Source organism: Corythoichthys intestinalis, chromosome 12 (assembly GCF_030265065.1).
Source record: "Corythoichthys intestinalis isolate RoL2023-P3 chromosome 12, ASM3026506v1, whole genome shotgun sequence".
Classification (NCBI taxonomy): Eukaryota; Metazoa; Chordata; class Actinopteri; order Syngnathiformes; family Syngnathidae; genus Corythoichthys; species Corythoichthys intestinalis.
In genome coordinates this window covers 18441889-18513977 of record NC_080406.1, presented here as the reverse complement: position 1 = coordinate 18513977, position 72089 = coordinate 18441889, and the positions used below count along the sequence as shown (strand labels likewise).

The window sequence follows — 72089 nt, the reverse complement described above, 5'->3', positions numbered from 1 at the left end:
AAATTTTATACTGAAAACAGTTTTGATACAAATCTGGCCCAGATTTGGTAACATGTGTGCCATACCCGGGTCATACATTAATGTCGTGTCTGCTACTTTGGACCAGTTCTGGCCCAAAACTGGTTGCTGATTCGGCAAATGACTCCTGAGTTTGGGCCATTGTTTAAAAAGACACTGGGGCGGATCCGTTTTACGAAGTTGGGCTGATATTTGCAGTATATCTTGCCTATGTCCGATCCAGTTATATTTTGCTATCTGGGTAGCCACGTAGCATATTTAAACTACCCTTATTTGATATTACTACGTTTAAGTATTTTCTTAAGGCATCTTTAGTATGTTCTGCTGGTGTGCATCTGAACAAAACAAGCTGAAAGCAGACGACGGTACTTTGGGTGTCTTATTCACCTGTTGTAGACGTTTTGCCGGTGTAGCACATTTTGGCAGAACACCATTTTTTCTCCCTACTCATGTCTCGTCTCATCCCGTCTTTCCTGTTCATTTTGCTTTTGCTGCTCGTTTTGTGAAATATCTACAGTGATGTCATGCTCATTAATGTTCCTCTCGGGTTCAAATTGAAAGGGTTGAACAGGTGATATGTTTATGTCGCTAGAGTCATACTCTGGAGGCCCGGCAGCGTAACCATGTGATGTCACCGCCCTGCGATGTCAACAACAATGGCGACCTACTAGGTAAACTAATTTTACAAATTGTATAAAAACGAAAACATAAGAGGGGTTTCAATATCAAATTATTTTATCTTTTAAGAACTACAAGTTTTTCTATCCGTGGATCCCTTTAAAACCAAATTTGGTCATCACTTTTTTTTTCTTCTTACTCCAGTGATGAGAAATATCTGAAAGGCTCATAAAACATGAAGACAGATTAACATTGGAGTAATGGGCTGTGATGGCCAGAAAAATAACAATGTGCCTCAAATAGTAACATATTTTTGGTTTGACTGATTGTTAGGGAGGTCCTCTGTTCCATTCACATATTCTAAAGCAAACAACGCCAAGTGGCTTAACAATCAAAGATTTTGTTAGAGTGGGATTGTGGAATCTGGGAAACTACTATTGGATAGTCTTTCAGTTATCCCCGTTTAGGTGGCGTGAAGATAATCATATGTTGCCTGCGTTACTGTCAGCATATGTCTGTGTCATTTCAAGCCTTTTCTTTAAGCAGTTTCTTTTTAGTAAAGTGTGTTCTGTTTCTTTTTAGTAAAGTGTGTTCTGCTGATGGTTTTAGATTGAGTTGTAAATTCGGCTTGGAAGGCATGGAAAAAATATTTCTGTTGAACTGGTTTCCAAATTCTGGGTCGGCGGTTAGGGGTCTTTTTCTCGTGTTTTGGTTGGAAGTGCTATGGAAGTATCTGAGTTTGTAGAGTTTAGAGATGATTTTTACCCCAGTATTTAATTCAGTTAAAAAATTTAGTAGCCGCTAGTGGAGGAATAAGTATCCCAATATACTATTAGTCCATGCATTGAAGCATGTCAGGTTTATTACATTCAAATTGGTGTAGGAGGTGAATTTAAACTGGAATGACAATTGCACTTTTCTTGATGCCAGGATTAGTTTATATATTTTTTTTAATAATTCTTAATGACTGTGATTGATAATAGAATGCTAATGTTAAGGATTTTTAGGGTTTTAAAAGTAGCATTAAAACAGCTGTGTTGGTCTTTTATCATATTCTTTTAAAGCAACACTATGTAACTTTTCAACGTTTATAAAATATTATAACATTTGTGATGATATGTTGACTGAAAGCTAGTTGAATGACACATCTTGAGGGGGTCTGTATCGCTTTCAGCAGCACTAATTAACTTTGAGGAGCGTGGCAGGTACCCTGCCACACACACAAAAAAAAACCTACAAATGTGCTGACTGCTTTACGGCATACGTCACTTCCCCTTCCCCATTCATTATAAAGACTAAGACTAAGCATACCTGTCAACCCGAGTCCGTTGGAAATCTTAAAAATAGTGAACGTATGCCCTAACAAAATGATGACTAAGTCTGCAGTGGCCCGATGCTCACACATCGAACGGAATTTCGTTGCATCTGTTGTCATCTTGTGAGAGCTGGTGTCAATGACAAATAAAATCTCTGAATCTAATCTTACAACATTTTATATACATATATTTATGCATTTTTCATACGCTTTCATAAGAGGTGGTGGCGGAGTCATTTTGAATGAGTTGGGATCTGTACAATGAACATAGACAAATCTGTCCTGCAGTATGCAGTAATATAATTATATTTGGCCCACATAAATAAAATGGTTTTATATTTTGGTCACTATGACATCAAGCAATGTGAAATTGTGGTTAATGTTGAACTTTGCCTAAACTAACCAGTTCTTTCCATACAGAAGCACTTGCACCAAAATTTCCAAATGGTAAAATATTCTGCTGTAGAGGTTCACTCACAAAATGTTCAGGTTTTCATATATTTGGTACTTCTAATAGGGAAACAGTGATTCTTCACACACACAACAAATTCAGTCATCACTTCCTTTTTCTGCTCGATCCCATGTTGAGGAATGTGGTCCATAAAACATGAAGAGAGATTAACTTTGGAGTAATGGGCTGTGATGTCTGGAAAAGCAATCATGTGTAACACATATTTCTGGCCAGATTAATAGCTGAGGAAGTCTTCTTTTCCATAAAGAAATTGTTCTGGCCCTAGTGTTGTGCCATCATTTCCCAGTGGAATGCAACAGCATATTTCTCTGGGGAGTGAATTTCAGTAATGGAGAATAAATTTGAATAGTAAATATTTAGGCAGCCTAGTGCGCCTTGCAGTTCTGAGATCAAGGGTTCAATCCCGGGCTCCAGTCTTCTGCGTGGAGTTTATTCAAATTCAAAGTCAATGAATACCACAACATGTGTGCCACAAACGAGTCATACGGCTAGACATGTGCCGGTTATTGGTTTCAAGGTATCCTGTGGTATGAAAACGTTAAGGTTTCAAAACCACTAAAATTTTCCGTCGTAGGGTTCCTACAGTATTAGCTATTTTTTATGTCCCAAAGGTAGAAATCTGTCACTTGCAGCTGCAGGGCTTACCTCTCCCTCTCCAGTTGTTGCTCAGTAAGTCAGAGGAGAGTCAGCCGTGCTACACGATAGACGGAGGAGGTGAAATACCTGAACTATTCCCCCATCGAAGAAAACAAAGTTGTTGGTATCGGAATGCTCCAGCTACAGAAAAGTTAAAGACGGCCGCGGCTGAGAGGAAGAGGGCCAACCGACATGTAAAACATGTTTGCGGAGGGTGCCTGCCCGAGGAGGCAATAACTCCAATATGATTTTGCATTTACATGACTACCCGTTGCTTTGTACAAAATCAAAGGTTAGTAAACACTGTCAGGAACGTTTCCCATCAGCTACGAGAGTTAACTCCAGCGTGTTTAGTGTGTCTAGCGGTGGTAAAACCAATTCGGAAATTAGGCAATAATTTAATTATTTTTGTTCTGATGATAATAATGTTGTGCTGTGGCTAAGGGTTTATGCTCACCTGAAGGACTGCATTTATTTTAATTTTATTTAGAATATTTCCTTATACTTATGATCCAATTTGCTAATATGTTGTTTTGAAATATAAGAATCCTGTTCAATGGGAAAAGTTTTTTTTATTAACCCAGACACCTCAAAATAACACATTTTAGAGCTGTAATTCCAATACTGTGATACTGTGAAAGTGATATATTTTTGCTCAAGGTTAACATACCGTCAGAATCTCATACCGACACATCCCTACATACGGCAACAGTTAATCAGGCAATTTATTTTTATATTATGACTAGAGTTGTCGATAATGACCTTTTAACCGATATCCAGATGTTGTCCAACTCCCAAAATCCAAGACTGATATCAATTCAATACCGATATATGCGGTCGTGGACTTAACATATTATGGCTAATGGTATTGGATGTGTACTGGATGCTTTAATAATGATAAATGTAACAACTTCAAGATTTTCCAAATAAAAATTCTGTGAAAAAAAGAGAACAACTTCAACTGATGTTATAGAAACAGTGCCAGTATTGCACCACTATATAGTTAGTCCCGGGTTACAATGTACCCGATTTATGTAATTTCGAATTTACGACGCTGGAGTCTCCAGTCTTTTTTTTTCATTTTTAATTATAATGTTGAGTTTTGTTTTGTGATGCATGCTTTTATTTTGGCGTAGAGCACGTAGCACTTCCGCGCGTGGGAGTTGCGAGTTAGAGCGCATTTACACACAAAGAAGAACGTATTTGCGCACGTGAAGAAGCGCGCGCACACACACACACAAGGAAGAGCCATTTGCTTCCATGAAAAAGCCAAGTGTGACAGGGGAAAGAGCCTGCGCGCACATTTGCTGCTTGTGAAGCAGCCAGAGAAAACACTTTTTGCACTGTTTATTATGCGTTTTCATTCGATGTGATTGTTTTTGTTGATGTGTGGACGCTAACTTATACATGCTAATTGTTTGTGTTCATTGTTATAACTGTATCAGCAGCTAGTTATAAACACAAATTTGAATCGCTGTTACTGAAGATGAAACTGTTTAAATTTGATTTTTATTTTCGTTTCATTCTGCAGGTGTTGATGTCATGATCAGCTGAAAAAAGTCAGCAAACCATACAAACGTCTGATATTGTCCTGGCGAGGACAGTACAATGGCTTATAAAATGTGTTTTAGGATAGTTATTTCGAGATTTGGACAGTCTTTAAAGGGTTAATTCCAACTTACGCGGAAATTCGAGTTAGGTCGCCAGCGTAGGAACGGAACTTGTTCGTAATCTGGGGAATACCTGTTGATATTATTCAATTCAAAGTAGTGCAATTATCAGTTTTTTTTTTTTATTATCTTCTCTGTGACATAATCCTAGCCAGTCCAGAGTGTCAATAAGGCACTGCGGAAAAATGATCCCGATGTTTTCAGATATTATTTTAAAGCCTTTTACCAGCCGACATTATACAGACAACTCTAATTATGACAATGGAGGGTGTGTGAATGGCCTGAAATGAGAAACATGAACCCTGATAATAAGCAATCAATAGCTGAGAGACAGCGAGAACCAAAAGTGGCATTTGCCACGTGGCATTTTTTTTTTTTGCCATGAGGCAAAATGGATTTTGCCATGTGGCATTTTTTTTTTGCCATGTGGCAAAATGGATTTTGCCATGTGGCATTTTTTTTTTTTTTTTTTTTTATGCCATGTGGCAAAATGGATTTTTCTATGTGGAATTTTTTTGCAATGTGGCAAAATGGATTTTGCCGTCAGGCATTTTTTTGCCATGTGGCAAGATGGATTTTGCCATGTGGAAAAATTGATTTTGACATGCCCATACCCAAGATTCATCAGTGCAGAAAGAAAGCTGACATGGAAATTTGGACGTGCATAGCCATCAATGGCATAGCCTCACTTGGGCGCCAGTTGAATGTCAATGCGCTCTAATGTTAAGTGTATGGTCAAAAGTCACAGCCACATGTTTTTCTGCCATTTAAAATGAATGGAACATTTGGACGTGCATAGCCGTCAATGGCATTGACGTGCATGACCCGCAAAACTGCCATATACCCAGAAAATGCCATATACACCCACCCCCCAAAAATGCAACAAACAAAAATGCATTTTGCCACGTATCAAAAAAAAAAAAAAAAAAAAAAAAAAATGCCACATGTCAAAATCTATTTTGCCACATAGCAAAAAAATTCCACACGGCAAAGAAAAAATGCCACATGGCAAAATCCATTTTGCCACATGGTAAAAAAAATGCCACATGGCAAAGAAAAATGAACATGGCAAAATCCATTTTGCCACATGGCAAAAAAATGCCACAGAGCAAAATCAATTTTGCCACATGGCAAAAAAATTCCACACGGCAAAGAAAAAATGCCACATGGCAAAATCCATTTTGCCATATGGCAAAAAACTGCCACATGTCAAAATCCATTTTGCCACATGGCAAAAAAATGCCACATGGCAAAGAAAAATGAACATGGCAAAATCCATTTTGCCACATGGCAAAAAAATGCCACAGAGCAAAATCAATTTTGCCACATGGCAAAATCCATTTTGCCACATGGCAAAAAAATGTCACATGGCAAAAAAATGCCACATGGCAAAATCCATTTTGCCACATGGCAAAAAAATGCCACAGAGCAAAATCAATTTTGCCACATGGCAAAATCCATTTTGCTACATTGCAAAAAAAATGCCACATGGCAAAATCTATTTTGCCACATGGCAAAAAAATGCCACATAGCAAAATCCATTTTGCCACATGGCATAAAAATGCCACATGACAAAAAAATGCCACATGGCAAAATACATTTTGCCACATGACAAATACCACTTTTGGTTCTTGGCCCTGCTGGAGAAGCTTGCTAGCTTTATCACCCAATGCACTATACACATAGGGTACCTGGCAGACGATGACACGGCCTAGGAACGGTAATAACCCCGTTTCTCTCTCACGCCCACTAAAAAGCCTTTAAATTTCACCCTTTTATTGTTTTAATAACATCGGTGTTCGCATTAGTCAAGTAGCTCAAATGCCAGACATCAAACACGACTGTACTGTACATGTGCGCCAGTAATGGGGTGAAGGCCGACGGCTTGTGAAAATAGCCAACCCCGCTGACTCAGCAGAGAACTAGAATGGAATCCGAGTGGATATATGTGTTTTAGCCACAAATGTATGCATTGATAGCGCGCTAGCCAAAGCCAATCATTTTGTGCACTCTGTTTCCTCAAAACCGCAAGCCTCATGAAGTGTCAGTTGCCAAGGTTCCTTAATTGTATCATATTTGATGCTTTATGTGCCGCTCCTTTAGGAGGAAGAAACACCTGGATTAGCTTTCCAGCACCATCTTTTTCTTGATAAACAGTTCCACCTCATCACTAAGCGTCATTTAGAATGTTGAAGTCATGTCTGGAATCAAACGACATGCAACGTTCTTTTGCTGAAGGTAATCAGGGCATATTTCAGGACTGTTAAAAAAACACCCTTTTAATGTCCCAAAGTCTATTCCCATAGCGTTTCACTGCCACGAGCAATAGTGTTTTTACATATGTGGGCAATAAAAGAAAAAAAAAAAAAAAAAAAAAGGCCAGCGAGACTTTGATTTCTACCAAATGGGCCGGTTTCATGTAACAAGTGAAATTCCTTTGTCTATGTGTTCGGCTTGTTGGGGGGGGTGAACATGTTTAAATGCTTTGGCTCCCCAACTACTTGGAAATACATTTACATGCTTGCTTTATACTGTATATAGAGATATTAGGGTTTTATGATTAACATTACTAGGATTGGCTGGCGACTACTCCAGGGTGTTCCTCGCTTTGCTCAAAGATTCAGTTGGGAGAGGCTCCCATACATGCTTGGCCCTAACAGGGGCAAATAGTAAGTCAAAGTGGTTGGATGAATAATAAGCTTTTTTCCACACACAGATGCTTCAAAATTCTTCTAGCAAAAGACCTGCCCTTTTATAGAGAACCCAGTCAATGTGGGCAATTACTGCAACATCTGAAATTCCTGGGCGGATCACATTTGTGCCACACATTCTATGTCAGTGCTGTACAGATACAAAAGTGGAAATACTGCTTCTCTACAGTTCTACAGCTAGAACACGGCTCATTGTTCATGTCTCCAACATATCACAGACCTCCACCGCCCTTTACATAGTGGAGTGAATAGGCAAGATAAAGTGATACAGCTGCAATTTAATACTTCAACACCTGTCTATCAGCTAGAATTCTGACCCTGAAAGACCTGTCAGTCCACCTAATGAAAGTCCACATCCACTCCATATATTTATTATCCTGAATCAGATGCACTTGTTTGAGGTCGATGGCAGCATAACGATATCTGTCCACCCCATACGATCAGTAAAACTCAAACTCGTAACATGGTCAAGACCAAAGAGCTGTCCAAAGACACCAGAGACAAAATTGTTCACCTCCACAAGGCTGGAAAGTGCTGCAGAGCAATTTTGCAAAGCAGTTTGGTGAAAAAAGATCCACTGTCGGAGCAATCATTAGAAATCGGAAGAAGCTAAACATGACTCATACCTGTCAAGTTTCGGCAGTTTTTGTACAAGTGAGCAATGATTTTTAAATGTGCACGCCGTACATTCAAAATCTGTTCGTTTTTCGTGCATTACTTTTTTTTTTCTCCGTTAGGATTTTGTCTCCGTTTCGGCAACGAGACAATGTGCGTTACGATGCGTTACTACGTTGGCTGAATGACACGAAAAAAAGTGAGAGACACAGAGAGAAGAGTGTTGTGACGCTGTAGCAAATGCGATGCTCGGCTAGGTGGCTCCAATATTTCCTGACTGTAGCCGACAACCTACAACCTACGCCTAGATATCAAATGCTTACAGAACTAAATGCGAAATGATGACGGCGGTGTTAATAAACAGCCGCCATTTTGAAGCAGTAGACTTCTCAGAAAGGCTCTGTTGTAGTGAACCTTCCTAGCGAACTTAAGTAACCTTTTATCTAAAATACTCCTAAATCGGCAAAATCTTGACTTGAATCTATCTTTAAATGATGAAACAGTTTTACAACTTTAACATGTCGAAAGTAGACAGTAGGGAAATAATGCAAAAACGGTAGCAATTTTAACAATTTTAACAGTTGATTCACAACATTAAACGATTTCCAACCATAGCAAAGGTTACTATGTTTTATTTTTTTGATTGTTTTTTTTTTAATGAAAAAAAAAATACATGAAAGGCAACACCAGTTACTTTGCCAAGTAACTAATTACTCTTACCTTCAGGTAACCGAGTTACTAACTCAATTAGTTTTTGGGAGAAGTAATTTGTAACTAAGTAATTACTTTTTAAAAGTAAGATTAACAACACTGGTCATAAAGATGAAGTCTGCTGAATGAAAAGTGACGAAAGTGGAGATTTCATTCTGCCATTTTGTTGCCGAACAGAATTTGCCTGCAACTATTGCTGATCACTTCTCAGAATTAGCAAAAGAAATGTTCCCTGACTCAAAGATTGCAAGTTAATTTTATCAATTGACCTTTTTAATTTATAATTGGACACACTAACAAACTACCTTCAAGTCAAACTGAATTGCGAGCTGAAGTGCCATGAAGTGCAGCCATCAAGACATGATAGAAACTGTCAAAAGTGCTACATACCGCACAATTATAACAAAAGTCATTGTTAAATTTTAGTAATCATGATGTAGCTGAAGATATTGATTGTTCTTTGATTGCACCAGGTTATATTTTACAATATTACCAATAAATTCATATTATTTTAAAAATTGATTTTTATTTTTCCATATTGCATGCTACGTATATACAACGTAAGATTAGTCACCAATTCGTAAGGGCATACGTCACTATTTGTAAGATTGCCAACGGCCTCGGGTTGACAGGTATGATGACTATCATTCTCCATCGGAGTGGAGCCCCATGTAAGATATGACCTCATGTAGTGTAGGTGAGGAATCAGCCCAGAACTACACGACAGGAGTTGGTCATGGTTTGAAATCATGCATGGCAAGGTTCCCCTGCTTAAACCAGCACATGTCAAGGCCCTTCTTACGTAAGTTTGCCTATAACCATTTGGCTTAATGCAGAGGAGTCATGGGAGCAGGTTTTGTGGTCAGATTAGAGTAATATAGAACCTTTTGGTCATAATTCCACTAACTGTGTTTGGAGGAGGAAGAATGATGAGTACTATCTCAAAAGAACACCATCCCTACTGTGAAGCATGGGGGTGGTAGCATCATGCTTTGGGGGTGTTTTTCTGCGCATGGGACAGGTCGAGTGCACTGTATTAAAGAGAGGATGACTGGGGTCCTGTATTGTGAGATTTGGGGGAACAGCCTCCTTCCTTCAGTCAGAGCATTGAAGATGGGTCGTGCCTGAGTCTTCCAACATGACAACGACCCGAAGCACACAGTGAGGAAAACCAAGAAGTGGCTCCATAAGAAGCATAACAAGATTCTAGCAATGCCTAGCCAGTCTCCTGACCTAAACCCAATAGAACACCTTTGGAGGTAGCTCAAACTCCATGTTTCTCAGCGACAGCCCAGAAACCTGACTAATGGGTGGGCCAAGATCCCTTTTGACCTCTGTAGTTGCAAACAAAGGCCACTGTACCAAATAATAACATTAGTTTTCTCAGGTGTTCAAATACTTACAGTATTTGCATCTGTAATGAAGGGAATAGGTACCGTTCTCGCACACACCATATAATTGTTTGCATTAGTCTAACATATTCATTATAGGAAAGCATCTAACTATAGTTTAGGCAGACTTCACTCCATGCCCTTTGACACGATAAAGTGAATCACCTTATCAGCGGGGCTCATGAGGGGGAATGAAAAAGATGGTACCGTTGCTCGTAGGCACCGTCAAACTGTTTGCATTACTGTAACACACATAACACAATCAATCAGGGAATAGTATCATTTCTCACATGTACTGTAGGACTGTTTGTACTGCTCTAACACACCTAATATAAAATAAATAGCACTTACACCATAGTTTAATGAAAAGAAGATACACAACGCCATCTTATCACAGAAGCCCAACGTGTGCGTCACGAGCAAGACTGACGCACCAACTCTTGCAATCAGTTCTCCCGGCCAATCCAGGACAAAGAGCAGGGCGCTCTGCCCTAAAACAAGTAGCATCTCGCCCAACCAGGACAACAAGTTGATAGCGGGCGCCTGGGACGTCAAGACCAGTGTCGGTCACTGTGGCAACCACATCCAAACCACGAAGGATGATGCACGAACCTAACCGCCTAAAACGTGCAACAGAGGGATGATCCCAAGACAACACCCAGCCACACCTTCGGCCCGGCCCACTACACCGCAGCTTTCAAAAAGAACTGAACATTTAGATAACACGGTAGCTGCCCAGGAACATGTCTATGTAGCCTTGTTTTGGATCCAGCATTGTTCCTCCGTCGTCTGTTTTTTCGCCTTGTTTTTTGACCATTGCCGACGAATAAATTGTCAACCTGTTTTCGATAAGCCTTCTTCAAACTTTTGGAACATGGAGTCAGTACAAAGGGTTAACACGGGAGTGAACACGCGGAATGTTGGCCCCCTCTGGTTGGCTTGCGGGAGCGGTATCAGCGCAACAGCATTTCGTTCGGCTGGCGATGCTTCCGCGGCTTGGCCTTTTTGGATTATCTCTCTCACAGTGGACATGCACCTACAATGAAAATTTTAGACCTCTCCATGATTTCTAAGTAGGAGAACTTGCAAAATAGCAGGGTGTTCAAATACTTATTTTCTTCACTGTATAATGTTTAAGCATGACATGTTTTTCAACTTCATTTCATTTTGTGTAAATATTTTCATGACTGACAGCTTGAAACAAGCAAGCTTTGCCTCTTATTTGGAGATCTGTAAGATAGAGATGAAGAACAGAGGTGAAGGAATATATGTTTTAATAAGTTTATTATATATTATGCTTATTGCAGGTGGGTCTGGAATGCATCTCTGCGATAAACGGGCATTCACTGTGCAAATAATTTAGCGGTAATACTCCAGACACTTGAGTGCTGAAAAAATTCCATTCCTCACCCAAGTTTTTTTGTTCAAAAAACAGACTTTACACCCACATTATGGAATTGTTTAACCACTGTGTGCGGTCCAGTCCTTCAGTACAAGCGTGGGAACCATGTCCATTGTGTGCGGTGACCGCCCTGCCGGGTTTTTCAAAATTTCACGCAGGTACAAACATGACGCAAGGGAATTCTCATCACGAATTAAGTCAGCTTCAAGTTTATTCTGCATTCATACTGTATGATGTGGTTTCGCAGCAGCGGCAGCAGCATGGCAGCGCTGGCGAATTTCCCATGGAGCCTCAGGAACCGCAATTGCAGGCAGAGGGAAGAATGGGTAACTCCTCTAATCAGTGTGACAGTAGAGTATCTTTATTTTGATTTGTAATTCTCTAGTTTAGTAGTGGCTGTCGTTGATGGTGTAGTGGTGCATTCGCCTGACTTCAGTGCAGGCAGCGTACGAGTAATTTCCACTCAGTGGTGATTGTGGGTGAGAATGGTCGTCTGTCCCTGTGTGTGCCCCACAACTGACTCTCGACCAGTTTCCGATGTAGACCACCTTTTGCCTGAGGTCAGCAGGGGTATGCTCCAGCACCCCGTGATTCTTGAAAATAATAAGCCATGTTGTCAATGGATACCATTGTAGTAATTCATATCAATCAATTTGTCATGGCCCCATGTTTGCCTTCAGAGTTGTCTTGAATATTAGTGGCAGATTTACCAAAATGACAAAAATACAGTGGTACCTCGACATATGATCAATTCGACGCACGATCTTTTCGAGATCCGACGTAAAATTTGACTCGCCATTTGTTTCTACATCCGACCATATGCTCGAAATACGATGATTTATGTCAGCGCCGCAGTTTCTTTGTTTTTCCGCAAGACGGACACACGGCGGATTTTCTTCTGAGAGAAAGGTGGCAAAAAAAGGAAAAAGGTGAGGCTTACCATTAAAATGAAGATGGAAATGATATAAAAAAATGAATGTGGTGTGCGCGTCCGTGAACTGGCTTGACAAATACGACCATAGAATGTCTACAATCTCGACGGCCCTCCTCCGACCTCTGTTCGCCAGTCTTTATAAGTTAAGGTGACAATTATTATGATTGTAACATCGCCCAAAAAATCGCCAGCTTCGTCAAGTTTTTAACTCATTCACTCCCAGCCATTTTCACCGGTGCAACCCCCTTCGCTCCCGGCCGTTTTACTGGATTTTAAATTATTTTGCAAGGCCCACAGAAAATTCTGTTCTACTGCTATATAAACATGAAACCCACCAAAAGAAAGATTAGACTCTCTTCTTTCAGTGGGAAAAAAAGTTAGTTCATATCTTTTTCCATTCTTTAGAAATCACCATTAGAAACTAGCTTAGTTTGAGCAATTTTCCAATTTCAGATGAAAAAACAGAGAAATTGAGCTTTTTGTAAACGCATACATTTCAAACATAATTTTGACTTTAACATAGCTATTTTTTGCTTTAGTTAAATCCCAAAGTAACAATTTATTTACACATAACTAACTGAGAGATGATGCTGTTGTGGCCGCAACAGCGGGGGTAAACTTTTCCCTCATCGCCGCCTGTCTCATAAAGATGGATTTTTTTGAGGTGACCACTGCCTTGTGGCAGAGTTCACCTAGGGAACTTGTGTCCCTGGGGGGGAACTGGTTTGGTTGTGCGCGTTTCCGGCTGAGTCACGTGACACTCGAGGGTGCGGGGGACACGAGCGGCCGAGTACGGTGGAGCGGGCTCTGTTCGGCGAGCAGCACGGACTCAACGGCATCGTCCGCTGCACTGGTGATCCCGGTCGTTCTGCTCGGTCGTCCAGCGCCTGGCATCCCGGGCATCCTCCCGATTGTTCTGCTCGGTCGTCCGCCGCCTGGCATCCTGGACGTCCATTCGGTCGTCTTCCGCTGGCGCCCCGGCCATGTGACCCGGCCATTCGTTCCGTTGAATCAGGTTGGGGGGGTCTTACCAAATGCGCTATTGCCCTCCAGTGGCCAGTTTTATTGCTTTAAACTGGATTTTCAGCATTTTGCTTTAGAGCTAGGTTGAATCAGAACCTAGAGATGTCTCACGTGAAAAAAACATACAAGACGTATAAATACGTGACTGGGACACTGAAACAATTAAAAATAGAACGTATTTATACATTTTTGGGAGCAAATGAGTTAATCATTTATTTCAGAACGGCTGCAACACAACATGCAGGTCCGCCACAGGTGAACATACAAAGTGAAAGTAAAAAGTCCTCTCTCACTATGTTACGTCAGCCACGCGGTGCGTTCAGGTACACCACGCAAAACACATCTGCCACACCGCCTGCCACCGCTGTGTGTGTATCCTTTGTGCTTCCCAGTCGTGTCCTGGTTTAATAATTTTTACTTTTATGCTCTTTTGGACTTTGTAGTTACATTTTTGTACTCTGTTATATTCATGTCTTATAGCGTGCTCTCTTAATTTTACTTTGTTATACTCGTGTTTTTGGGCGTGCTGCCTTAGTTGTACTTTCTTATACTCGCAATTTTGGCGTGCTCCCTTTGTTGTTCTTATTAAATACAAACATTCACTATTTCTGTTCTCTTGGTCTGTGATTTGGATCCACATCAACGGCTTGCCGTTCACAACACTAAGAGGAGGAGGGCGAACCAACATGTAAAACATGTTTGCAAAGGGTGGCTGCCGAGGAGGAAATGCCTCCAATATGATTTTGCATTTAAACCAAATGAAAGGTTAGTAAACACTGTTATGAACGTTTCCCACCAGCTAAGAGAGTTATCTCCAGCGTGTTTAGTGTGTCTAGCGGGGGTAAAACATGTTTTTTTTCCTCCTCTCTGGCAACTGTGTGTGTTGAGAAAGAGAGTGTGTATAATGTAAACATGATACGAGTCATACACAAATGCTTTGAAAATAATGCAATTATTTTTGTTCTGATGGTAATAATATTGAGCTGAGGCTGGGGGTTTAGGCTCACCTAAAGGACTGCATTTATGTTAGTTTTAGAATATTTCAGTTATTTAAAAAAATAATTTAACTTGAATTTATACTTATGTTCTTAATTTGCTAATGTTTTGATAAATAAAAATCTTGTTCAATTGATTTTTTTAACCCAGATATCTCAAAGTAACACATTTTAGAACTGTAATTGCAATACACTGACACCGTGAAACCGTGATATTTTGGCCCAAGTAGGCCTGTCGCGATAACACATTTTAGGAAGCGATATATCGTCTCATAAATTATTGTCGATATGCAATATTATTGCCATTTTTGCTCGCCAATTCAACGACTAATGTAATGACAATTCATTCTAATAAAACACCCATTCGCTGCAATAAATTGTTATTCTTAAATAAAACACACAAAAAATTAAAAATAATATTTGAATTAAAAAATGCATAATTTGTCATTTGAAAGCTAGCTAAGTGCAGAATCCAATGCCATTTTTGTTCTCAGACAATTGGAGCCCATCAAAAGTGTTGATTTGATCCAAAATGTCCTGCAAAGTGTGCATGTTAGCAAATTTGAAGCCAAATTATTCATTGCTAATCAGATTTTTCTTAATGGGTGTCATTTTAAGGTTAGTCTTCGTGTAGAATGTGAAGTAAGTGAGATTTCCAGAAATCTTTATTGACATGTTAAACAATACGTGCTTTTGAATTGTTCACCGGAGGTACAATCGCTAAGTCGCTAACAGTAAGCTTTGCACTCAGTAGTCTTCTATTTTTGTAATATTTGTGGTGTCTGTAATCGGATTTTTTTTTTTTTTTTTTCGCATCGTTTGCAAATGCTGTAAACCAGCGAGTATCCATGTTTGTAGTATCACCTTTAACCACAGGTTTGCGTTTTGGAAAAGCCTGCCAATGTTTTATAGCAGGCTAAAGTTGTTAGTGCATTGTCTTTTTTCCATTAGCCTCAATGTAGCAATGCTAGCGTTTACAATGTTTAATACAGATGTGTTTTCTGATTTTGTATGTTTAAACTTAATTCTACAGTGTGTTGATGACCAGTAAACAACTGTGAAAGGAACTGGAGTCTCATATGCAATATACACGCATGCACAAATGTATGCACGCATGCTCGCGACGATAAATCGCAGTCGGGTAAATTACCACCCTCAGTTATATTTATCGTGCGATTAATTGACTTATTGCGTATTGCGACAGGCTTAGGCTCAAGGTTATCATACAGTCAAAATCTCATACCGGCACATGTCTCTCCACAATACAATAACAACGTGCATCAACATAAGAGTCTGGGCTAGAGGTAGCCAGGGCTCTCAACTGGGAAGTTGGATGAGAAAAGAGCAACCTAAACACAATGGAATATAGTAGTATGATTGGATATTCTCCGGAAGGTGTGAATCATTTTATCACCCAAATGCCAAAATGTTGTTTCTCTGGAGCATGAAATGCAGTCATTAAGACTTGATAATATAAATTCCAGTGGGAATCATACCCACATCTCTATTCAATAGAGAGTGAAACGTAATTACAAAATTAGTATTTTTATTTAAATGTACACAAACATAAATAACAATAATAATAAAAAAAAAAACTCATACTGATTAAATATTTTCATTTGAAATCAGGTATGCTACTATCTTGTGAAATAAACAACAAATCCATCACTTTAGGCAAGTGCACACAGTTGTCACAATTGAAATACTTAAATATGAAATTAGAGCTGAAGCCCTTGTGTTTTTAATGAAAAGAAATGCGCGCCTACAGTTTCCTAAGTGCTGCATAATGAATGTTGCATAGACATAAAATATACATGAATCGTTTTTCTTTTTACAGCTGAAAGGCCACTTTAACAATGACCCACCTCTGTACTTCTATAGCTAATAAATAAATAGTGCATATTCCCATTTACCTCTTGAGCGAGCCAAATGAAAACCAAGACAAAAAATAAGTTAAAGACAAACCAAAGTCAATTTGGTTCCTCCTTTTTGAGAGTCTTTTCATGTCATTCAAGAACAAACAGTCCAGCTGCCTGTATCACTTGTTGATCGTCACACACAGAAAACCAACCAGGTTGTTTGTCGAAATTCAGTCAAACGTGTCGGAATGACTATCATGTAATCAAAGCACATTTGTGACACTCGATGTGGAACTGGCTAAGTAACTGAAACTAAACCAAGCCAGAGTCGAATCATTTAACAAGATAATTCAAATGATCATTAATAGTAAGTGACTACGGAACAGTTTACATGGTGACGCTCCGAGAATACGACACATTTCAAGTTTACATTCACATGGTTCCGTCTCCATGCGATTGATGTCGTAATTCCACGTGAAAACGATGTAGTATCCATGCCAGGCCCTAGGGGGCAGCGCAGTTTTAGAAGTCGACATCCAATGATGTCGCCTTAGCCTGGGAGACAACATACACGCCCACTCGAAGAAATGGTGTCCCCGCAGTTTTTTCTTTTGCTTCAAAAAGCACAAAAATGTGAACACGAAATTTAAATTAAAAATATTATAATAACAGTAAATCAAAGCCGAAGTTCCACCATGTTTTGAATGTTTAGTGGCAGTGAATGCCATAAGTGACGTGCGGAGCAATCCCCGCAATCGAATCGCTATGCTTTGGAGGCCTGATCATAGACTTCACTATCAGTTGACGAGAAACCTCCTACGGACATTGCGCCACAGCGGACCAGGCAGAGAGTCTTGGCTGCTTTCACTACACACGCTGCGTTCTAACGTCGGATTTAGGTGGAAATAGTATGAAGGTTTTTTAGTGCATATAAGCCGGCAGGAGTGTCTCAAGAGTTATTTGGTCAAGGATTCAAGGTATTTTTGATATAAAATAGCACCATGCGTGCACTTTGAAACGTAGTGAAAAAAATGAAATAAATGGAAAAAATTAGCGTAACTTTACCTTTAAATATTTATGTAAAATGAATGACAACTGCCCGGTTTTTTGCTTTTAACAGAAATTCTAGACTGTTTTACATTCGTATCTATAGAAATTGTGCGATTCAAACATTTATTTACAAGAATTTTCAACTTAAAAAGCTCTTTGTTTCGTGACGGCCGCCATGTTGGGTTACACAATACCGTAACTTTTGCTTGAAATATTTACGTAAAATGAACGATAACTGCCCGTATTTTAACCAAGATTCTAGACTGTTTTACGCTCACATCTATAGAAATTCTGCAATTCAAGCATTTATTTACAAGAATTTTCAACTTAAAAAGCTCTATTTCGTGACGGCCGCCATGTTGGATTACACAATACACTAACATTTGCTTGAAATATTTACGTAAAATGAATGATAACTGCCTGTTTTTTGCTTTTAACCAAGAATTTAGATTGTTTCACGTTCATATCTATAGAAATTCTGCGATTCAAGCATTTAGTTACAAGAATTTTCAACTTAAAAAGCTCTTTGTTTCGTGAGGCTCGCCATGTTGGATTACACAATACCGTAACTTTAGCTTGAAATATCTACGTAAAATAAACGATAACTGTCCGTTTTTTATTTTAACCAATATTCTAGACTGTTTTACGTTCATATCTATAGAAATTGTGCGATTCAACATTTATCTACAAAAATTTTCAATTTAAAAAGCTCTTTGTTTTGTGACGGCCGCCATGTTGGATTTTGTAACTCCACACACGCAAAAACTTATACGATATGTTAAATATTGCTATTGATCTTGAAAATATAGGTGATTATCTCTGCATTTGGTGATGTTTGTGCATCTAACGTAAAATTTAAGAATTTTATAGCTATTTTAAGTTTTGTTCTACCTTTGTAAAAAATAACTAATCAGGATTTTACTTTGGAACGACTTTGAATTTTTTTATGCCGCTGCTCATGGAGACTCATATATGCCTGAGGGAGGTGCCTGTTTTGGTTTTAGGTCGCTAGCAGCTTTGGTTTTGAAAATATTTGAAGTTTAGTTTTTTGAAAATCAGCCCCCCATGGATCACACCCGTGCCCCGTTTCTCATCAATTGATAGTGAAGTCTATGACCGGAATCAAAAGTTTGCGTATACGCCTTGTTTTCGCCATCACCGTGTAAAGACGAGGACATTCCGCAAAACAATTGTTGCGTCTTGGTATCGCAACGTCACCATGTAAATGGCCCCTAAGATTCCAGGGACTTCAATGTACCGTTTCCAATCAGATAATGACAACACAGACAGTGAAAATATTAGGATAGAATGAACAGTAAACCTGCTTCAACATATTTCTGCTCTAGTCCATATACAGTAATGAAAATTAATATTTTAACACCCGCATATTTTGCAAGTTCTCCCACTCTCCCAAATCATGGAGAGGTTTGAAATTTTCATCGTAGGTGCATGTCCACTGTGACAGAGATAATCTAAAAAGAAATATCCAGAAATTACAATGTATGATTTTTTAACAATTTAATTGTGCGATACAGCTGCAAATAAGTGTTTCAACACCTGAGAAAACTAATGTTAATATTTGTTACCGTAGCCTTTGTTCTTAATTACAGAGGCCAAACGTTTCCTGTAGTTTTTCACCAGGTGCACACTGCAGAAGGGATTTTGGCCTACCCATAAGTCAAGTTTCTGGGCTGTCGCTGAGAATCACATAGTTTTCTATTGGGTTTAGGTCTGGAGACCTCTAGGCTATGCTTGAACCTTGTTATGCTTCTTACGGAGCCACTCCTTGGTTTTCCTGGCGGTGTATGTCGGGTCATTGTCATGTTGGAAGAGCCAGGCACGACCCATCTTCAATGCTCTGACTGAAGAAAGGAGGCTTTTCCCCCAAATCTCACAATACAAGGCCCCAGTCATACTCTCTTTAATACAGCGCACTCGTTCTGTCTCATGCGCAGAAAAACAACCCCCAAAGCATGATGCTACCACCCCTATGCTTCACAGTAGGGATGGTGTTCTTGTGATAGTACTCATCATTGTTTTTCCTCCAAACACAGTTAGTGGAATTAAGACCAAAAAGTTCTATTTTACTCTCATCTGACTACAAAACTTGCTCCCATGACTCATCTGCATCATCCAAATGGTCATAGGCAAACTTAAGACCTGCCTTGACATGTGCTGGTTTACCAGGGGAACCTTCCATGCCATGCGTAATTTCAAACCATGACGTCTTAGTGTATTACCATTAGCTATCTTGAAAAAGGTGGTCCCAGCTCTTTTCAGGTCATTGACCAACTGCTGTCGTGAAGTTCTGGGCTGTTTCCTCACCTTTTTTGGATCATTGAGACTCCACAAGGTCATATCTTACATGTGGCTCCACTCCGATTGATATTGACCGTTATGTCTAGCTTCTTCCATTTTCTAATGATTGCTCCAACAGTGGACCTTTTTTAACTAATCTGCTTGGCAGTTGCTCCGTAGCCCTTTCCAGCCTTGTGGAGGTGAACAATTTTGTCTCTGGTGTCTTTGGACAGCTCTTTGGTCTTGACCATGTTACAAGTTTGAGTCTCACTGATTGTATGGGGTGGACAGGTGTCTTAATGCTGCTATCGACCTCAAACAAGTCCATCTCATTCATGACAATACATGGAGTGGAGATGGACTTTTAATAGGCGGACTAACATGTCTTTCAGGGTCAGAATTCTAGTTGATAGACAGGCGTTTAAATACTTATTTGCAGGTGTATCACACAAATACATTGTTAAAAAATCATACATTGTAATTTCTGGATTTTTCTTTTTAGATGATCTGTCTCACAGTGGACATGCACCTACGATGAAAATTTCAGACTCCTCCATGATATCCAAGTGGGAGAACTTGCAGAATAGCAGGGTGTTCAAATACTTATTTTCTTCACTGTATCTGTCTGTGTCACTTTTTATGTACTTAAAAGAGTAACAAGGTCGCAAGGGATAGGCTCCAGCTCATGTTAATGAGCACAGATGATAATGTAATCATCTAATATCTGAAGACAGGAACAAACGTGGAGGTAAACTAGAGTATCACTATGTTCCACAGACAGGAAACATACACCTCCACATTTTAATAACTAAATGAAATACTCTAGGCACAACTATTATGGGGTCCGTAATCTGCATGTAAACATAGCCCTTATGAAGGCATCTCGATTGGCCCGCCTTGATCACACCAACAAAAACCTTTTTTACCCATACAACACATTGACAACTGCAGCTGAAGAATACTTTGATCTGGCTGGTGTTAAAATGCAAACAGATGCTGCATCAGCTTCAGTGTTTCCATGATGATGCCGATCTTCTTTTTTATCAGTTCCTCACTTGCGCCTCGTGTTTTTATCATCAGTGCTTAAAACAAACAAACTTGGGGGGGGGGGAATAATGGAAGGGAGGGCTACATTTGACCAAGTCGAGTGTCATTTTGTCTTGTCAAGACAAGGCTGTGTAAAACTATTGAATACACATACAGTATATCAGTGGTTCTTTGGGGTCACTTCAGTAGAACGGCAGCATCCCACGTGTCCACTTTTTAAGCTACCCAACTTTAATAGCCCCAAAGTATGTACCCTCTCTTTCGGGGTCCAGTGCCCATGCATTGGATACGGTAACGTATAAAGCATCTCCTCGGTCTAGCCATAGGCCTCTGCCCTGTTGGGCGCAGTACATGTTGTAGCTGAAGTTGTCCCAGCGCTTGGTGCTGCCTGTCTTCATCAGCCGTTCCTCTTTGCTGTTCTGCTTGATGCTCTCGTGGTAAATGTACTGGATGAGCTGCAGATTGCTCACGTCTATGGCGGGCCCGCCAGAACCAGGTTTGTAGTAGCGGAAGCAGGTTTTGGCATAGACGTAGTAGAACCCCGACCTGTCCACCAGTAATTTGCCCCTTTGATAGTCCATCTTGTGACTGTATCCGTGCACTTCGTCCCAGTCGATCATGACTGCATCTGGTTCTGCAATGACAAAGAGAGAGGTTTGGACTTGATTTAAATAATTGTGTTTCCCCAGCTACATCTAGAGCCAATGTTTGTGACCCAGCTACGGTACGTCATATCACATTTTGGAAACTAGAAATTTCAAGTCAGAGTATTTACATTTTCCGATTTTCATGTTAAAAAAAAAAAAAAAAAAATCAAGTTAACACCGTAATCCTTTCATGCACAAGTTCTGCTTTTTTTTCTTAAATGTTTTTTTTTTTTTTTACATTCAAATAGGACAAGGGTCTCAAACTTGGCTCACGGGCCAACTGCAGCCCACGGCACTATATTTTGCAGTCCTCAAAGTCATTGCTATCATCAGACACTGCTTAAGCCATTGTTTGCCATTGGCGGTGCAAGATGTGCAATCATAGACTTCACTATCAGTTGATGAGACAGCTCCTACGGCTTCTTGTTGGGGGCCGGGTCAGGCAGAGCGTCGTGGTAGCTTTCACTGCGATAAACTCAAGCACATGCTGCGTTTTAACGCCAGATTTAGGTGGAAACCGGACGAAAGTTTTAGTGCATACAAACAGACAGGAGCGTCTCAAGAGTGATTTTGTCGAAGATTCAATGTAATTATTATATAAAATAGCACCATGCATGCACTTTGAAACGTGAAAAATGTTAAATGAATGGAAAAAATTAGCATAACTTGTAGCGTGAAATATTTACGTAAAATTAATGATAACTGCCCCTTTTTTTTTTGCTTATAATCAAGAATCTAGACTGTTTTAATTTACTTACACATTTGTTTACAAGAATTTTGAACTTAAAAAGCTCTTTGTTTTGTGATGGCCGCCATGTTGGATTTTGTATCCATATACAATAGCGTAACTTTACATTCAAATAATCAGGTAATTTTTGGCCAACTGCCCGTTTTTTGGTAAAAAAAAATAGTAATCTAGACATTTCTGTGTGTGTACAAAAAAATCGGCTTAACTTGTTTAGTTTTATGTAATATTTCAACCTAAAAACGACGAGGGCTAGATAGCCGGCAAGACATATTGAGACAATAGTTACACATGAATTGAACCCAAATAAGTTAACAAAAGCAAAATTTTCATTTTTATTTTTTAAGTAAAATTAAGATAATTCTGCATGCTTTCCTCAAATATTAAGTTTCTGATGTGAAAATTGAGAGATATATTATTTGGTAAAAAACTGCACTAAATACAAAAACATTAAGTTGCTATTTTGGGCAAAAACTTATATGATATATTAAATATTGCTATTCATCCTAATAATATAGGTGATTATCCCTGCATTTGGTGATTTTTGTGCATCTGAGAATTTTATAGCCATTTTAAGTTTTGTTATATTTTATTAGGGAATCACTGATTTTTTTTTATGTCGCAGCTCATAGGGACTCATACAGTATATGCCTAAGGGAGGTACCTGTTTCGGTTTTAGGTCGCAAGCAGCTTTGGTTTTAAAAACTTTTTAATTTTAAGTTTTTCAAAATAGGCCCCCTATGGAGCGACTCCTCGCCGTGTTTCCCGTCAACTGATAGTGAAGTCTATGGTGCAATCCATTTGAAGAGGGAGGGTTGGATATTTGTTCATTCGCTGGCACTCTCCGGCTTCAAATGGATTGAATGTCTACTTGTAAAAAACTTATTGAAATTCACAGCAGATGGATGATTGGATGCCAAACGATTAGACATCTATCATTATCTTGGAAAGGGCAACAAGTGCTCCTTTTTTATGGCAGTGTGCGTAGCTGGCGGCCATCTTGTCTAAGACGCCCGTGGTTTAAAACTAGATCTCAAAAAGTACGTTTTGCACAGCATCTGCACGTTATTTCGCCTCGCGTGCATATGGTGTCGGCGAAGACGAAAAATTCTGGATCCTGCCTCCAAAGTGGAAGAATCCGATTGCGGGGGGTTGAGGGGGGCTTCCTCGGCATGCATATCAAAGGCTGCTGTGGCGCGAGACCGCGCCGTAACGTCAGCACTCGTACACATCACATTGGGCGTGCGCAGCGGTGCTACTAAACATTAAATATAGCAAATATGGCGGCATGTCGGCTTTAATTTACTGTCTTAATAATATTTTTAAATTAAATATGTTGAACGTTTTAATTTTTGTGCCTTTTTGAACAAAAGAAAAATGACATTGCTTCGAGTGGGCGGGCATATTTTTTTCCGGGCTGAGGGAGTTTGGTGGGGTCAAAGTGCATCATTCTCTGTCGCCCTGTAAATCTGCACTGCCCCCTAGGGCCTGGCATGAATACTACATCGTTTTCATGCGGAATTGCGACATTGTTCAAATGGAGACGCAAATACAAATGTGAAATTTTTCGTATTCTCGTAGAGTCACCATGTAAACGGCCCCTAAGACTGCCATTAGACCACCATAATCATGACATGACACTCTCATGGGCATTAATGAATGCTTATGGCAGATGTCATTAAGTGTCATCCGGTAAATTATGTCCCTAACTCCATTTATGGCCAGCTCGTATCTTTTACATCCATTCAAAAGTGAGATCATTTGCTTGATGGCACAAAATGACATCTGTCAGAAGCATTCATTAATGCTCATGGCAGTGTCATGTCATAAGTATGATGGTCTTATTACACAACTGTTAAATAAAGTGTTACCAATTACCGTAACTATAACAATTAATGAAACAACTGGAACATTAACTGAAGAAATATTTAGCACAGAACATACATTTTGATTGTTATTTACCTCTTTAGCACTGCAATGCATGCTAGGAGGCATGTTGGATGACAACAGTGTCGACAGCAAGAGGCAGCAGAGGTTGACTGGCTCCGTTAAAGGTGAAATAATGGCTAAATGAAACTTTTTGAAGCAACGAAGCTTTGCAGCCCATTGGTTCAAAGCTTCATGGTGGTTCATTTGATCTTATCACAGTCTTATGAAACTGCTGTCAAATAAAGTGTTACCGGTTAATATCTTTTGGTTTAAATATCCCATAATACAGTGAAGACAGCTGCGGCTTATACTCCGGTGCAGCTTATTTATGAACAAATGTTGTTTTCGTGTCAAATTTGGTGGGTGGCGGCTTGTAGTCAGGTGTGCCTTATAGTCCGAAAATTACGGTATTCCCCAATGATGTCATTTTAGTGTTGTACCAGTAACACTAATAGCTAAGGACTAGTACTGCTTGGCACTTGTCAGGTATTGATATTCATGATGCCAGCAACATCTGCAATTAATTCAAACCCAACTGTTAGGCTGTCTAAAATGGCTGTAGCAGGGAGCGATGCAATCGGTAACGAGCTGCTTTGGGAGTGAGTGTTTTAATGATATGCTGCTGACTAATCTTTATTTTGTTACAGTTGGCTTCAGCATTTCAATATAAACACTTTCACTATTCTACTGTACTTTCACATTCTGCTTCCTTTCCCTCATTCAAGCAAGTCAGTAAATGTTTTGTTTGTTTAGTTAGTGCGTTTAGGGATTTGTTAGAGAACGGTGTTAGAAGAACAATTTCATGGTTAAAAAAATAAGAGTCACAACATTTTGAGTTCCATGCACTTATATTATGTGATTAGGACTCACTCCTTGCATACTGTTTATCCGCCTTGATGTGTAGGTGGGCGGAGGGTGGTTTCTTCTGGTTCTTGAGGTGTTGGTTCTTCCTGGTATCTTTCAATGCGTTTAGCACCGGCTCCGTCTGCACTTCCTACCGCAAAAACCAGTCGAGACGACAAATTGTGACAAAAGGCCAGTGAAAATGTAAAAGACAAACCAGCTCAAAAACACCAGCAATAAATGCATTATATGTTTCACCACAGCTGTCACTTGAAATAATTGTCGAGTCTTTTAGTGTGTGTACTTGAAGGCTGTCGAGACAGAATGCACACACACTGTCTCATTCAGTCCAAACACGGTTTCCAAGCAAGTAAACAGTTACCGCCAACTCACGGCTGGCTTTCAAGCAGCAATATTTACACCCTGAACATCAACATACTCCTATAAATTGTATTGCTGCTACAATTCTGGCAGGTGATAAGGAGAAAAACATCTCCGTTGTTGCCATGGTGAGGCCAAATCACCAATGGGGTTTCGACATTCAGGGGCCAGCCTGGAGGCATTTTTGTTGCATAAAATTAATAATATTAGATTTCGGTATAAATGAATTAATTCACTACTTAAAATCTTTACAGTCGCGCCAATGTAAGTTTCAGTTTTACTCATGATTGATACCATCCAATGCCTCTTTTATTGGTGCCTGTGACAGTTCTATCGATCAATTTTCTATACTGGTTATTACCGTATTGGTCCGAATATAAGACGATGTTTTTTGCATTGAAATAAGATTGAAAAAGTGGGAGTCGTCTTATATTCGGGGTCTAGACATTATACCCATTCAACAACGCTAGATGGCGCCAGATATCATTGAAGCGAATGCTGAACTTGAGGAGTAATGTTTTGTCATGACAGTTCTCAGCTACTCTCAAGTTTAACCAGTTTGCATTATTTTATTGCAATGTTTTTCCCTTATTCAGATTTGTTTCAAGACTACAGTTACAGTAGACCTCACTTTGATGGTTAATGCAGTTATTGCAATTTTGTTGTTTTATCACAATAGATTGGTTTATTTTCATTTCAAAAACCAGAAGCCATTCATTTACGAATGTGATTGCACTTTAGTTTACATATTTAAATGTTCAGATATTAAGATTTGAATGAGGCGAAATAGCATGCCTTTTCTCTCAAATATATTGTTATAATCATTTGTTTCAGATGTACTGTAATTATTTTCTGTATAAAAATTAATTTGGTGTTCAAAAAGTCTTTTCTAACTTGAGTCTTGAAAAAGAGGGGGTCGTCTTATAATCAGGGCCGTCTTATATTCGGGCCAATAACACGGTATACAGTATATATATACAGTATATTTTATCACTTGTCGCCAGCCAAACACAGGACACATATGAGTAACAATTTTCTAGTATACTCAAACCCATAGACAGTTCAGTTTTTTAGTGAACCTTACATGTGTGCCATTGGAATTTGGAGGAAGCTGGAGTGGTAGAAAAAAAAAATCCACCCAAGATGAGATTCAAACTAGGTATGTCCCGATCGCATATTTTTGCATTCGAGTCAGAGTCACCTGATTTGGAGTCGCGATCTGATGCCGAAAAAAAAACAATTGTTTGGTGTGTTTTATGTATTTATTCAGATTCAGCATTGGAAAGAGATACATATAAGACATGTTTTTCCCTTTCATCCCCAATTAAAAAAAAAACAAACACAAAAAGAAACTTTTATGTACAGTGGTATCTCGACATATGATCGCTTCGACATACGATCTTTTCGACATCAGACATAAAATCTGACACGCCATTTATTTCTCGAAATACGACAATTTATGACAGCGCCGCAGTTTCTTTGTTTTGCCGGAAGACGGACGCACGGCGGATCTTCTTGTGAGAGAAAACACGGGTTCCAAGGTTAGTGCAGGTGGTGAAAAAGAAAAAAGGTGACGCTTACCATTGAAATGAAGATGGAAATAATAGAAAAAATATGAGCATGGTGTCCATATCCATGAACTGGCTCGACAATACGGCCGTAGAATGTGTACGATCTCGGCGGTTCTCCGTTAAGGTGACAATTATTACTGTGGTAACATCGCAAAAGGAATCACTAGCTTCGTCATGTTTCTAATAATTTATTCCACCAACTTCTGCAACACAACACGCCTACTGTCCGCCGCAGTTGACGTCAGCAATAAAACATTGAAAGAGAAAGTAAAATCTCTACCGCACTCTCTAACTCACCGTTACGTCAGCCACGCAGTGTGTTCAGGGACAGCACACAAAAAACGTCCGCCACATTAGAACTCGATTCGTTACATTATTACAGGAATTATTATTATTATTATTATATTATTTTGATTTTTATTTATAATTTATTTGTTTAGCTATGTGTAACTGTAATTTGTAACAGTACCATCAGTATTTATTACGCAATTAGTGTAGGTGTTCGGGCTGTGGAACAAATTAATGGCATTATAATTAGGGGTGTCAAACGATTAAAATTTTTAATCGAATTAATTACAGCTTAAAAATTAATTAATCGTAATTAATCGCAATTAATTGCAATTCAAACCATCTATAAAATATGCCATATTTTTCTGTAAATTATTGTTGGAATGGAAAGATAAGACACAAGATGGATATATACATTCAACATACGGTACATAAGTACTGTATTTACAGTATTATAAAAATAAATCAACAAGATGGCATTACAATTATTAACATTCTGTTAAAGCGATCCATGGATAGAAAGACTTGTAGTTCTTAAAAGACAAGTTATAGAAATTTTATATCAAAACCCCTCTTCATTTTTTCGTTTCAATAAAATTTTTAAAATTTTCAATCAAAAAATAAACTAGTAGCCCGCCATTGTTGATGTCAATAATTACTTACACAATGCTCATGGGTGCTGTTGCCTATAAAAACAGTCGCACCCAGTCGCCAGCAGAGGGCGGCAAAATTCCGAAAAACACAACAAGTACACCTTTCACTGTGCTCGCATTTTGTTCATTCGGTTTGAGCGGGGCATTTGTGCGTTAATTGCGTCAAATATTTTAACGGGATTAATTTAAAAACTTAATTACCGCTCGTTAACGCGATAATTTTGACAGCCCTAATTATAATGTATTCTTAAGGGAAAATCCCGCTCGACGTACGAACATTTCGACTTACAAACAAGGTCCTGGAATTTCTAAGCACTTCAAATGTAATAATTATGATAAGTTGTCAAGTTATAATAAGTTGGTACAATAAGTTGTTGAAACATGTCACTGTCCCACTGAATAATTTTTAAACAAGAATAACGTATAAAAACCCTTGCCTTTATTAAATGCTTCATTGAGTGAGTCCACTCAAATCCGCTGAGGCTGCTGAGAACACTTAAGAGAGAACAAGCTAGTGTTTAACAAGCTCAACGATGATTGACAGATGTTGCCTCTTTCAAGTCAGCACTCCCAGGCTTCTCTGGCAACATCAAAGCTTCACCAGCTGTCACTCATCGTTGACTTTAACAAGCAGCAAACTACAGTGCACTGGTCAGCAAGAAAAGCAGCAGGAGGGAGAGTGAATGCTGCACGCGCATGAAGTAGAGAAACAATCAATATCAGGGGTCGCGTTAACCGAATATTTTCCGTTGTTGACCGTTTTTTTTTAAACGGTGACGGAAAAAACTGAAGTCCATCCGTCATTTTGACAGGTTGCAATTCACACCCCAGACCACAGGGTGGCGAGTGAGCATATTAATTAGCTACTGTCTCTCTTGATGCATGACGTCGTTGGCCTTACTCGGAAAAATGTCAAGGCAATTGAGTGTTTGCCTGGCACGGCCAGACTGTTCTCCCTGTATTTTTCAAACACTGAGAGAAAAGTCTGGGACACAGCCTCTCGGGTAGGTATAAAATCAATCGACAAATCAGATTTGTTTATTTGCGTGACGTGGTTCTTCACGAGCAACGTCACTCTTGCGCCTCGAAAGTCGTCTCTACAACAACACGGATGGCGGGAGAGCCGAGAATATGTTCCAATCCGCGGTAAATTCAGTTTTAAATGAGCTAAAACACATCGACACGAGACATTGACAACAGTCTGTCTCGCGCTAGCCATGTTGAATAAACTCCGTTCTCCTCGTATGTTTACTTCCGCGCGCAAGTCCCTCGTCCTGCCCTCGTCACTTTGCTAACGGCATGTCTGCCCGTCGCTGATTGGTGCACTCCGCTGTCTGTTTGCCTCTTGTTAAGCTTGTTTGGACAGAATATTAATTAAAAATGAATGAAAACTAAATACTATTGAATATGTCATTATTATCATTTTAAAATTTGTAAGTGACGGGTAAAAATAGATTATGACCGGATTTTTATGACACTGTCAGTCAAAATGACAGACAACGAAAAAGTCTAGTGCAACCTCTGATCAATATATTTCTTTAATTAAAAACCCGATCCTTTTCATCCAAATCCGATACTTTGAAAAATGGCGCGATCAGCCCGATTTCTGATCATGTGATGGGATAGGTACTACTGTAATTCAAACACTGAATTTTTACATTTACAATGCTACCAACTTTGACAGTTACTTCTGTCATGTACACCCTAGACCAGAGGTGTCCAAACTGGTCCTCAAGGGCCGCTGTGGGTCCTGGTTTTTGTTCCTACCAATCGAGTGCAGACGGTTAAACTAATTAACTTTCTGCTATAACAAGCACCACCTGCATTTGTAAGACACCAGATTGGTGAAAAGGTGTTGTCTTGTTTTGTTGGAATGAAATCCAGCACCCACTGCAGTGGAATAGTTTGGACACCCCACCCCCCAGCCCAGTCTTTTTGTTGACTGATTAAAAATATTTTGGGGGTGTGTGATTGTATATCCAAATTTTAACAGTAAAGATGATTCCATTATTGCATTTCCATTCTTTAGTAAAAGATTACAGGCTATGTGTCTGCCAGGGGTGTGTGGTGGGGGTGAGGTCAGTTACATTAGTTAGCTCATTGGTATTGTTGGCATCCATCACTGCTTTGTCATCCTGAAAGGGGTATCCCTCTCATTTGCGGACCCTTCTCAAGCATTAGATCAGGGAATGTCTTTATTGATTAGGCTAATTGTTTTTTATTATATTTTTTAATTTTTAGTTGATGCAGATTCAATTTATTGTTAATTACTTCTTGAGCATTTTATGTCAATTGTCTCTGAAGCCCTTTGTGATCTTTTAGTGTTTTATGGTTGTAAAAATAAACTTGACTGAACATATAAAAGAAGTGTGTGTGAATGTTCCTTCTCAATTTCTGAGAATTGTTGGCAAATAAAATGATATTCCAACAAATGCTTATATGATGAGTCAGTACAACCCTTCCAATAAACTTGAGTAAATGGTGCACTTAACATCGAACTTCAAATTGAGACATCATAATTCACAAAACCTCAGATTAGCAGGAATTAAAGGATTAGCCAAGTGGGTGTTTTGCTTTCTCTTCAGTTTACGAGGATTCTATTTTCAAGGACGGAGGAGTCTAAATAAAAAACGGTTGTGTGCATTACGCTATGAAAAACAGTGCCAGTGTTACCAAAATTAATCTGTCTTTTTTAATATTTCTCAATTTCTTTTCACACTTGTGACATTGCAGTGACAAAGTGAGATGAAAAAAAGTAAATTACAAATCTCTTACGGTTTTTTTTGTATGTCTTAATAGTATCTCAATATGAAACTCTCTTTAAATTTATATCAAGAATCTAGAAAAGCAAGCGTGAAAGACATTTGGGGAGGGATCAAGCCCTTAACCTTGCGACGTATCAAATACCACCAGTGAATGTACATCAGGTGCAAATGAGCACCAATGTAAAATAGAATGACAGATTACAGCATGGTACTGTAGTGAGATGCTACTATATAACAGATGATGGAATTGCAGGTGGCAAAGTCGAAGATTCTGAGATTCTCTAGTTGAGAAATATGGATGGATAAGATTAGGAATGAACCCATCAATTGACTACAGCACGAACTAGAAGTTGTGAAAGAAAAGTACATACAAAATTTTCAATGGTTTGAAAGTAGAGAACATGGACAGTGGACATAAATGACAGACCAAAAAGGTAATCACAGGCCCAAACTTAACAAAAATCATCAACATCCCCTAGTCAAAACCCCCAATTTAGGCAAGGCAAACACTCAGAAGATCCATTTGAGAAATTATAGCCAAAAACCTTTAAAAAAGGGGACACAAGTGGAGGACTCTCCCTTCCAAAATGGTCAGGTTACAATGAATCAGAGCATTCAGCTTTTATCAAACAGTAAGGTGCTATTAGAGCTGAAACGATGACTCAAATAATTTGCGTAACTCGATTTTAAAAATTGATCGACGCATTTTCTCCGCCTCGAGGAATCGTTTTATTTTAACAGCTCTAAGCATGACGTTTTGCCCAGACTACTTTTAATGCGGCACAATGCGCTGAAGTCATGTGAGTAGAGGAAGAAGGAAGAGGCGGCGGATATATTTGATTTGAACCACGCATGAATATAGAGTAAACGACGCAGAAGCCAACAAAAGCGAAGAGAAAGGCACCAAGAAAAAGCAGAAAATGTCAAAAGTGTGGGAGCATTTCAAGCTGGAGACCAAGGTGAACATCATGTACAGTGAGGCAAATAAGTATTTAGTCAACCACCAAATGTGCTAGTTCTCCTACTTGAAAAGATTAGAGAGGCCTGTAATTGTCAACATTGGTAAACCTCAACCATGAGAGACAGAATGTAGAAAAAACCCAGAAAATCACATTGTTTGATTTTTAAAGAATTTATTTCCAAATTAGAGTGGAAAAAAAAAGTATTTTGTCACCTACAAGCAAGCAAGATTTCTGGGTGTCAAAGAGGTCTAACTTCTTCTAACGAGGTCTAACTAGGCTCCACTTGTTACCTGTATTAATGGCACCTGTTTTAACTCATTATCGGTGTAAAAGACACCTGTCCACAACTTCAGTCAGTAACACTTCAGACTCCACTATGGCCAAGACCAACGAGCTGTCGAAGGACACCAGAGACAAAATTGTAGACCTGCACCAAGCTGGGAAGACTGAATCTGCAATAGGTAAAACGCTTGGCGTAAAGAAATCAACTGTGGCAGCAATTATTAGAAAATGGAAGCCATACAAGACCACTGATAATCTCCCTTGATCTGGGGCTCCATGCAAGATCTCACCCCGTGGCGTCAAAATGATAACAAGAACGGGGAGCAAAAATCCCAGAATCACAAGGGGGGACCTAGTGAATGACCTACAGAGAGCTGGGACCACAGTAACAAAGGCTACTATCAGTAACAGAATGCACCGCCAGGGACTCAATTCCTGCACTGCCAGACGTGTCCCCCTGCAGAAGAAAGTACACGTCCAGGCCCGTCTGCGGTTCGCTAGAGAGCATTTCGATGATCCAGAAGACGACTGGGAGAATGTGTTATGGTCAGATGAAACCAAAATAGAACTTTTTTGTTGAAACACAGGTTCTCGTGTTTGGAGGAGAAAGAATACTGAATTGCACCCGATGAACACCATACCCACTGTGAAGCATGGGGGTGGAAACATTATGGTTTGGGGCTGTTTTTCTGCAAAGGGACCAGGACGACTGATCTGTGTAAAGGAAAGAATGAATGGGGCCGTGTATCGAGAGATTTTGAGTGAAAATCTTCCATCAGCAAGGGCAGTGAAGACGAGACGTGGCTGGGTCTTTCAGCATTACAATGATCCCAAACACACAGCCAGGGCAACAAAGGAGTGGCTTCGTAAGAAGCATTTCAAGGTCCTGGAGTGACCTAGCCAGTCTTCAGATCTCAACCCCATAGAAAATCTGTGGAGGGAGTTGAAAGTCCGTGTTGCCCAACGACAGCCCCAAAATATCACTGCTCTAGAGGATGTCCGGATGGAGGAATGGGCCAAAATACCAGCAACAGTGTGTGAAAAGCTTGTGGAGAGTTACAGAAAACGTTTGGCCTCAGTTATTGCCAACAAAGTGTACATAACAAAGTATTGAGAGGAACTTTTGGTATTGACCAAATACTTATTTTACACCATCATTTGCAAATAAATTCTTTAAAAATCAAACAATGTGATTTACTATTTTGTTTTTTCTCCACATTCTGTCTCTCATGGTTGAGGTTTACCCATCTTGACAATTACAGGACTCTCTAATCTTTTTAAGTAGGAGAATTTGCACAATTAGTGGTCGACTAAGTACTTATTTGCCCCACTGTACATCTAAAATAAATACATTGTCTAAAATTGGTTCAATTGGTTCAATATTAGGTGAAATGTATTGTTTTCTCATGTATATTTATGATTGCTCTTCACGTAAAAAAATATGTTTCATCCGATTACTTGATTAATTGATGGAATTTTCAGTGGAATACTCGATTACTAAAATAGTCGATAGCTGCTGCCCTAGGTGCTATACAATGATAGTGATAACCACATGACAGTTGATTTAATGAAACCAAGCCTTGCAGGTGGTTCTTCAAAACCTATCCTTGTTGGTTGGTGGAGAATTATTTAATACATTACCAAGCTCAAATCATTTCATCTGAAACTTGACGCATCTGTCACCTACAATAAAATTAAGAGTATAAAAATTTTTTTTTTAAAAGTACATGTAAAATGCAAGTTAAGACGAGATAGTGGTAGGAGTCCCTCTCAGGTGTGCACAGTATTGCATGATTTACGTCACATTCACAGACGTAAAGGAGAAAGATTTACCGTATTTGTCGGACTTTAAGTCGCAGTTTTTTTCATAGTTTGGAAGTGGGTGCGACTTATACTCTGGAGCGACTAATGTGTGAATTTATTAACGCATTATTATATCATTTCACATGTAATTTTGGTGTTTTGGAGTGACACTGATGGTTTGGTAAACTTGTTAGCATGTTTTTTTATGCTGTAGTAATCTGAATAACTCTTAATAACTATGTTACGTTAACATACCGGCCACGTTCGCATTTCTTTGTTCATGCATCATATAACATTATCATACTGTACACTTATTCGGCATGTTGTTCTCTATTGTATTTTTATTTTAAATTGCCTTTCAAGATGACATATCTGTTCTATGTGTTGGATTTTATCAATTAAATTTACCCCAAAAATGCGACTTATACTCCAGTGCAACTTAGAGGTTCTTTTTTCCTCTTCATTGCGCATTTTTGGGCTGGTGCGACTTATAGTCCGAAAAATACAGTACAGGTAGCTGGAGCAGAGGACAGGGAGTGATTGAAGACTATAATTTACTGCGGTGAGATCAAGCTTAAGCCAAAAGGGAAAGAAAGAAGATCATCACAGTTCTAGAACCCTGCTGTTGCTATTTAGGAGAATAAATGTCAAATAAGGTCAACGTGATGGCACACACTTGGTCCTGTGGTTTCAGTTCACTATTAATTAGTAACTAGTTTTGCATATTATTCCCTGGATAAAACTTGACATATGCTCATGTCTCTCAACAAAATGTTCAAATGACGGACTAAAACTGGTCCACCCAATGCAGCAGTCTCATGACGGACCTTAGGCGCAACATGGGCTGACTGTTCTTTTCATCGGAAACAGCACTGGTGTCCATGCAGATTCACTTAAAAGAAATTGGAATACTTTAGTCTATTAGCGAATGATGGCCGAGTCAAGACTTTGTGTGTTGTCCTACCTCAACAATCTAAAGCAGACATCTCCAAAGTCCGGCCCGGGGGCCAAATGCGGCCCGTGGTCAAATTTCATCTGGCCCCCAGCCTCTGTCTTAAAATCAATAACGTCTGGCCCGCATACAGACTTAATAAATTGGTCAGCAGTACTGCAACCAGCATACGAAGTAGCTTACACGAAATGCTGCTCTTCATTTACCCACTAAAAGGCAGCAGCACTTTAACCCTTTATCGCTAAATGTATCACATTTGATACACCTAAAATTTCATCATTTTGAGATTAATTTAGAATTTTGACATTTCTTTTTGAAAAATAATATGATCGATGCAAGTCAACGCATGCATATGCAGGTTCCATGAGAAAAAAAACATGATTTAGCATAGGTTATAGATATTAGAGCGCTTATTATACATTCATTTTGACATTTCGTTTTACAAATGTGTAAAAAAAAGGTTTCATTAGGACCTTATTTTTCAAATTCTCATCAGATTCTCTGATAATTGCTTCATGTTGCAGGTATTTAAGGGCTGAGCAACATTACTCCGTGTGACCCATTACTTCCATTTTCTAAAATGGCGACAATCAACAAATAAAAAAAGAAAGTTGTGACGGCCGACGCTTCATGGATGGGTGGAAATTGGACTATTTCTTCACTAAAATACGCAACAACTGTGTCTTGCCTCATTTGCAAAGAGACAGTTGCTGTTTTTAAAGATTTTAATGTGAGGCGATATTACCAAACAAGACACGCTGACATGTACGACAAGATTACAGGGAAGATACGCAGTGAGAAATTGTAGCAACTTGAAGCTAGTTTTATTTCACAGCAGTAGTATTTTGCAAGAGCCCGAGAGTCGAAAGAGAACGCCACAAAGGCTAGTTGGGAGATTGTTGAAATTATTCATTAAAAAAAATAAAATAAAGCAAATTTGACACACTGAATTGCTAGCTAAATTTTGGTTAAATATATTGTTCTACGTAAAGGACGTCAGCCAAGGTCGGCCCCCCACATTTTTACCACGCCAAATCTGGCCCCCTTTGCAAAATGTTTGGACACCCTTGATCTAAAGAATCAAGCGGTGACCCCCTGTTTAAAAGAGGAATATTAAAATGTACGTTTAGATGGATATTTACCATTTACTCTTTAAAATGCTTGAGCATCAAATCATTTCTTTTAAACGCGCATCAAAAACAATCAAAATATCAGTATAAAGTTGTAAAATGTAATATTGAGAACCAACCAGAGGCTTTAAGCTGTTTTATACATGAAAATTCTTCCAATGTCCTGGAACGTCAAACCTTTGAACGTTAAGCGCTGTACACCGTGTTCCCAGCGCATTTGTGTGACGCTAGCTCAGGCAAGACAATAGTGTCTTACAACTGATGCGGCTTTCCTCCCTGGAGCTGCTGACCACTAGCTTGCGCAACAGAAAAAAACAAGGTTCTTACTGTGTACTTTTATTCTGTTTACAGGATTGTTACTAAAATTAATGCTATGAGATTTTGTAGAGGTGTGAAGGGAATAGTATCTTTTGTCGTGATCACTTTTTGACTGTTGGTATTACTCTAACACACCCAATATAAAATTAAATAGCAATTATAATCATAATTTAAGAAAAACAAGCAGAATATATATAGAATTATATTATGAACAGTTGGACTTGAAATCATTAGAATTTTCAGTGCCAGGACAACGGGCAGATAAGGGCAGAACAGATATAGGACGCCTTCTGACCACGGAAGCCCAACGCACACGTCATGCAGCTGACTCAGCAAGATTGATGCTGACAAGCAGGTGATAGGCAAGGCACCTACAAGCCCATGTTTGCACCACCAAATCCCGTAATCAGCTCTTCTGGACAGTCCAGAACAAATTATGGGACATCTTGTCTTGCCACAAGGAACATCTGATAACGAGGAACCCGCGACTGAGAAGCTGACACTCAGCACTCACGTGGCGCTAAGATGGAAATCTCCTAAACTCTCGGTGCCCTGACAAAAGTAACGCCCGAAACCCTCCAGCCTAATCCACACAGAGAATAATCCTAAACAATGCCCAAACACACACTTCTTTCGGACCACAGCCCGCCTCACCAGAGCCTTTAAAAGACTGAATGTTTAACTAGTCGTTGTCATTTTTCTCAGGAATCTTTTGTTGACTCTTGATATGGTGACCCTGGATCCAGTTTGCCTCCTCGCCTGGGTCTCTATGTGCTGTATAATTGCTGCCGACTTGGAATAAATTCTCAACTTGTGTTTTCAATCCTTTCTTCAACTTTTAAAATAGAGTCCATACAACGGGTTAAGACTAAGGTGAACGCGCCTTTTGGCCGGGTTGTCGGAGTTCCGCCGACCCGGGTCGTTGGAATTGTGCTAGCGCGGTTCGGCTGGCGTGATTACGGCAATCTGGCTAAAAGGTCAGATTCCTTCAGGTGTGACATGAACCAAGGAAAACACCATTACATTTGTGAATCCTGGACTAGGAAGCATAGTAGATTAGTGGTTCCCATTAAGTTTTAATGCGTCTGAGCATGTACACACAGTCCAACTTTTCTAGAATTGCCAGGTGATACTGGTAGTATCAAGTCCCCACTAAAGGCCCAGGTATCGAACACATGGCTTACATCTGATCTTTTGTTTGTTGGGTACGGCCTTTATTTGAACAGACACGATTATGCAGTATATTGTAAATAAACACTGATACCTGTAGCATGTATTTCATTTGAATGCAAAGTAGGGCTGCAGCTAGCAATTTTTTAAGTAATCAATTAATTAATTGATTATGTAGTTCGAATAATCGAGTAAGCAGATTACAAAGAATTAGTGCCTTGCAGAATAAATTTTAGGAGATGTAAAACAAAGGCTTGCTAAGATTGCAGTTTCAAAAGAGCATTAAATGTGAATACAAAATAAAATTCCCGAGTGTTTTTTTCAAACTATGCAGAATTGCACTTTCATTTCACAAGAACAATAAATGAATTTAAAAATAAAATACCCAAGTGTTTTTTTCAAACTATGCAGAATTGCACTTTCATTTCACAAGAACAATAAATGAATTTAAAAATAAATTAAAATACCTAAGCTTAGCCTCAAATGGTAGAAAAAAAAAAAAAAAAAAAATACAGTATTGGCCCGAATATAAGACGGCCCTGATTATAAGACAACCCCCTCTTTTTCAAGACTCAAGTTTGAAAAAAGACTTTTTAAACACCAAATTAATTTTTATACAGGAGATAATTACAGTACATCTGAAACAAATGATTATAACAATATATTTGAGAGAAAAAGTATGTTAATTTGCCTTATTCAAATCTTGATATCTGAACATTTAAATATGTAAACTAAAGTGCAATTACATTCGTAAATGAATGGCTTTTGGTTTTTGAAATGTTATCTATTGTGATAAAACAACAAAACTGCAATAACTGCATTGACCATCAAAGTGAAGTCTAACTGTAACTGCAGTCTTGAAACTAATCTGAATAAGGAAAAACATTGCCATAAAATAATGCAAACTGGTTAAACTTGAGAGTAGCTGAGATCTGTCATGACAGAATATTACTCCTCAAGTTCAGCATTCACTTAATTGATATCTGGCGCCATCTAGCGTCGTGAGTGGGTATAATGTCTTGACCCCGAATATAAGACGACTCCCACTTTTTCAGTCTTACTTCAATGCAAATAACACCGTCTTACATTCGGGCCAATACGGTAAATGAGGATCGAAGTACAACAACAGAACAATTGGCTAACTTGCATAGCAAAAGTTCGCTAGCTTAAATGCTAACTTTTTTTTTTTACAATGCTCCTTTCAAGTCATTCCAACACACATTCCCCCCCCCCAACAAATGCTAAATATATCTCTAAACTAAATTACGAATACATTAAAATCAAATGAGCTCAAACAAAAACTTAAAACGTTATGTTCGTCTTAACAGGGAGCAGCTGGATCCATAGATGAGTTATGTCATGTGGACTGTTGCCTCTAGAGGGCAGTGTATCCACCCAAATCCACAAAACTAAATGCAAACACTTTCAAAACAAACTACAGTATTATAACTCTTACTAGACGAATCCTCGAAGCAGCAAAATTTGATTTGAAGCTTTTTTTCTAATCAAATTACTTGAGTTGATCGATTAATTAATAGTCTTATTAATGAGCCCGAGTCTCCAAATTTTAATTAATACAACTTTTCATTGAAGACGCAGTCTCCCAAAAATTTATTATCATCATTCAACAATGAAGCAAGACTTTATGCTTTAATTCCCCTGAGGGACTGTTCAAACTTCTTGGTAAATGCTGCTGTTTTGATTGGCATCCAAGTTCAAATTCAATTACAGTGGGCCCTTTAAGTACACCTCCCGGCTCACTCTTGTGTTGCAATTAGTCAAACTTTGTGGACATCATAATCCTGACTGACACTTTTGTGTGCATATCTTGGATAAATTATGTTTTTTCAATCACAGGCAGCTTTTATAAGGAAAAAAATGATGCTGACAATAATTCTAGAAGGTAGAGTTGTCCAATAATGACTTTTTAAACGATATACTAATATTGTCCAACTCCAAAATTCCATTACCGATATCAAATCGATATACTATGTGCGGTCGTAGACTTAACATATTCATTATTTTTCAATAATTTTCAATTACTTGCATTGTTCATTTAAATTTTGCACTATGATTGCAAATGGTCAGCTCGCATAACAAATAACAAGCATCATAGGGTAGGTTCATACCGCAGGTCTTAATGCACAATTCCGATTTTTTGTCATATCTGTTTTTTTGGCATGCCTGTTCAGACTGCCTATGTCCATTGAGCCCGTTCAAGCATCACGTATGTGCACTAATTCGCAGTCGGAGATGCATTGTGTAAACTGACCCGCATGTGCAGGAGCATCAAAACAAATGCTGGCTCAACGCCATTCTGGGATGATCATATTTTGATTTCCAAAAAGAGGACACAAATAAAATACATAAATAAACCCCCGTTTAGTCTTAAATTCAAAGTTTATATGGATTGATGACGCACATATATACGGACAGTTTCCCCCGACTCTCGGCCGTGCAAGGAATTTTTTTTTTTTTTTTATTGTTGTCAAGCTCGCCTCTTCCCTAAAATCTGCGTTCATGCTAAGCGCTAAAGCTAACGCACAGCTCCATTGCTAACGTGGCGCCCTGTCTCTCTCCCTCTTTGCTAACGTACTTGCTGCATGAATTCCGATTTGGGGGACTTGACAGTTCAGAGCGGAGCCACATTCTGGAAAAATGTGGTCCAGATCGGATTTTAACCACATACGAAAGTGACCTACAACGGATTTGAAATGGTCCACTTTTATGCGACCTGTTCCATTCAGACCCTCAAGTTAATGCCTGACTCGATTCGGAGAAATACAAAAAAATCTGATTTGTGCATTAAGACCTCCGGTATGAACCTAGCCTTAGTTTGGAGACATCTAATAGTCAATAAGCATAATTGCTGTGCTAAGCTGTGACTAGCCCTTGTACTAAGGTAGAAAGCTTCTACATTCACTTTGAAGGCAACATGCATACTGGCCTAAAACCGATAATGAAAAACCAGTGTGGATATTATCCTATATCATTTTAAAATGCTTTCATTGGCCGATATTATAGGCTACCCGTAATAATATTGAACACTAATATCGGACAACTCTACTAGAAAGCAAAACTTTTGCCAAGTAAGATACTAATTGAACAGATTTACCTGCAATGCAAGCACGTTTGTTTTTTGTAATGTCTAATATAAGTGTTTTTTGTACAATTGTTTTGTTTTGTTAGGCATGCCGTCAATGGCATTGGATAGAATCTTTAAAATTACTAAAAGGAATTATACTCACTTCTATAAGCCGATGTGGAGCAGTGGTTAAATCTACCTGGAGACAAAAAGGAACAAAGGCAAAGGTCAGTGCATCATCACACCATCTCAGAGAATGTGCTATGTAAGCACTTTCTTGACATTTTGTAGTGTTACTCGTTAAAACCTAGATAAAATCCAGGCTGGCTGCCTGTCTCGGGGAATGTCAGTGTGTATGTGTTTGTGCAAGTGTACGGTGTGTGGGAGTGAAGTTATTTTCCAAAGTGTACTCAGCATTCCCAAGCAGCAGGCTTACAAGACAACATGATTTGAAGCTTGGTTCTTCTTATGTGACTGTGTCAACAAGACTTAAGGGTTTGCGCACAACGAAGGAGGAAAAAAAAATTTAATGCCAATTATCAGAGCAGAATTCCAACATTTGGCGCCAGGATTTTCAGGAAAAATCATGCAGGTGTTGAACATGGATGATGGTCCAGTGCCAGACTGCCCTCCACGCAAATTTCCTAAGTCATGCAAGCATGCGGCCCTTGTCATCAGCTTGACAAAGACAGTGCACTCATCTGCCAGAGTTCCTCCCTAAAGAAGAGTCTGACTGATGGGTATTGCTAGACCATTCCAAACCAGTCAAATTAAACAGCGTCATTCTTCTCCCCCTGCTGGCCTACACCCAGCAACAAATAGCGCTCTTATAAAAACAAAGTATCCTCAGTTGAAGAATAAATGCCAAGCGTATGTAATAGGTTTACTCATATTTCTTTAATATGGATGTCAGATGTCTTCTCTCCACCAAGCAGTCCCAACTTCCATATTGTGGTTAACAGCAGGTCATGAACCTGTGAGCTTCGGCACTCTTTGCCAAGTCTTTGCAGACTGAGTTATAATGCCATTTAAAGGGCCAATTCCACTAATTCTATTCCTGATGTTACTAGTCTCTGATGGTGTATTAATCCAACCAACGGATGGATGTTACTATTGTAGGACTGCGACTTTAAAAATGAGACGTCTCCAATCAAACTGACTTGAACTGATTAGTTGACTATCATTTTTTCCAACTATTAGCCGCTTTTTTTCCCCTCCCTTTGAAGATAATTCCTCAATTATGGATTTGAGGCTAATGTTACGCGAAGTTTATGCTGCTTTAGTTGGAGTGAGCCACATCATCATGAGGTGAAACAGTTTTATTTCTACTTGTTTTAGCACACATTTGAAAAGATTGTGTAGGAATTATACGATACTTGGTAACGATATGATCAACTTTTACGTTTGAGCTGTGTTCTTTGCCGCTCCAAACTTTCTCTATACTCCGAAAAATATTAGCCCTCATCTTTTCACATCTCAGGAAATACAGTGATCCCTCGTTACTTCGCGCTTCAAATATCGAGCCCTCAGTCCATCACGGATTTTTTTTTTTTCAATTGAAAAATAAATAAATACAGATGAGCTGTCCCGATCCGATCACGTCTTCTCCCTCTCCGTCCTGCTGCTTTTCTTGGTCTGGCAGTGCACTGGAGTTGCTTATTAAAGTTAACGATGATTGACAGACGTTAAGGTTTTATCTTGCCAGAGATGCTTGGGAACTATAACGTCAAAGTACCGCATGCGTCAATTATCGTTTAGCTTGTTAAACTGTTGCTGCGACAGATCATTGTGTGTAAGTGAGCAGCTTGAACTATAAAATTATCACTCAATGAAGCATTTAATAAAGATAATTTGGTTCGACAGTGAAATGTTTAAAACATCATAAAATATCATAATCACTACATTTGAAGTGCTTAAAAACCATTTATTATAATATATATAAATATACCGTATTTTTCGGACTATAAGTTTTTTTCATAGTTTGGCTGAGGGTGCAACTTATAATCTGGAGCGACTTATGTGTGAAATTATTAAATGGTAAATGAACAGTACTTATATAGCGCATTTTATCTGCATGGTTACCATGCCCAAAGCGCTTTACATCAACACGTTATTATATCATTTCACATGATATTTTGGTGTTTTGGAGTGACACTTGATGGTTTGGTAAACTTGTTAGCATGTTTTTTATGCTATAGTTATCTGACTAACTCTTAATAGCTATGTTACGTTAACATACCGGCCACGTTCGCATTTGGTTGTTCATGCATCATGTAACATTATCATACTCTACACTTATTCAGCATGATATTCTCTATTGTTTTTTTTATTTTTTTTTATTTCAAATTGCCTTTCAAGATGACATAACTGTTCTATGTGTTGGATTTTATCAAGTAAGTTTACCCCTGGAATGCAAATTATATATGTTTTTTTTCCTCTTCGTTGGGTATTATGGCTGGTGCGACTTATAATCAGGTGGGACTTATAGTCCGAAAGATATGGTACATAAAAGTTTTTTTTTTTTTAATTATACTTTGGGGAAGAAGTGAAAAAACATTATATGTATTGCTTTCCAATACTAAATCTGAGTAAATACAATGAACAAACAGAAAAAAAGAATTGGGGGGGGGGGGTCTACTTCGCGGTTTTTCACTTATCGCGGCGGGTTCTGGTCCCCTTTAACCGCGAAAAATGAGGGCTCACTGTAGAATAGAATAAAAGTGAATGAATGAGAATGTCTAGTACTAGTCTTTCAGTTTTGAGCCTAGCTTCCAATCTGGACCTCCAACAATGCAGACAAATAATGACTCAGCATGTGATTGAAAACAGTCCAAACCTCTTCATGGTGCTGAGAATACGAATGCAGCTAGTTGTGGATGAGCAAAGATTTTAGCCTAGCGTCACTAGCTTCGGCTATTCTCATCAGCACTTTTCCTATAGTAGTCATACCAAATGGAACCATCGACTCCATATTTGAGTCAAAAAAGGCAGAAAAGAAGGTCAACATTCTACAACAATACTTAGTGCTGTAAAAAAAATTCCATAATTTTCGGGATATAAACCGCTACTTTTTTCACTAATTTCAAATCCTGTGGCTTACAGTCCTGTGCGGCTTATTTGTTGATTTATTTGGGTTACTAGGTAACACATTATTTGACAGCGGTGTCATAAGACTGCCATAAGACCGTCATAATTATGACATAACAATACCATTGGCATTAATGAATGCTTATGACAGATGACATTAAGTGTCATCCGGCAAATTATGTCACTAACTCCATTTATGTCCAGCTCGGATCTTTTACATCCATTCAGAAGGGAGATCATTTGCCGGATCACACCAAGTGGCAGTGTCATATCATAATTATGATTGTCTAATGACAGTCTTACGGCACCACTGTCAAATAAAGTGTTACCAAATTCCATAAGGAGCAATTAATGAAACAACTAGAACAGTAACTGAAGAAATAATTAGCACAGAACATGAATTTTTGATTTGTTATTTACATCTGTAGCACTGCAACGCACGCTAGGAAGTATGTTGGACGATAACAGTGTAGACAGCAGTGATGGCAAAATGAAGCTTCTTGAAGCATTGGTTGTTTATTTGGTCTTATGACAGTCTTATGATGCCGCTTCAGCTTATAGACCAGTACGGCTTGTCTATGAACAAATGCAGTTTTTGTGTCAAATTTGGTAGGTGGCGGCTTATAGTCAGGTGCAAAAATTATGGTGTATATATAGCACATTTGGGAAATATATAATAAAGGAGCAGACATTGAGTCACAGCTGCTGACTCAGTGCCTGTAGGTGATTCCAAAGTAATTATCATGGTCAATCAACTTATTACTGACGTGATTCTTTTCTAACTCTTGTTTGAAGACCAACATGATCCTCATACTTGCTAGCAAAACCAAAGACAACTATATATACTGTAATTAGTTCTTTTTAATATAAGTATGCAGTATACAATGTATACATGACTTGCATACATGAAGTGTACTGTATTTGTTTTTTAATGGCTACTGTATTCACCGTTGTCAGCCAAACCATAAACAGTATGAATAAGAAAAATATATCGTGAATCCTCCGTTGTCTTGGCCGATTAATTCCAGACAGCACGAGATGATAATCCGACCAAGCAAGAAACCTCACACCTACACGAAATGCGAATTTATTACTTTTTAAAGATTCCTTAGAATCTCTCCTCACTCCATCAGAGTCAAGGAACAGAAAACAATCACATAACATCACTTTGAGGAGAGAAAAAGATCAGCAGTTCTCCAAATAGGAGATAACATGTGCTTGCTTCAAGCTGTTTGTTTGTCAATCCCATTGAAAGTTTACTATATGGCACATGAAAACAATAGTAAATTGAACACCAACATTTTTCAACTAATCCATGCATGTACAGTAACTTAGACATTGTGCGATGTGCCAAGGGCCAAGGGCCACTGACACACATTAATACCGTAATCATCGCACTAAAAGGCGCACCAGACTATAAGCAGCCACCCACCAAATTTGACACGAAAACGGCATTTGTTCATAGATGAGCCACACTGTACTATAAGCCGCAGCTGTCCTAACTGTATTGTGGGATATTTACACCAAAAGATATCAACTGGTAACACTTTATTTGACAGCGGCATCATATGACTGTCGTAAAAGATCAAATGAACCACCATGCTTCAAGAAGTTTTATTTGGCCATCGCTGCTCCCTTTGGGGAGACAGTCAACCTCTGCTGCCACCTGCTGTCAACACTGTTGTTGTCCAGCAGGCCTCCTAGCGTGCATTGCAGCGCTACGGATGTAAATAACAATCAAAATTCATGTTCTGTGCTAATTATTTCTTCAGTTACTGTTCCAGTTGTTTCATTAATTGCTAGTTTTGGTATTTGGTAACACTTTATTTGACAGTGGTGCCATAAGACTGTCATTAGACAATCATAATTATGACATGACACTGTCATGAGCATGAATGAATGCTTATAACAGATGTCATTTAGTGTTATCCAGCAAATTATCTCACTTTTGAATGGATGTAAAAGATCCGAGCTGGGCATAAATTGAGTTAATTACATAATTTGGCGGATGACACTTAATGACATCTGTCATAAGCATTCAGTAATGCTCATGATATAGTGCCATGTCATAATTATGACGGTCTTATGACGACGCTGTCAAATAAAGTGTTACCTATTAAGCCAAATAAATACATAAATAAGCCGCACTGGACTATAAACCACAGGATTTATAAAAAAAAAAAAAAAAAAAAAAAAAAAAAGCAGCTTACGAAAATTACGGTAGTTGTAGTAGTCTTACGCTATTCATTTATTATTATTTTTTTTTAATCAGCAAGTGTGACTTTAACACACACACAAAAAAACATCCAATACTTGGGATATAATCCCTCTGCTCTGTGGGAACAACAGTTGAGATGGTCAAATTTCAAAACAGGTTACTATGTTTCACTGAAGCTGCATAATGCCAGATTCAAACGTTACTGTATATTGTAAAACCCCAAATGTTGATCTTTTAAAACTCCATCCTGTAAAGACAAGGTGTGAACCCAATATGAGGGTTTATTGTACTTGGCAGTGAGCCAAATGGTACTTACAGTAAATGCAACATGTACAGTAGGATTAATGCATGTATCCAATTTGTTAGAGTACTTACAGTATATTTACAAGAATAATGTGCCTCTTATCCTAATATGTCTGGTTACTTAAAGAGCATGGGCTGAGTAAATTTGAATACAATCTACAACATAAATATTTTCACCATTTCAGTATGAAATAAGCATCACTTCTTGATTGGAATTTTGTAAAGGCACTCAGCAAAGCGTTTATGCAGAAGACAAAGCGAAGGCATATCATTCCATAAACACATTAAGAGACCAGCAGAACGTATCCAGATGCTTTCCAGGTGAACCCAAAGCACCCTGACACAACTAAATGTGGTCTGCTCCCTTTTGGCTTGTCTCTACACGACCATCATCCAACTCCCCCTAAACCACCAAAAATCCAATCGTGGCACAATGAAAATATTATTTCTAGATGAAAAGAAGAGCTTTCTTAATGACCTGACAAAAATAAATGAGGCGTGCAAACTATTTTGATTCATATTTTTGTTGTTGTTGCACTTTGCAAGTTGGAACATCCCCGAGTCCTTTTGAACTTTTAGCAAATTGTTGTTTATACTGCATGCCTTGCACATTCACGCGCTCAAGCAGCAGAACAAGGCGCATTTTTGCGCATCTTGCACACTTTTTTGATTGTTTTGTTTTTGTCTTGCAGATGACACGCAACTTTGCCTGTTTAATGGCTTTATAAAACTACTGCAAAGCATGTCTAACCTTGCTGGGCAAAATAAGTTGACTAATATATAGTAATGAAAGACAAAAAAAGAATAAGAAACTCCTCACCTCCTGCAAATAACCCGTCAGGTGTAGCAGGATGGCCACGCTGGAGGCCACCTGGAGCAATCCCATGATCGCCAAGATGCCGTACAAGAGCGGCCGATGAGAGTGTTCCGAGCCAGCCGTAGACTGGATGCGGTGGTGGTCGGCTTCCACGTCCATGGTCGTGCGCAGGTAGCCTCTGTATTCGCCATGGGCGGCTGCCATGCTCCCGTGCGAACGTGCGGATGGACGCGCTTAAGTGGAGCAGTTTCGGTGTGTGAGCGTGTTTGTCCGCGGTGAAGTGGGTGGGCCGATACACAGAGGAAGAGAGTGCGAAGTGAAACACCCACTGTTCCTGTTCCACTCGTGAGGAGCCTGTTTTTAGTCCAGATGGAGCGAAGTGAGTGGTGTCGTGAGTACGCCGCGGATGGCGAGTCAGTCCTTATCGCAACCTCAGAAACAAGTGACCCGCTCAATTGTCCACACCTTCACGCATTTATCCGATGGTTGTACCGGGCCGCTACACCGCATAAGCGCATAACGTTCTGCACGGTGGGCCCTCATGTGGTGAAAGGATACCATTACAAGTCAGAATCCGTCTGGGTTTCTGGTTTAATTCCACGACTTGGACAGGCATGTTTGTCACACTTGGTGGAAGGGAATAAACGAGTAAATATTTTTTTCACCAAATGATCTCTCAATTAACTCATTTGTTCCCCAAAATGTATAAATACGTCCTATTTTTAATTGTTTCAGTGTCCCAAAGACGTATTTATTAGGGCTGTCAAACGATTAAAATTTTTAATCGAGTTAATTACAGCACCCGGCACCTTTCGTATATAGAATAGTAAATATCCATCCTCAAAAAAAAAAAAAAAAAAAAAAACTTTCAAAAGTATATCAAGCTTTCTCATGTAGCAACTCTACTTGTCTACCAAAAAAAAAAATGGAGTAACGACCTTCCGGTAACATTACATAATAATTATTGGTCCGACATCTGTAAAAATACATTTATAATGACAAAGAAGAAGAACCTTCAACTTATACAGTTCAAAATACTGCACAGATGGCATATTACTCAATCTAAAATGCATAAAATGGTGTTCTCCCAATCCGATAAATGTAAAAGCTGCAACGAAGATACTTCAGATACATACTTTCATGCCCTTTGGCAATGTAAACCAATATAAGATTTCTGGGCAAAGGTAACCAAGAAACTTTCTTTCCTATTGAACTGCAGGATTCCATTGTCTCCAATTCTTTGTCTGCTTGGCGATCTGAATACAGTTAATATCACAAACCATCAAGCCCGTCCACTACTAGCAAGTTTAACGATAGCCAAAAAAAAAACAATATTGCTGAATTGGAAAAACAAACAAAACGTTAGCATGAACCAATGGCTAAATCTAATCATTGAATATTTAACATTAGAAAAAATATCTGCCAAACAGTCAAATAAAATGGACAAATATGAACAACAATGGGAAACAGTCGCAAGAATGATGAACATAGAATAAGGATTCTCTCTTGTCTGCGAAGGAGATCCATAAAAATAATAAAAATGTATACATAAATTGATATACGCGGGGTGTCCAGGGAAGTTGTATGCATCCTTCTGCAGCTGAAGACTGGATATGTTTAAACCTGAACCGCTTTATACACTCCCAGCAGCATGTGATAAATAATTTTCTTCCTCCAAAGATTAGTCAGTCCATAGGTTTAAGCTACAAAGAAACCCATAGACAATTTGGTTGCCAGCTACTGCGGAACGTATGCAATTTTTCTGGGACACCTTATACAGTATGTTAATAACCAGATTTAGAACAATTAAGGAACTGTGCTTAAATAATACACTTTACTGGTCCCTGGCATACATCTAAGGGTGTTTGATAAACCTCTCCTTCTGTCAGTTTCACAGGTGGAGTTCGCTGGCGTCCTGCCCTGTGCCGTCCCGTCGCTGGTCCTAGCCCCGGGGTTTTCAGCTGGGGCTTGTCTGGCGGCGTCTGGTCGGGCGTGGGTCCCGTCAGGGGGCGCTGGTCTCGCGGGCGGGTGGGTGTGCCGTGCGGGTGCCGGTCGGGGGCCGCTGCCCTTCCCTGGCTGGCCGGGGTGGGGTGGGGCGGGGGTTGGGTGGTGTGTGCGGTAGCCATAGTTTCCTCCTGGGACGGCCCGGCCGGAGCCGCGTCTCCTTGTACCTGATACCGGGGAGGTGCCCCCAGGTGGGCTGGGGGGGTTGTGCCTCCGTCCCCTCAGTCTGTCTTCGGCCCTGTCCGCCTCCCTGGGCCGCGGCGGCTGCCGCTGCCCTCCTGCTGGCGGGGTCGTCGGCGGGGCCTCGTAGGGCCTGCGGGGCCCTGGGTGGGGCTTGCTGTTCCTTGCTGGTGAGGTGGACATCCTCTGGTCCGGCGTTTGCCGTAGCGCCTGCTCAGGGTGCGGGGTGGGTGCTCGGGCGGAGGGGGGAGGGGTGGGCGGATGCGGGTGCGCCGTGGGTGGTCTGGGGTTGGGGTTGATTGGGGCCCTGGCGCTTCTCCCGCCCTGCGGCCGGCTGCTCCGGTGGACGGGGCCACGCCCGCGCGAGCCTGCCTCTTAACTCACACACTTCAGCACTGTAAATATCTTTCACCCTGGCACTTACATACTCATTCATTTCTCCGGGGAGAGTTGGGACGGGGCCATACAGTTCTGGCCTGGCTCCCCCCTGTTTTTAATGCATCACACACCAAGGTTGTGGGATGGTTGGGACCTGGTGGGGGGGATGCCTCACGGTTACCTCCTCACGGCAGGCTGTACCATCCCTGCACCTTTTTTTAACGCACCACACACATCATATGCAACAGGAGAGCTCTGGCAAATGGCGGTGGGACGGGCAGCTGGGCTGAATTTCCATACTGCGGTCCCACTGCCCCAAGCCAAGATCTCCTATTTTAATGCATACATTGCACTACCCTCCCCTCACAATCCCATCAAGGTGCTGGGTTATGGCTGCCAGCCGGGAACCTGGCAGCCACAATAATAGGGTGGTAGGTGGGTTCCACACGTTTTTCTATGGCATGGCTCCCAGGGCATGTCCTCCTCTCTGCCTGGGCTGCCGGCCGTGGGAGTGGGGGGAGGTCGGGGCTACGGTCTCGCGTCGCCCCACGACGGCTCCTCGGCGTTCTCCTGCCTCCGCCTTCCCCTCTCTTCTCTAACTGGGTATCCGCCCAGTGCTCCGCCGCCGATCGCTGGCTGGGTGGTGGTGTATTGGCTGGATGTTGCCTGCCTGCTGTTGCGTGGGACCCTGCTCTGCCCTGGGCTTGGTGGGCCGCTGGGGGCCCCGTGGCGTGCCGTGTCGGCTGGGAGGCTGCGGCTCGTGGCTCGGGTTGGCGGACGGGGTTGGGGACGGGCGTGGGGTTGGTGGTGCGTCCCCTCTTGCCATCCCCGAGGGCCAGCAGATGGGCGCGCGGGTGGCCCTGGGGACCACCCTGGATTCGGGGGGGGGGGGGGGGGGGGGGGGGGGGGGCTCCTTTGCTGGGCTGCGGGAGTAGGGATGGGCTGCGCTACTACCCAACCCCGTGTTCCCCCTCCCTCCCCGGGCTGGCTGGGTGGGAGCCGTGGCCCTGTGTCGGCGCCCGCATGGCGTCTCCGCTCGTCTGCGTGGCTGCTGTGCGCCCGGCTGGATGTTATTGGGTGCGCTCGGGCAGGGGGTCTCGGTGCCGGGATTGGCGATGGGGCGGCATAGGGTCGGTCGCCAACTAGCTAACACTCACAAGGCATTCACACGAATACTGGGTTCTAGATCACAGAGATGATGTGTGTACACTCTACCCCTTTCTATCACGTAGCTTATAGACTCCCCCACTTTCTTTCCCCTCTTTCCCTGGTCAACAGGCCCCCCACATGGTGTCAACCGGAAATACATTTAGCTGACGATAGCACCAACATATTAGTAGTTAGTGTAGTTAGGCATTCAATGTATTTCTTGTTGTTGTTTGTGTTTCTTCTCTTTCTTCTCTTGTGTTTCTTCTCCTCTGTTCCCCCATAACCCCTTCCTGTTCGCTGTTTTGTCATAATAAATGAGGTATGTTGAATGATCACAAAGGGAGTATGTCAGACTCTCAATGTTAAACATTAAAACTGTTCAGACTACCCGGGCACTTAGACTTCCATTCTCCGTGTCAAATAGCTGAACAGGACAGGTTTAAAAAAAAAAAAAATAATAATAATAATCGTAATTAACCGCAATTCAAACCATCTATAAAATATGCCATATTTCTCTGTAAATTATTGTTGGAATGGAAAGATAAGACACAAGACGGATATTTACATTCAACATACGGTACATAAGTACTGTATTTGTTTCTTATAACAATAAATCAACAAGATGGCATTAACATTATTAACATTCTGTTAAAGCGATCCATGGATAGAAAGACTTGTAGTTCTTAAAAGATAAATGTTTGTAAAAGTTATAGAAATGTTATATTAAAACCCCTCTTAATGTTTTCGTTTTAATAAAATTTGTACAATTTTCAATCAAAAATAAACTAGTAGCTCGCCATTGTTGATGTCAGTAATTACACAATGCTCATGGTGCTGAAACCCATAAAATCAGTCGTACCCAAGCGCCAGCAGAGGGCGGCAAAACACCCAAAAACACAAGTAACAAGTGGACGTTACACTGTGCTGTCATTTTAATCTGTTTGAGTGGGGCTTGCGCGTTAAATGCGTCAAATATTTTAACGTGATTAATTTAAAAAATTAATTACCACCAGTTAACGCGATAATTTTGACAGCCTATTTATATTTACGTTTTTTTGACAAGAGACATCTCTAGGTTCTGATTCAAACTAGCTCCAAAGCACAATGCTGAAAATCTTGCCTGGCACGGCAGACTGTTCTCCCTGTATTTTTCAAACACTGTGAGAATAGTCTGGGAACCACCCCCTTAACGGCCTCTCGAGCCAGTAAGAAATCATCCGTCCCATCAGATTTGTTTATTTGCGTGACGTGTCTTAACAAGCAATGTCACTCTTCCGCGTCGGAAGTCGTCTCCACAACACCACAGATGGTGAACAGGAGAGCCGAGAATATGTTCAAATCCACGGTAAAATCAGTTTTAAATTACCAAAAACACATCGACACAAGTCACTGACAACAGTTTGTCTCGCGCAAGCCATGTTAAATAAACTTCTCCGTTCTCCGCTCGCGCCGTGCGAGAGTTGTCACGTTACCAACGTCATGTCTGGCCGTCGCTTATTGGTCCACTCTGCAATCTGTTTGCTGTGGCTTGCTCTGCCCTGGAAATTTGATCCGCTCATTGGTCGCCAGACTCTTTAGCTGAAACAGCGATGAGTCTGGTGTACCAGGCTACTGAAAATTCATTTTAAAGCAATATAACTGGCCACTGGAGGGCAGTAGCGCATTTGGTAAGACCCCCAACCCGATTCAACGGAACGAACGGCCGGGCCGCACGGCCGGCGTGGCGGCAGAAGACGACTGAATGGACGTCCAGGATGCCAGGCGGCGGACGACTGAGCAGAACAACCGGGAGGATGCCCGGGATGCCAGGCGTTGGACGACCGAGCAGAACGACCGGAACCATCAGTGCAGTGGACGATGCCATTGAGTCCGTGCTGCTTGCCACACCCTCCAGTGTCCCGCGACTCAGCCGGAAACGTGCACGGCCAAACCATTTCCCCCCAGGGACACAAGTTCCCCAGGCGAACTCCACCAAGAGGCAGCGGTCACCACAAAAGAAAGACTCAAAAAAATCCGACGATATAGACGATATATGTAGTATCTCTTTCCAATGCTAAATCTGATGTCAGGTTGGCTTGCCAGGCTAACGATACTGTATAGTATGTGTTTTCAAATAAATTTATTGGTGTGGACCTAAATAAGGCTTTCCAGGAACAAGTTATTTTAGGCAGCAGCTTTGACGAAAGAAAGTCAGGTTCCAGACTCCCCCCACCTATAAACCCAACCACCCACCCCCAACAAACCTCAGGGTGCTACAATCATTTAATGCTCTTTCATTCGAACTTCATTAAACCACACACATGATTTTGGTTAGAGTTCCACAACCGCATTCCTTCTCAGACTTATGGTGCATAGGCCTCCTGTACTTTTGTGTGTGTGTGTGTGTGTGGGAGGGGGGTTGCTGGGACATAAGACCACCGTTTCAAATGTGTGTGACCTCCTGTGCTTGGCGAGGCCCTGGTCCTGGCACCGGTCCTGGATGTGGTGCTGTGGTGCTGTCTCGACGTCAGGGGGTCGTTAATAACGCCGTGAGAACCCGTGTTGTTTTGAGTCGGGTTGCAGCTATTTCCTGTCAAAATCGGGATCTGTGTGCTGCGTCAGTGAAGAGCGAGTAGAGGGTGGGTTGTTAGCATTTGAGTCGGTAGTGTTTGCAACCTCAGGCTAGAAAATAGATAAGTAGAGTAGAATGAGCAACCTTACTGTCAACTCACTGCACTTTGGTCGGGGTCAAAAGTGAAGATTCAGGGTCCAAAGGAATGAGTGAATCTTCCAATGTGTTTGGAAACATTAATTAGCAATTCTGAGTCTCCTATGAAAGATATGGACATAATGCCCTTTTGTAAACACTAGTTTATTTTAAATATAATGAAACCTTTTTTTAAACTTGGAAAAATATTTTGAATGGACAATATCATACCATTATAACTTGGCTTGTGCCCGTTTGATATTCTGCCGGTATGATAACCTTAAACCAAAATATCACAGACAAAATATCAGGTTTAAAAAAAAAAAAATCCATTGAAAAGAATTTTTATTTTTCAAAACATATTAGGAATTGGAATAAGTACGATAATGTTAAATTTTATATACATACATATATATACATATATATACATATATATACATATATATATATATATATATATATATATATATATATATATTTCAGTATCAAGTTAACATTTCAAAACAGTAAATAAAATACTCAAATCCCCATTCTGTAACAGGAGCTTTCAACTACATTTAATGCTGTGAATCAACCGTGACAGTTGTTAAAATTGCTCCCATTATTCCATAAGTTCCCTTCTGTCTACTTTCGACATGTGAAAGTTTTAAACTTTTTCATCATTTCAAGATGGATTCAAGTCAAGATTTTGCCGATTTAGGAGTATTTTAGATAAAAACATAATCAGGTTCGCTACAACAGAGCAATCCAGAGAAGTCTACTGCTTTAAGATAGCGGCTGTCTACTAATGCTGGCAAGTCTGTCATTTTGCATCTAATTCGATATATGTATACGTATGTTTGTCGCAACTAGCAACTGGGCGTTGTCGGCCGCAGTCAGGTATAACAGTTTTTTTTTTTTATATAGCGTCATGAGTTGAACATGATATTTACTCTCGGTCTGTTCCTCATTGTGTCCCAAAGACCGCGCTGACTGTGTTTTGGTTCCGCTTTACCTGGTATAATTCAATATTCGGAATTTGGATGTTTGTGAATCGTTCTCGAATCTTCCTCGGCCGAATCGCGAATAATCTAAGAAACGGAAATTTCGCACGCCTCTAGTGTTTACTAACCTTTAATTTGAATAAATGCGAAATCATATTGGAGGTATTGCCTCCTCGGCAGCCACCCGCCGCAAACATGTTTTACATGTTGGTTGGCCCTCCTCCTATAAGCCGCGGCCGTCTGTAACTTCTCTGTAGCTGAGGTATTCCCATACCAGCGATTTTGTTTTCTTTCATGGGGGGAAAAAATTTTGGAGTTTTACCTACTCCAGCCATCGTGTAGCTTAGCTCAGGGGTCCCCAACCTTTTTTGCAGCACGGACCTGTGTGATTTGGGTCTTTTTTTCACGGACCAGTGTCCTGTCAAATTTTGCTCCCTTATAAAATTTTGCTCCCAAAGCTTTTGTGGCGGTGAAAAAAGCCCTTTTTTATATTCCGTTGGACTCTCAATGTTATCCAATGGTGCTAAAAAAAGTATTTACATCATAAACATAAATGTGCAACACGGAAATGGCGTAAATTAATGCTTAACGACACGGCAAAGTCGTTAAGTGAGAGGGCTACGTGCAGTTGTTGTGTGCACCTAACATGGCAAACGTAAGTTAATATTCTTTCTTTAAAGAAAGTTTGTCGTGTGTACTTTGGAATCGCTGCATTTGCGGTCCTTTTTAACGTTACGCGCATGCCAACTTTGTCAGAACACCGGCAATGTGCGGCTGAAAAATACAGCAAATATAAAATAGCATTTGTTTTTAGCCTCGTCGTGTTAAGTGCAAGGAAAAAATACAACTCACCCGCTGAATCAGTGGGAGGCCTGAGTTTGTTCCGTTGAGACGAGATGGTCCTGAGATGGGAGAGTGAGAGAAGCTAGCATCACAAATACATGATGTTGGAAATTGTCAGGATATTCCGAAATGACTTTAACCCAGAACTTTGGTAGAGTTGTTGTCTCAAATGTACGTTTAAGGTCGCCGTGATTTGCGATCTCTACAAGCTGATATTCCTGTTGCACAGACATGCTCGAATCACTCGCTTTATTCACATACGGGTCACGAATTCACTTCTTCGCAGTTCGTGGGTCTTTAGTGATTGGGAAGTAGCATACATTTTGTTTTCTTCAAGGTTGTAGGCACATCTTCTGGCTCGTCAGGTTCCCTTTTCCCCGTAAAAAGTCTGTCCAAAGACGTCTGTTATTCAGTCATTTTAGTGTGGGGGCTAATTATTTCCGGGAAGAAATGTGATGGGCGACGACATACGTCATATGTTATTATCGAGTCCAAGCGCGCATAGATATACAAAACGAGATTTAGTGCTAACAGCCCAATCAATGCATTTCTATGACGACCTCCTATCCTGTAGTTGTATATCTAGAGTAGACAGGGATATTGGTGTGTTAAGCGGCACAGGCCAAAGTCAATTGGCCAGAATGCAGTCGTTAATAAATTATTTATTATTTCTGCGCGGCCCGGTACCAAATGCGCCACGGACCGGTACCGGTCCGCGGCCCGGTCGTTGGGGACCCCTGGCTTAGCTGACTCACTCACATGGAGCAACAACCGGTGGGGGAGGGTTGAGCCTTGCAAGCGAGGAATTTCTCCAAGCATTTTTGGGAATTTTTTTTGCGGTTTTGAAACCTTGACGGTTTCAGACCACAGTATTCACTGAAACCGGCAATCGGCATGTCTGATTGTAACCATCAAAGATTTTTCATCTTTTTTACGCTGTATATGCTTCCTTTAGGCAATATCATCAGAAAACATAGCATTAACTTTCATTGTTACGCTGACAACACACAACTGTATTTATCAATTAGACCTGAGCAGATCAGGCAAGTGGATAAACTAAGCACCTACGTCCGAGATATAAATACCTGGATGAGCACTAATTATCTTCTACTTAACTCTGAAAAGACAGAAGTCCTTATAATAGGCCCAATGAGTGTGAGAGACTCTTTAACTGCCCAGATAGTAACTCTTGACAATGTAAGTGTAGCCTCCAGCACCACAGTTAAAAACGTAGGAGTTCTATTTGACCCAGACTTATCATTTAAAGCTCACATTAGGCAAACCTGCAGAACAGCCTTTTTTCACCTACCTGCGCATCATGGCCAAAATTAGAAATATTTTGTCTAAAAACAATGCAGAAAAATTAATTCATGCGTTCGTTACATCTAGATTGGATAACGTTAACTCCCTACTTGCAGCTTGTCCTAAAAGTTCTCTAAAAGGTCGTCAGCTAGTCCAGAACGCAGCAGCAAGACTTTTAACAGGAACTAATAGAAGAGAGCATATCACCCCTGTGCTCCAGGCCCTTCACTGGCTTCCAGTCGAGTTTAGAATTAAATTAAAAATCCTCCTTCTTACATTTAAGATGATTAATGGTTTGGGCCATCTTATCTCACCGATGCTCTGGTTCCATACAGCCCCAACAGAACACTCCGTTCTCAGAGAATGCAGGTCTACTGGTAGCTCCCAGGGTTTCTAAAAGTACAGTAGGAGCTTGAGCTTTTAGCTACCATGCTCCTTTCTTATGGAATCAGCTTCCAGTTAGTATTAAAGAAGCCGACACAGTCTGTACATTTAAGATTAGAGGTTCCTATTCGACAAAGTTTATGGTCAGTCTAGTTGAAATCGGAGTCCTATCTCGTTTTTCTAACTTGACCTATCACTTGTCTTACTTTATTTCTCTTTTCTAATTTTAATATCTAGTTGACTGGTCTGTTCATCACTAGTCACCCAGTGTCCCCTTAGGGGAGGGGCTATTTTTCAGCCGCAGCCTCCTGACTATCCGTCCCCCTGGCTGGATGGACGTCAGGCTGGATGTCTCATCTGGCAAGTTGGAACTCCTATTGTTCCCTCACTCTATTGCATCTGTACAAACTGTAACTCCGTCTGCTAATTCCCATTAGCATTCCTGGTGCATCTTGTCTATCCATCCTGGGAGTGGATCTCTCCTGATCGTGGTTCTCCCCATGGTTTCTCAATTTTTTCCAAAGGGTTTTTGGAGTTTTTCCATGCCGACATGGAGGGTCTAAGGATGAGGGATGCCCAGGACTTGGACCAGAACTTTATTTAATTCATCTACTGTTTCTGACTGTGTATCATATTGCCTCTGCTAAGCCCTTTGAGACAACCTTGTTGTGATATAGGGCTATACCAGGGGTGCCCAAGTGCGGTCCTCAAGAGCCCCTATCCGGCTTGTTTTCCATGTCTCCCTCCTTTAACACACCTGAATCAAATGATCAGCTCATCAGCAAGCGCTGCAGGAGCCTGAGAATGATCCGGATTATTAGACTCAAGTGTGTTGGAGGAGGGCAACATGGAAAACAAGCTGGATAGGGGCTCTCGAGGATCGGACTTGGGCACCCCTGTGCTATACAAATAAAATAAAATTGAATTGAATTGAATTTTTTTTTAAATTAATAATTTACAGTACCTAACATATTTATAAAGCACTGATGACCATTTGCAGTCTTAAATAAGTGTCAGATACACAAAAATATGTAATTCGCACATTCAGTTCTGTAAGCAGAGCAGAGAAATGAAATGAATAGGTTTTTGGGCAAGAATGAAAACAATGTCGTGAAACAAATATCGGAATTTCGGTCATTTGCGGACACAGCGGACGTGGTAGATACCACATATGATAAAAGTCAGACATGTGGTTACAAATGGACTCAATAAATACATTGTGAATCCGAACAATAACTTATGTAAACATTTCAGAGATTTTGTGTTTTAATGAATTTGTTTCCACGGATATCAAATACGGTAATTTGAGGTAACTTTCAACTTTCTTGGTGTGTGCCTCAAAAGTGTCAAGCACAGATCTTCTGACCAGATGATGTATGAGTCTTTGATGAGCTGAGAAGTTAAAAATGATAACTCCAGGAAAAAGAACGCATGTTTTTATAATAAGCCCTTATTTTTTAAAATCTGGCTTTTTAATCTGATTGAGAGACTTTATTCTAAAAGTCATGGAGGGCAATAAATGTGTCTCGTCCCTCACTCCCACATCCTCTGTGGTAACAGGCTCCCTCCAAGTCTTCCATACAACAGACAAAAACACTCAGAGGATCGTCTTTCTTCACGCTTGAAGCAACTGGCTCCATAGCAACCCTCTTGTACTGCCTCCTTGTTTATGCCCCAACCATCCCATACCACCATCACATCACATGGGCCTGCGGTTTAATCAAAAGTTTATATTTGAATCTAGGGGATGTTCCACTCATTAGGAGCATTGGGTTTCGCTTTGTATGTGTGGGATGGCGTGAAAAAAATGAGTGAGTGAATATGACTGACGCCACCAATATAGTGAAAAATGGGCCTGTACTGTAGATTATGTTTACCTTCAGGTCACGACCTGAAGAGACCTCTGCTTTTGAAAACATTGGCGAAAATCCATCATCAAAAAAATAATTATGCGCAACCATGCACGGCAATTAAGAGTGTTCAGTGACTGTGTTTATTTTCCACAAGCAATGAAAGCAATTCTGAGTATTCAGTGCACCCGACATGCTAAGTATTTGTAAATACTGAAGAATAATTTTAAGTGTTGATCCAACTGAACTAATGAGTCTGTTTATCACTTCAGAAGAGCTCCTTGGCCTCAAGAACTGACAAGATTGTGCCTTGGCAATATTTTTATGTTAGCCATAAGATTTCAGAGGCAACACTAAGCAGTGACAAATTGGGAGTCTCTAACAAAGATTTGTTGTTTGGGTAAAAAACAAACAAAAAAACATTTTAACTAAAAAAACAAAAAAAGCGTACACACACGCACGTGCACCCCCCCCCCCCCCCCCCCCCACACACACACATGATCTGTAGATAAAATGAACTTTACCGCCAAAAGTGGAATGCTGCCAGTACATAACCCCTCCTCCCTACTCACCACCCACCCACCTTTGGTCTCCCACATCCGCTAACTCCTTGCAACTTCCTTTTTGCTCCCCGGCTTTATCTCCTCTCTCCTGTTACACACTTCACTGCTACATTGTTCTTCGAATTTGCCCCAAGTGCTGTAAAAGTGACGTTATATTTAGGGCTGTTAAACGATCAAAATTTTTAATCGAGTTAATCACAGCTTAAAAATTAATTAATCGTAATTCAAACCATTTCTAAAATATGCCATATTTTTCTGTAAATTATTGTTGGAATGCAAAGATTAGACACAAGACGGACATAAATATTCAACGTGCTGTACATAAGTACTGTATTTGTTTATTATAACAATAAATTCACAAGATGGCATTAACATTATTAACATTCTTTCTGTTAAAGGGATCCACAGATAGAAAGACTTGTAGTTCTTAAAAGATAAATTTGAGTACAAGTTATAGTAATTTTATATTAAAACTAGGGCTGTCAAAATTATCGCGTTAACAAGCGGTAATTAATTTTTTAAATTAATCCCGTTAAAATATTTGACGCAATTAACACACAAATGCCCTGCTCAAACAGATTAAAATGACAGTACAGTGAAAGCTGTACTTGTTGTGTTTTTCGGAGTTTTGCCACCCTCTGCTGGCGCTTGGGTGCGACTGATTTTATAGGCTTCAGCACCCATGAGCATAGTGTAAGTAATTATTGACATCAACAATGGGTGGGCTACTAGTTTATTTTTTGATTGAAAATTGAACAAATTTTATTAAAACAAAAGCATGAAGAGGGGTTTTAATATAAATTTCTATAACTTTTACTAAAATTGATCTTTTAAGAACTACAAGTCTTTCTATCCATGGATCGCTTTAACAGAATGTTAATAATGGTAATGCCATCTTGTTGATTTATTGTTATAATAAAGAAATACAGTACTTATGTAATGTATGTTGAATGTATATATCCATCTTGTGTCTTATCTTTCCATTCCAACAATAATTTACAGAAAAATATGGCATATTTTATAGATGGTTTGAATTGCAATTAATTGCGATTAATTCCGATTAAGTAGTTTTTAAGCTGTAATTAACTCGATTAAAAATTTTAATCGTTTGACACCCCTAATTAAAACCCCTCTTAATGTTTTCGTTTTGATAAAATTTGTAAAATTTTCAATCAAAAAATAAACCAATAGCTTGCCATTGTTGACATAGCCGAGCGGGACATCACATGGGAATGGGTTCCATGCCCGTCTTCCACAGTGCCTTTAACTACGTAAAATAGTGATTGAAATACACCACAAGGTGTCAATGGCGAGTTTTAAAATTGATTAGAGATCTAGCCAAGGCAAAGTCTGAGTATGTTTTATGTGTGTTTTGCATAGCTATTTTGATTTGGAATGCCAGTTCTCTTTGAATTGAGCACTTTTCTTTTTGTGAACATTATTTTTGGAGACATAGGAATATTATTTTTGTTGTGCTTTTACTAAATGATACTGTAGTGACTTAACTGTTTCGCCCAAATGGATGATGGGAAGTTGGGCAACCAAGACCGTCAGTAGTGGCTGCAAATGGCATACAGTATGTTCTGGGTTGTGTTCAATTAAATGTGTTAAGAAAAACGTCCCTGTGTGAGATAGGGATATTATTTCTGTTGTGCTTTCATTAACTGATACTGTAGCGACTTAACTGTTCCGCCACAATGCATGATGGGAAGTTGGGCAACCATGAGTGTCAGTGGTGGCTGCAAATGGTACACAGTATGTTCTGCGTTGTGTTCAATTAAGCATGTTAAGAGAAAGATAGTCTCCTGTCAGTCTTCTTCGCGTCGTTCACCACAATACGCGGTCCAATAAACGCCTGTGCCCCCTCACATTTCTCTCCCTTTTCGCTCTCAAAGTGCTAAAACGGCATCATTGTAAACTGTTTGAGGCAACGCATGAACGGGTCATTCCGTGCATGCGTTAATTGCGTCAAATTTTTTAACGTGATTAATTACAAAAATTAATTACCATCCGCGATGAATTTGACAGCACTAGTTATGTTATTACCCATTACAATCGGCTAACAACCTATTCATCTTGTACCGCTTGCCCACAGTTAACCGGGATAGGCTCCAGCACCCCCGCGATCCTTGTGAGGATAAGCAGAACAGAAATGAGTGAATTAATGACTGTTATTCATAATGTTTGATGCCATTTTAAATGTACAAGGTAATATGCACCACAAATGTACAGGATATCCATTTTCAAACTCTTTACTTGGTTATTTTTGCCTCAGCAAACTGCTACATTCTCATTTACAGTGGTATGAAAAAGTATGAGAACCTTTTGGGATTTCTCACATTTCTGCATAAAATCCCTATTAAATGTGATTTAATCTTTGTCAAAATCACACTGATGAAAATACAGTATCTGCTTTAACTAAAACCAACCAAACATTTATAGGTTTTCATATTTTAATGAGGATAGCATGCAAACAATGACAGAAGGGGGAAAAATAAGTAAGTGAACCCTCTACCTAAGAACACTTAAAGAGCAATTGAAACCAATTTTTACCAAACATTTTAAGTCTGGTGTGTGCCCAATCCCTGATGAGTGGTTTAAAGCTGCCCTGCCCACTTTAAAACACAGACCTGGTTAGAACTGTCTTATTAAGAAGCATTGTCTGATGTGCATCATGGCTCGGTCAAACGAGCTGTCTGAAGACCTGCGATCAAGGATTGTGTATTTGTATAAACCTGGGAAAGGATACAAAACCATCTCTAAAGGTCTGGATGTTAGTCAACCGACAGTCAGAGAAGTTGTCTACAATTGGAGAGAGTTTGGCACTGCTGCTTCTCTCATAATGAGTGGCCGTCCATCAAAGATGACGCCAAGAGTTCAGCACAGAATAGTCAGAGAAGTAAAAAAGAACCCTAGCGTGTCTGCTAAAGACTTACAGAAATCACTAGCACAGTCCAATATCTCTGCGCATGCATCAACTATATGTAAAACTATGGTCAATAATGGTGTTCATGGGAGGGCTCCACAGAGGAAGCCACTGCTGTCTAAAAAAACATAGTTGCTCGTTTAATGTTCACAAAAAGGCACTTGGAAACGCCACAGAAGTTTTGGTAAAATATTTTGTGGACTGATGAAACCAAAGTTGAATTGTTTGGGAGTAATAGACAATGTGTGGAGGAAAAATGGAACAGCTCACCAACATCAACACCTCATCCCCACCATGAAGCATGGTGGAGGGAGCATCATGATTTGGGGCTGTTTTGCTGCCTCAGGGCCTGGACAACTTACAACATACATGCAAGAATGAATTCAAAAGTTTATCAGGATGTTTTGCAAGAAAACCCGAGAGCGTCTGTCAGACAGTTGAAGCTAAAAAGAGGATGGATGATACAACAAGACAGTAATCCAAAATACAGAAGTACATAAACTTCAGGATGGTTTCAGAGGAACAAAATACACGTTCTGGAGTGGCCAAGTCAAAGTCCAGACTTGAACTCCATTGAGATGCTGTGGCATGACCTAAAGACAGCGATTCATGCCAAATATCCCAGGAATCTGACTAAACTACAGCAGTTTTGTTGAGAGGAATGGGCCAAGATTAGTCCTGATCGATGTGCCAGACGGATCTGCAGCTACAGGAAGCGTCTGGTTGAAGTTATTGCTGCCAAAGGGGGGTTCTAAATGTTTGGGTTGTTTTAGTTAAAACAGACAGTTTTTTCATCTGTGTGATTTTCAGTGTTGGGAATAACTCTGTTATAAATAACGCCATTACATAACGGCGTTATTTTTTTTCAGTAATGGGGTAATCTAACTAATTATATTTTTCCGCCATTGTAACGCCGTTACCGTTACTGACGGTCAAAAGCGGTGCGTTACTTACTCTGAATAAATTGAAGAAACTACGTAGCGAGTCTACTCTGCTCTATTTATTTGTCATCCAAGACTTGGGGTGCGTTCAGGTTCGAGAATAGCGCACGTGTTTTGTGCTTTTTCTTAGCAAAGATGTAACACACAGGACATACTGGCACTCTGTTTCTGTAATAGCACATACTGTATAACTTCAACATTAACACAAACGTACGGCTCTCGGCACTCACTCCCACATCATGTGAGCAAAACAATATTAGCGCCATGTGCACTTTAGGGTGCCTGTACCAGAATATTACAGCACGTACTTATGACTCCAGGCTGTTTGTCCCTGCTCATTCAATTAGACAATGTTTTCCAAAGCTTGCTAACGTTTCTGTTTTTGCTACACCTGAATGCTAGCCTCGTTCCCATCCCCCACTGTCAGCCAGCAAGAATGCTGCTTCCATTTTGAGGACGGCAGACGCTTTGGGGGTGACGGGAGGAGTAGGGGGATGAGGCTACCTGAATGCACCACCTGGATAGATGCGATGGAAGTGATTGTGATTGGCTGAGGGTTAGAGTCATTTGTCATGGTAAGCCAATCAGAGCCGGTGTTTTCACACACAAACCGGAACAGCACGTGCGGCAAACACATGCAAAACAGATGCAGAGGGATATGATGGCAGAGCATTCAGAGGAAAATTTGTCCTTTACAAGGAGGAGATATAAACACTATTTCAAGTCAAAATACTTGAAGTACAGTAGGCTATGTCTACTTGACCAGTTGTCTCAGGTTGTGAGAGTTAGATTTAATTGATTAAACTCACTTTATATTGTTTACTGCTGATTGTTATTTTATTATATTGTTTATTGTTTATTTTTGTTGCACATCAAGTGTAGGATAAATCTGTTGCTGGTGAGGTGCAATAAATATTACAAGGTTCTATAACACAACTACCTGTCTGTTCTTCTCTATTCAACTGACTCGAATACTGCTCAGAAAATTTCAAATTCTTTGACATACAACAATTTCTTTTTAAAGTAACAGAAATAAATACTTTTCCTGGTAACTAGGTACTTTTACTATAGAGTAATTCAGTTACTAACTTAATTACTTTTTGGAAAAAGTAGTGAGTAACTATAATTAATTACTTTTTTAAAGTAACGTGCCCAACACTGGTGATTTTGACAAAGATCAGATCACATTTGATGGTGATTTTATGAAGAAATGTGAGAAATTCCAAAAGTTTCAGATACTTTTTCCTACCACTGTATATATATGGCTGACTGGATCAAACTTGAATATTTTAATTTTTTTTTTTACGTTTAAACTCTTAATTTAAGCAGAAATCCAAGTAATCTCAAAGGTTTCACATACTTTTTCTTGCATCTTTTACACTAAAGTAGGGGGTTGGGGTGGAATTCCATGTAAGTTCACCTTTTAAATGCAGAGTGACTTCAGTGTTTGGTCATGAGCTGTCGGCACTGAAGGTAATCTGTTGCCATGAAAACAAACAATAGAAGAATAAGAAGTGAAACACACACGCACACACACCCTGCACACACAAACAGCAGGGCAAGTCATGACATCAGCAGGATCTCCCGGACTTGACCCACACTTCCCCGCTGTCATGGAGGAGGTACGATGATGTCATTAAAATAAAGAATTCATCCAGATTTTTCACATTTGCAGAATAGACACAACAGAGCTTTTTGTTTCGACTTCCTCCGTTTGTTGGTGTCGTGGTAATAAATTATTGATGATATTGGAGTCATAAGCAGGGGTGTCGTCTCGCCCGGCGTCCACTCTCATCCTCTTCCATGATTCATCCTTTCCCTCCTGTAGGGAAACGCTTATCTCTCGCTCGCTAGAGCACCCTCCGCCCCGCCGCTCTCACGCTGCTCGCTTTCACGGCGCCAGGGGTGAAACAGACAAACACACACAATGAAGTGCAGTAGAATAAAGAGTCAATATATTCAGTTGGAAAAGTACTGATTACAAATCTTACACTTGACTGAAAGTTTATCAACAGCTTCTGTTGGTGGCAATTCTTGTTTTACAATGGGTTTAAAAACATCTGCAATTGTCTTGTGTACCTGCCTCTGATATAGGCTCAAGTATTTAAAAAAAAAACCAAAAAACAATTAGGACCCAGAGTGATGGATGTTATTTTTTACAGCAAAAACTTGGTTAATTTTGGACGATCCATAATTTTGGGACACTGATGGATCTGGACTACAATCATCTGTTGCGAACAAATACCTCATGCAAACAAAACTTTCCACCCGACATCCTAAAAATTCCAGGGATCAATGTTATCCAGTAAAACAAGAAAAATATGATCCAACATTTTTGAGATATGAGTGATGTGATGGGTGCCAAATTGTAGTTCACCATGTTCTTCTGATACCAAAAATTCCACTGTTCAATGGTTTTCAACTGGACATTATTGGTTAATAATAGGGCTGTCAAACGATTAAAATTTTTAATCGAGTTAATTACAGCTTAAAAATTAATTAATCGTAATTAATCGCAATTCAAACCACCATAAAATATGCCATATTTTTCTGTAAATTATATATATTCTGTAAAATAAATTGTTGGAATGGAAAGATAAGACACAAGATGGATATATACAGTGAGGAGAACAAGTATTTGATACACTGCCAATGGGAAAATCCATTGGCAGTGTATCAAATACTTGTTCTCCCCACTGTACATTCAACATACAGTACATAAGGACTGTAGTGGGCATTTCACTCTACTGTCATTTAAATCTGTCTATGCTGTCCTCACTCCGAAGCGTCTACTTTTTCCAAAGCTAGACAGGTAGTGAACGACGCCTTAATAATCAGACTTCTTCCTTTTTCATCTGATTTATTAATAAAATAGCCTCAAACCATTGTCCTCTTTAGACCGTCATAAAACTACAAAAAAAAAGTACACAAGCATTGCATTAGCAACAACGTTAGCTTAGCACACTATACAGGTTCACTAAACATAAACAAAAAGCGTCTCATACAAAAAAATAGAACATTTCACTTACTAACATAATATGTACATTATTTACAACAACCATACTTACGGACAAATCTTGTCCAAGGATCATATAAGCACAACATTACAACGTAGGCGTCAGCCCGAGACGTCGTGCAGCCATATGAACTGGCAAGAAAAAACTAAACCATGTCGCAAAGCGACCACAAGAGTTCGCTGTTGTGCTGCAGCACAAAAAGCCTTGCTGTAAAACTTACCAAAAGGCAGAATACTGTCTGAGCGGGACATGTGCGTTAATTGCGTCAAATATTTTAACGTGATTAATTTAAAAAATTAATTACCGCGCGTTAACGCGATAATTTTGACAGCCCTAGTTAATAACTGACATTATTAGTTGATTTTTTTCTTTTATCCCAGACAATTGTTTTAGGTTGTTTTAATGGTGCTGCATTGTGGTCTTCCCACCAGTCGGCTGTTTCTCCATGGGTTATTACACAAACCCTGAATCGCATATAACACATTAACAATAGAGGGAAGATATATTTTGGGTGGACTGTAACTTTTGGCGTATACGGTATACAGGTAGTCCCCGGGGTTACAAACAAGTTCCGTTCCTTCGTTAGCTACATAAACTGAATTTCCGCATGAATTGGAATTAACCCTGTAAGTACCCCAAAATAACTATCCAAAAAGTCCAAAAGTATTGTATTTTGTTAAATGTTGGAGGATACACTGCCCTCTGGAGGCAGCGTTGTGTGGATTGTCGCTTTATGATTGAGGAGCTGACTCTCATCTGACATAGATTAAGGACAGCTGGTTTGCCCCACATAAGGCTAAAAGTTGTTTCAGCTAATATATATCTGTATATGCATTTGTAATTAAGTTTATATCAACAGTTTGTGGAGTTACGTGTGAGCGATTTGCTATGAGAATTGTAAATACGTTATTATTAAATTATTCCAATTTTTACTTATAATTTATTTGTTTTGCCATGTGTAACTGCCATTTGTAATAGTATTAGCAGTATTTATGAATGATTTAGTGGGGTTTTTTTGTGCTGTGGAACGAATTCATGGAATCATAATGTAATCTTATGGGAAACTCCTGCTTGACATACGGCAATTTTGACTTACAAACAAGGAATGAATTGACTTCGTATGTAGAGGTACCACTGTATTTTGTTTAATGATAGAGCATACACTGCCCTCTGGTGGCAGCGTTGGGTCTGGCTGGACTGTCGCCTTGTATGACTGAGAAGCAGACTTTATCCATGTCAGACACTGACATGGATAAAGGATTGCTGCGGTCTGGTTTGGCCCACATAAGGCTGTAAATTGTTTCAGCTAATATATGTTTGTGTATGCATTTGTAATTAAGTTTAAAGATACGGTTTGTGGAGTTGTGTGTGAGCGATTTGCTATGAGAATTGTAAATACGTTAGCATTCATCGCAGTTAAGCTAGCGGACTTTTATTTGGCTAATTTAATCCGCTTTAGAGATTGATCAGACTACATGGACATTTGATCACCAATTGTTTTGTGTTAAGTGTTTTATTGTTAAAATGCTTGTTGTTTTGAACATAAGTGTAAATATGTGTTTCAGCTTTACACATTATCAAAAGTGAAGGAAGTAAAAAGCTTCAAAAAGCACAATTGTTTGTTGTCTGTAAAGCTGAACAACTTCACATTTAATGAGGACGGAACACGTCATATTCATAAAGTAAAAAAACAACAACAACAAAAACACTGGAGACAAAATGACAGACGAGACTCCCGCGTCGTGAAGTCGAAATCGCATAAGTCGAGTATGTCATAACCCGGATACTACCTGTATATTGTAGTGGGAGGGCTGGGCCAGAAATCCAGGTTAGTAGAAACACTATTTAGGCACATCCAAAAAATCCTGCCAGCTAAGGAGGTGAACTAGACTTTATTGCGATGACTCAGCAGTCTAGCAATAAATTGTTCTCTTTGGACGTTTTCAGCACATATCTTCAAACAGATTTCATGTATTTAGAACAAATCATAAAAATGACTTTACAGCTTTACTACTTTAAAGCAAGAAGCGCTTTGATTTTGAATGATGCGCAATCCAAGATGTTGGCAGCAGTCAAGTAAAGCGTGTTATATTTCAAGATATTTTAGAGTACTGTCACTTTCTTTAAAAACAACATAGTTGCCCTTGAATACCCAAGAATAAAAGGAAAATAAGGTTACAGCCAATGTAGTTTGGCTATGACCTCTTCATCCCAAATTTTTCATCATTAAACCTTACAATTCTGAATTAAAAGAAGAAACATATTGATTTGACTAATGGATGTGCAATTTTTGGTACTCAAGGTTACTGGCAAGACGCTTATAGGCAAGAAAGATTTTGACGGATCTATTTGATATCCATAGCAGGAATTCTTTGGGTTTATTTATTTTCATCTAATACAACATAAGAAAATTTCTTCCATCTTCTTCTCTCCCTTTTACTGTAAAGAAATAATGGCCGTATTTCAAATAAAAAAGACTTGATTTTGACCGATGCTTGTCAAGTCGTTAGGGGAAGACTGCTTCAAGCCTAAAACAAAAGATGCAATGTTATCAGTGAACATTCTTCAACACAAGTAAGTGATAAAAACATTTTGATGCTGATGAAGATGAATGATTTCCATTCTAATAACCCTCCCAGGATGAAATCTATCAGGGTGGCGCAAAACTGAGGTCAATCCCAGCTGACTTTGGGCGGGCGCGGCAGATGTTTCAAAGCACGCATAAAGAAACATAGACCCTGGAATCCCCCGCATAAAATGTGTTGGGATTGAATCGAATGGGACAGAATGACGTGAGAGAGCGCTACTTTGCTTCGGTAGACATCTAGAAGAAGATTCCTGGAGTGAAATAAACACTGCAAGTGGGTTCATTATCAGAGATGATTGATCCAGATGAAATCAAGAACCATTTTGATTTTGAATAACTCTCAATCTAAGAATTCTGATGTAACTGGATGCAACTAAGAAATGTCTTCTGTTCCGTTACAAAAAAATGTCAACCATGCAAAAGAATTTTTGCCGGACACTCCGCAATTTGCAGAAGTATTGCCCTATATTTGTCAGGCCGAGATGACGAGGCGGACTCAGTCGCGGAGGTTCAGGCAAAAACTTTATTTTAAACACAGGTTCTTCCGCTGACATGCGTGAATGAGAAAAAGGTACAAACAAAAAGCTCTCCAACAGAGGAATAAGTCAGGGCAACCACAATCAAAGTTCAAACAAAAATGCACTCCAAAAGGGAGGAAAGGCAAAAACACAAAACGCTCCAAATGGAGGAAAAAGGCAAGATGGCTAAGATCGAAAAGGTTCAAACACAAAGCGCTCCAATGGAGGATAATATTCAGTAAAACAATGATAGGCTATGGCGAGAGGCTATGGCGAGAGGCTGACCTTGGATGAAAGACACTTCTGCACAAGACAAGGGGAACTAGGGTATTATATACACACACAAGGTAATGGGGAACAGGTGAAAACAATAGGTGATTGGATGACAAGAGGAAGGGCAAGTACGCGACTATAAAGAGGGTGAAGCCTTCAAAATAAAACAGGAAGCGATGTGGCATGACAATATTCAAGGAAGATGTTTGGGGTGAATTAAATTCTGCCTAGTTCTTCAAGTCAAAATATTTACACGAGACATCGTCATACTACCAGGACTCGCTGGTTGATATAAACGAAATAACCTCATTAATTTGAAGGTCAAGACTTTTCGGCACCGCTCCAAATATCCCTACCAGACAGGGTTGCCAGATGGGAAAGACAGTCTCGAGCCCAATCAGACTGTAAAACCCACACCATTCAAAAAAAATAAAAAATAAAATAAAATAAAATAAAAAAAGCAAAAATTACAACCTCATGCTCAAGATATGATGTTTATCTTCTACAACTCTACAGTATGTACAGGTCCTTAGCATATTGTGATAAAGTTCATTATTTTCTGTAATGTACTGATAAACATTAGACTTTCATATATTTTAGATTCATTACACACAACTGAAGTAGTTCAAGCCTTTTATTGTTTTAATATTGATGATTTTGGCAAAAAAGTCAAGAAAAAACAAAAATCCCTATCTCAAAAAATTTGCATATCATGAAAAGGTATTCTAAAGAAGCTACTTACTTAATCATCTGAATGAACGAATTAACTCAAAACCCCTGCAAAAGATTCCTGAGGCTTTTAAAAACTCCCAGCCTGGTTCATTACTCAAAACCGCAATCATCGACAAGACCGCCGACCTGACTGCTGTCCAGAAGGCCATCATTGACACCTATGTGCTGGAAATGGGCTACAGGTGCCGCATTCCCCCTCTTTTGAACCTAAAAAAGCGCCTGCCCTGGGCGACAGAGAAACAGCAGTGGACTGTTTCTCAGTGGTCCAAAGTACTTTTTTCAGATGAAAGCAAATTTTGCATGTCATTCGGAAAGCAAGGTGCCAGAGTTTGGAGGAAGACTGGGAGAAGGAAATGTCAAAATGCCTGAAGTCCAGTGTCAAGTATCCACAGTCAGTGATGGTCTGGGTGCCATGTCAGCTGCTGGTGTTGGTCTACTGTGTTTTATCAAGGGCAGGGTCGATGCAGCTAGCTATCAGGAGATTTTGGAACACTTCATGCTTCAATGCACGACCTGGCACCTGCTCACAGTGCCAAAACCACTGGTAAATGGTTTACTGATCATGGCATTACTGTGCTCAATTGGTCTGCCAACTCTCCTGACCTGAACCCCATAGAGAATCTGTGGGATATTCTGAAGAGGAAGTTGAGAGACACCAGACCCAACACTGTGGATGATCTCAAGGCCGCTATCGAAGCATCCTGGGCCTCCATAACACCTCAGCAGTGCCACGGGCTGATTGCCTCCATGCCACGCCGCACTGAAGCAGTCATATCTGCAAAAGGATTCCCGAACAAGTATTGAGTGCATAGCTGATATAATTAATTCAAGGTTGACTTTTTTTGTATTAAAAAACACTTAATGTATTGGTCGGATGAAATATGCAATTTTTATTTTTTTTTTTATTAAACCTGTCCTGTTCAGCTGTTTGACACGGAGAATGGAAGTCTAGGTGTCCGGATAGTCTGAACAGTTTTAATGTTTCACATTGAGAGTCTGACATACTCCCATTGTGATCATTCAATATACCTACCATACCTTTTGAGATAGGGACTTTTTTGACAAAATCATCAATATTAAAACAATAAAAGGCTTGAACTGTGCTTCAGTTGTGTGTAATGAATCTGAAATATATGAAAGTCTAATGTTTATCAGTGCATTACAGAAAATAATGAACTTTATCACAAGATGCTATTTTTTTTAGAAGGACCTGTATATTTTTGTATTATAACCAGGAAAATATAAATCAACAGTGGGAGACAAGTGGAGGAGTTAATGAATCTTGGGTTCTTGTTCACGAGTGATGGAAAAATGGAACGGGAGATCGACAGGCGGATCGGTGCTGCGTCTGCAGTGATGCGGACTCTGCGTCGGTCCGTCGTGGTGAAGAGGGAGCTGAGCCGAAAGGTGAAGCTCTTCTTTGAAAACCCTGCCCAGTCTAGCAACACTGCTTCCAGACATCCTCAAACTGATTTATTAAAACAAGCACTCATTTTTATTCTACATTTTAATTAATGGTCTTTGTGGCGTGGTGAAAAAATTGGTTTTCATGTCTGCCCCGCAAATTCCCCCCACATTCCATAAACATGCACGATGGCTTCATTGAAGACTAAATTGTCCTCACGTGTGAATGGTTTGTCTTTTTGTGCCCTCTGTTTGCCCAGTGACGAGTTCGGGGTATACAGCTAGCTGGTATTTGCTCTTTACTCACCCACATTGAGGTTATACTAGTACAGTACACACACACACACACGCACACACACCCCAACACAAAATGAATGTGTATATGAATGTGTATATAATGAACATTGTACACACCTACCTAAGATTTACAGTACATGTATTTTACAACATTGTTTTTGAACACATTAAATACAGTGGTGTAATGTTACGAAGTAAAATTACTGTATTGGCCCGAATATAAGACGGCCCTGATTATAAGACAACCCCCTCTTTTTCAAGACTCAAGTTTGACTTTTTTTTTAGGCTTTTTGAACACCAAATTATTTTTTTATACAGAAGATAATTACAGTACATCTGAAACAAATGATTATAACAA

General features: G+C 39.8%; 1 protein-coding gene across 1 annotated transcript; it reads right to left on the bottom strand.

Moving 5' to 3' along the window:
• Nucleotides 1-16129: 16129 nt before the first annotated feature.
• Nucleotides 16130-47139, bottom strand: tnfsf11 (TNF superfamily member 11). The gene is made up of 4 exons (XM_057851479.1): nucleotides 46718-47139; nucleotides 40453-40488; nucleotides 24957-25080; nucleotides 16130-21399 (listed from the first exon to the last, which is right to left on the bottom strand). The coding sequence occupies exons 1-4, from the start codon at nucleotides 46916-46918 to the stop codon at nucleotides 20987-20989; spliced, it is 774 nt and encodes a 257-aa protein (XP_057707462.1). The 5' UTR covers nucleotides 46919-47139; the 3' UTR covers nucleotides 16130-20986.
• Between the last annotated feature and the right edge of the window lie 24950 nt (nucleotides 47140-72089).

What these genes read in the sequence shown, in the direction of transcription:
- tnfsf11 (XM_057851479.1), bottom strand. Translation starts at nt 46,918, where the DNA reads ATGGCAGCCGCCCATGGCGAATACAGAGGCTACCTGCGCACGACCATG. An exon ending in TGACGGGTTATTTGCAGGAG is followed by an intron (nt 40,489 to 46,717) that starts GTGAGGAGTTTC and finishes TTTTGTCTCCAG; the next exon opens with GTAGATTTAACCACTGCTCC. An exon ending in CTCCACATCGGCTTATAGAA is followed by an intron (nt 25,081 to 40,452) that starts GTGAGTATAATT and finishes TTTTTGCGGTAG; the next exon opens with GAAGTGCAGACGGAGCCGGT.